The sequence below is a fragment of the Heptranchias perlo genome, chromosome 25, assembly GCF_035084215.1.
Source record: "Heptranchias perlo isolate sHepPer1 chromosome 25, sHepPer1.hap1, whole genome shotgun sequence".
NCBI lineage: Eukaryota > Metazoa > Chordata > Chondrichthyes > Hexanchiformes > Hexanchidae > Heptranchias > Heptranchias perlo.
This window is the reverse complement of record NC_090349.1, coordinates 30688692-30760780: the sequence shown is the minus strand read 5'-3', so window position 1 is coordinate 30760780 and position 72089 is coordinate 30688692. Positions and strand designations below refer to the sequence as shown.

General features: G+C 45.1%; 1 protein-coding gene across 2 annotated transcripts; it reads left to right on the top strand.

Annotated features, from left to right (window-relative positions):
- The first annotated feature begins 20162 nt into the window (after positions 1–20162).
- On the top strand, positions 20163–61812 carry LOC137342175 (proline dehydrogenase 1, mitochondrial-like). 2 transcript variants are annotated; one of them, XM_068005917.1, is made up of 14 exons: positions 20163–20585; positions 22323–22531; positions 40454–40488; positions 41986–42135; positions 43374–43438; positions 44032–44148; positions 44941–45020; positions 48557–48638; positions 52668–52760; positions 53140–53286; positions 54229–54404; positions 57099–57197; positions 58179–58267; positions 58841–61812. In XM_068005917.1, the coding sequence occupies exons 1-14, from the start codon at positions 20265–20267 to the stop codon at positions 59029–59031; spliced, it is 1854 nt and encodes a 617-aa protein (XP_067862018.1). In that variant the 5' UTR covers positions 20163–20264; the 3' UTR covers positions 59032–61812. The 2 variants fall into 2 exon arrangements, with proteins under 2 accessions (XP_067862018.1, XP_067862019.1); XM_068005918.1 differs by lacking the exon at positions 20163–20585 and adding an exon at positions 21029–21237.
- Positions 61813–72089: the final 10277 nt, after the last annotated feature.

Sequence of the window (72089 nt, the reverse complement as noted above, 5' to 3'; positions counted from 1 at the left end):
GTTAGGAAACACTTCTACACACAAAGGTTGGTAGAAGTTTGGAACTCTCTTCCACAAACGGCAGTTGATGCTAGCTCAATTGTTAATTTTAAGTCTCAGATTGATAGATTTTTGTTAACCAAAGTTATTAAGGGATATGGGGCTAAGGCGGGTATATGGAGTTAGGTCACAGATCAACCATGATCTCATTGAATGACGGAACAGGCTCAAGGGGCTAAATGACCTACTCCTGTTCTTATGTTCCTATGTTCCTAAAATGTATATTTCACTGTGTTAAACTGTGTAATTTTCATTATCTACCTTATGTAAATAAAACTACTTATTGATTCAAAGCCTCTGTCTAGATTTAGTAAGAGCCTTTATCCAGTCTGCCATTTACAACAGGGGAAACACGTGCTTAGGTGTGATACATTCCAGTATCTGGTGTACAGAGTAAGGCTTCTCTGTTCTTATCCCTTGGCCCTACTATCATTTATCTAGGTATTGGGCAGGAAAAAGTTCTCTGCAAGTTATAGGGGACGCAAGGTCTGTTTAGGGGTGCGACCAGTGATGCTGAACTCGAGACTGATCTAGTGTAATAACCCAAAAACGTGGCAAACATAGTTCTGCCAGCTGCTGGACAGCTGTGAGCACAGGTCACAAACTCACTAAGATCCGAGCCCACTGCCAATGGACTCCTGCTATTACGGTCTCCTGGGCAACAAACTCAACTCATTCGCTTGCTGAGATGTAGCTCTCCACCCCAACTACCATGGCTCCCATTTGGAAATAATTCTGCTACTCATTTGCATAAGCATTTTTCCACCTTGGCCCAAATCATTCTGCATATATCCTGTCAGTGAGAAAAGCATTTCACTGAAAGCAAATCTGGCAATCTTCTTGCTATTTGTGACCACCATGCCTCCCCTTGGTGTCTACTCTTGTGTGCCCTTTCAGCCCTGGCCATCTATTTCTCCTACAGTGGCAGGAGGTCTGAGGTAGCTAGCTGATAATTTGCACTAGGTGCTTTGAGGGATTGAGGTGGCATTTCCTTGTCTTTGGTTGTGGGCTGTTTTACCTTTAAAAGGAAAATAGAGTGTGTGAAGGCACTCTGCATGCCATCATAAGCAATGTAACTCTGGTTTTAGAAGGCATTCTTTATCAGGTGCAGAACGAGATATATATCATGTAAGTCTTCCACTTCTCCCTATATATTGGCTGTGAGTAAAGGGAAACTTGCAGGAGAAGGAAGAGAGCGTATAAGGTATTAAGGTACTTCCGGCACATTGCTAGTAAGTTGTAGACAGTTAGATGGCTGCAAGGGACAGATTTTACAAATTAGCACTCCTGGCACAGAGCTTCACATGAGAGCAATGCATATATATCCTTCTTGTGATCAAATGACCGGTACTGATGGTGTCAGTCAACACTCTATATAGAAACAATACAACTTCTTTTGATTTTGATTTCAAGCCCATCCTTTCCACACACCATGCTCAAACTGCTTTAATAGATTTTATCCCACCCATTTAATCCCCTGAGGAAAAATTCTGCAAAGTTTTTTCCTGAACCCCCACCCCCCCACTTCAAAAGAATGAAAGACTTGCATTTACATACCGCCTTTCATGACGTCAGGGCGTCCCAAAGCTCTTTACAGCCAATGAAGTACTTTTGAAGTGGTTACTGTTGTAATGAAGGAAACACAGCAGCCAATTTGCGCACAGCAAGGTCGATATGATTAATCAAATAAATACCCTTGCAACCTAGACCATGCTTTCTATGGTTCCAGCAGCTCAGGAACCATCACATTCTACTTAAAAATCCATCATTTCTGAGTGTACTTATTCTTATAAGTCACAATTTGGTTCTGTAGTCATCCAGCATTTTTTAAAGATGTGAATCACCCACATTCTCTGGCCTGAGACCTGAACCATGGGTGTCATGAGTGGCACAAGAAGGCAAGTGAAAGCTAGGACTTAACCTGTCACTAATGTCAGTGAAAGACAGCACAAAAACATAGAGCAATTTTTTTCTGTTCCAAAAGACTTTGCAAGATGACATTCCATCCCTTTAGGTCTGCCAGATATGATTGCCAGAAAAGCAATTTTCAAGTGTTTGACAGCCATGGATAGCATTGTGGTGGGAGCCATTTTCTGACACAGTTCAACGCCTGCAGCCATCTAAGGTTCCATGACTTCTCCATTGTTGGCTAGGAAACGCCCTTCTTTTTGTCTTAGATTACTTGCATTCATTACTTGTACACAATAGCAGTTGTGTATAAAAACAACCATTAGCCATAGATTACAAATAATGTAATTCTGCTGCAGACATAACAGTTACCTTAATTTTAATATGGCGCAGCAATAGGAGTGCTAAAATTGGCGTCAGATTTCTGACTCCTGATCACTATCCATTAAGCCCAGCTGGAAATGAAGCATGTGTGAATATTGAATGAGGATTGTACTTGGCTATGATGCCTTACTTGATTGAATATCATGCCGGCAGTCAGTGTTTAGCCTCAAACATGAAGAATTGTTGATTGGGCGAGGTAATGGAGGGCTGCTGGTGCTTGTGCAATTGAACCAAAGCAAGAGTCAGGTACTTCAGGGGAGAACCTTGGTGCGAAAAAATAGTCCTTGTATGCCTGTCAGACAGTAACTAAAGATGGGAGAATTGGGCTATACTAGAGGGCACAACTATTAGTTACTGAGTTATATAACTCACAGTTTGAGATAGAATTTCTCATTAATTTTAATCATCTGGCTCCTCAAATAAGGACTGGATGACCTTCAAATGAAGTTGTTACCTGGCAACAGAGGCCTTGAGGGGATCGTGTGCTATTTATTCAGTTTCAGTCTTTGAGAGAGCTCAGTGTTTTCAAAAAGAACTGGCACAGCCTGAGCCTGCTAGAAAAATTACAGGAATGGTATCAAACCTTCAAACGGGCTTTGTAAATGTTACTGCACTTCTAAATGCACAGCAGGCAGCCACTTTAAAACCATTTAATCCTCAGTAGTTCAAAACCATTACGTAAGTGCACATGGTGTCCACATGTCCAAGTATTTGCAAAATTCATTTTCTCAACATTTTCCAGTCTCTACTTACTATAAAGTAGATTAGTAAAAGCAGATAGAACAATCCAGAATAATGACCATGTACGAGATCTGCTATTTATTCTCTGATACTTTGGATTGCAGGGTTGCTATGCTCTTCCATAGCATATTGTGGACCTGCCAGCAAGCTTATGCAATACAAAAGGGGAATTCATTCCTTCCTTTCATGGCTGTGCTAATCTGTCCAATTTTACATTTCTTAGTCTGTAAGCTGTGCGTCTTTCTTCATGCCATTCCTTGACCAAGGAGGTAAGAAAGTAACCCTTCTTATCCCTTTTCCATCAGCTGTTAAAGAAGAAGCACACGAAGCATTGGACAATACCACTTGCATTTCTATAGGATTTTTCACATATAAAAAGATAACTCAAAGTGCTTCACAGTGAGCAGGAAAAACTGTGGCTGCAAAACTTGAGGGAAAAAGAGAAAGCAGGAGAGTGATAGAGGATAGATGAAAGAGAATATTTTGAGGTTTTTGAAAGCAGAGAGAAGTGGCAAGGAACAGTAATGAAGGGAAGAAGTTTCAGAGGCGTGCAGTAGCTGAAAGAATAGCCATTAATGGTGGAGGGCAATGGGTGGGAAGCAAGGAGTGGTCCAGTGCCGGAGGAGTATAAGGGGTCCCCTGTGATGTATGGTTAAAGAAATCACTAAAGTGACAACCATGAAGGGATTAGAAAATGAGGTTAATAATCTTGAAGTCAATTTACTGGGGCATAGGAAGCCACGCAGTTGAGCAGAGATTTGGAACTTGCGTTGTGGAGAATCAAAGAAAACCATATTCAGGCATTCCATAATCCATTCACCACCATGTACCCTCTGGAACTCACCTTTCTCCAATAAATTGAGAACCAGTGAGCTCACGGATTTGATTATTGATGCTATTACCCCGCGCCCTGCGCAGGCAGGACGAGACTTCCATGAGGCCTGAGGACTTACCTTCAAGCAGCGTTCCGAATCAGTGTTGACACGAGGATTCAATGCAATTTGCACTTTCCACCAGCAGGGGGAGCCTCAATCTCTTAAAAATCTCTTAAAGGTAGCTGCTACCTGATATTTGCTGAAAATAATAGTCTGCTATCTGCACGGAGTCTGAATGAAGATCAGACATTGTACATGCAAAAGACAGTCGCAGCTCCCGTCCCTATGTTTACATAGAAACATAGAAAATAGGAGCAAGAGTAGGCCATTCGGCCCTTCGGGCCTGCTCCGCCATTCAAAATGATCATGGCTGATCGTCTAACTCAGTACTCTGTTCCCGCTTTTTCCCCATATCCCTTGATCCCTTTAGCATTAAGAAATATATCTATCTCCTTCTTGAATACATCTAATGACTTGGCCTCCACTGCCTTCTGTGGTAGAGAATTCCACAGGTTCACCACTCTCTGGGTGAAGAAATTTCTCCTCATCTCGGTTCTAAATGGCATACCCTGTATCCTGAGACTGTGACCCCTGGTTCTGGACTCCCCAGCCATCGGGAACATCCTCCCTGCATCTAGTCTGTCTAGTCCTGTTAGAATTTTATATGTTTCGATGAGATCACCTTTCATTCTTCTAAACTCTCGTGAATATAGGCCTAGTCGACCCAATCTCTCCTCATACATCAGTCCTGCCATCCCAGGAATCAGTCTGGTAAACCTTCGTTGCACTCCCTCCATGGCAAGGACATCCTTCCTCAGATAAGGAGACCAAAACTGCACACAATACTCCAGATGTGGTCTCACCAAGGCCCTGTATAACTGCAGTAAGACATCCCTGTTCCTGTACTCAAATCCTCTTGCAATGAATGCCAACATACAATTCGCCTTCCTAACTGCTTGCTACACCTGAATGCTCGCTTTCAGCGACTGGTGTACAAGGACACCCAGGTCTCGTTGCACCTCCCCTTTTCCCAATCTATCACCATTCAGATAATAATCTATCTTTCTGTTTTTACAACCTAAGTGGATAACCTCACATTTACCCACGTTATACTGCATCTGCCATGTTCTTGCCCACTCACCCAACTTGTCTAAATCACATTGGAGCCTCTTTGCCTCCTCCTCACAACTCACATTCCACCCCAGCTTGGTGTCGTCTGCAGACTTGGAAATGTTACATTCAGTTCCCTCATCCAAATCATTGATATATTGTGAATATCTGGGGCCCAAGCACTGATCCCTGCGGTACCCCATTAGTCACTGCCTGCCACCCAGAACAAGACCCATTTATTCCTACTCTCTGTTTCCTGTCTGTCAACCAATTCTCAATCCATGCCAGTATATTCCCCCCAATCCCATGTGCTTTAATTTTGCACACTAACCTCTTGTGTGGGACCTTATCAAAGCCTTCTGAAAATCCAAATACACCACATCCACTAGGTCTCCCTTATCCATTCTACTGGTTACATCCTCAAAAAACTCCAGTAGATTTGTTAAGCATGATTTCCCTTTCATAAACCCATGCTGACTTTGTCCAATCCCTTTAAGGCCTTCCAAGTGTTCTGTTATCACATCCTTTTTAATAGACTCTAGCATTTTCCCCACTACTGATGTTAGGCTAACTGGTCTGTAATTCCCTGTTTTTTCTCTCCCTCTTTTTTTAAATAGTGGGGTTACATTTGCCACCCTCCAATCTGTAGGAACTGTTCCAGAATCGATAGAATTTTGGAAGATGACCACCAATGCATCGATTATTTCCAGGGCCACTTCCTTTAGTACTCTGGGATATAGATTATCAGGCCCTGGGGATTTGTCAGTCTTTAGCCCCATTAATTTCCCTAGCACTATTTTTTTTACTAATACTGGTTTCCTTCAGTTCCTCCCTCTCACTAGACCCTTGGTTCCCTAACATTTTCGGGAAGTTATTTGTGTCCTCCTTTGTGAAGACAGAACAAAAGTATGTGTTTAATTGTTCTGCCATTTCTTTGTTCCCCATTATAATTTCCCCCATTTCTGACTGTAAGGGACCTACATTTGTCTTCATTAATCTTTTTCTCTTGACATATTTATAGAAGCTTTTACAGTCAGTTTTTATGTTCCCTGCTAGTTTACTCTCATACTCTATTTTCCCCTCTTAATCAATCTCTTTGTTCTCCTTTGCTGAATTCTAAACTGCTCCCAATCCTCAGGCTTGCTGCTTTTTCTGGCAATTTTATATGTCTCCTCTTTGGATCTAATACTATCCCTAATTTCTTTTGTAAGCCACGGTTGAGCCACCTTTCCTGTTTTATTTTTGCGCCAGACAGGAATGAATAATTGTTGTAATTCCTGCACACGTTTTTTAAATATTGGCTATTGCCTATCCACCGTCATCCCTTTTAGTAAAGTTTCCCAATCTATCCTAGCCAACTCACATCTCATACTTTCATAACTTCCTTTATTTAGATTCAGGACCTTAGTTTCGGATTCGACGACTTCACTCTCCATCTTAATGAGGAATTCTATCATGTTATGGTCGCTCTTCCCGAAGGGACCCCGCACAACAAGATTGTTAATTAATCCTTTCTCATTGCACAATACCCAGTCTAGGTTCGCCTGTTCTCTAGTTGGTTTCTCAACATATTGGTCTAGAAATCCATCACGTACACACTCCAGGAATTCTTCCCCCACTGTATTATTGCTAATTTGGTCTGACCAATCTATGTGTAAATTAAAGTCACCCATGGTTATAGTTGTACCCTTCTTGCATGCGTCTCTAATTTCCTGTTTAATGCCCACCCCGAAATCTCCACTACTGTTTGGGGGCCTATAGACAACTCCCACCAATGTTTTCTGCCCCTTGGTGTTTCTTAGCTCCACCCATACAGATTCCACATCATGATTTTCCGAGCCAATATCCTTCCTCACTATTGCATTGATTTCCTCCTTTACTAACAACGCTACCCCACCTCCTTTCCCTTTTTGCCTGTCCTTCCTAAATATTGAATACCCCTGGATGTTCAGTTCCCATCCTTGGTCACCCTGCAGTCATGTCTCCGTAATCGCAACTATATCATACCCGTTAATATCTATCTGTGCTGTCAATTCATCTACCTTGTTGAAAATGCTCCGCTCATTAAGACACAATGCCTTTAGACTTGTCTTTTTAAGATTGCTAGTTATCTTCGTATTATTTTGCACTATGGCCCTATTTGTTTCTCGCCCTTGTTTTCTCTGCCTTCCACTATTGCTTCTTCCCTTTCTGTCTTTTGTTTCTATCCTTGTTTCCCCCTCCTCTGTCTCCTTGCTCAGGTTCCCATCCCCCTGCCATTCTAGTTTAAACCTTCCCCAACAGCACTAGCAAACACCCCCGTGAGGACATTGGTCCCGGTCCTGCTCGGGTGTAACCCGTCCCCCTTGTACAGGTCCCACCTTCCCCAGAACCAGTCCCAATGTCCCAGGATCTAAATCCCTCCCTCCTACACCATCCCTGCAGCCACGCATTCATCTGGTCTATTCTCCTGTTCCTATACTCACTAGCATGTGGCACTGGTAGTAATCCTGAGATCACTACCTTTGAGGTCCTGCTTTTTAATTTATCTCCTAACTCCTTAAATTCACCTTGCAGGACCCCATCCCTTTTTTTACCTATGTCGTTGGTACCAATATGGACCACGACTACTGGCTGTTCACCCTCCCCCTCCAGAATGCCCTGCAGCCGCTCCGTGACATCCTTGACCCTAGCACCAGGGAGGCAACATTGCATCCTGGAGTCACGTTTGTGGCTGCAGAAACGCCTATCTGTTCCCCTTACAATTGAATCCCCTATCAATATAACCCTGCCACTCTTATTCCTCCCCTCCTGTGCAACAGAGCCACCCATGGTGCCCCGAACTTGGCTCTTGCTGCTTTCCCCGATAAGCCATCTCCCCCAACAGTATCCAAAGCAGAATATCTGTTTGAGAGGGAGATGGCCCCAGGGGACTCCTGCTCTACCTGCCTAGTCCTTTTACTCTGCCTGGCGGTCACCCATTTTCTTTCTGCCTGCGTAATCTTTACCTGCGGTGTGACCACCTCACTGAACGTGCTATCCATGATGGTCTCAGAATCGCGGATGCTCCACAGTGAATCCACCCGCAGCTCCAGCTCCGAAATACGGTTAGCCAGTAGCTGCAGCTGGACACACTTCCTGCACACATGATCGCCAGGGACACTGGTAGTGTCCATGACTTCCCACATAGTGCAGGAGGAGCATATCACGGGTGCGAGCTGTGCTGCCATGACTTGCCTTAGATTCACACTGCGTTCACCTCTCAGACTCTCCTCCCGCTCTCGGTCTCTCCTTTCATACTGTGCTCACCTCTCGGACTCTCCTGCCTCACCTGTGACGTTGCACAGTAGTTTTCTCTTGTTGCAGGTCTGATGCTGCTTTTATCCCCGCTCTCAGTCTTCTGCTGCTCAGGTCCGCGCCGCTCTGCAGAAAAAGTTAGGAAAAGCAAGGCAAAGCAGCACCTCCTTCCCCCACTTCACCGAACTCCCACACTCACCAAACTCTCAGCCAGCCACTCGGTGCTCCATTGCACTCAGTGCTGTTTGCACTACAGGCCCCTATATTTCTACTGTTTGTGAGTCAGATGAGTCAGGCCTGCTCCTATTTCAGGAACCAGTTTAATCCAGCTAACCAATTAACTAACTACAGCAGCTCGCTCTGCTGAAGCCTGACAGTGGGAGGCAGCAGGGGACGAAGTCAATGCCAGGCACACAGCATGATGAACATGGATGCAGTGCAGGAAGAAGTTCAATGCTTTGACACGAGTGGTCAAGGTGAGTGAGGTCAACTGTCAAGTGGCATCTCCTACCAATTACACCACTAGCTGCATCCACTGCTCCACGCACTACACCCTCCATCACCCACTTACCAACAAACTCTTTCCATCAGTACTCAACTCTTCCAATTAGATGCTTCCTCTCAACCTTACACATTACCACTGTTGCAAGTCGCCCACCCACAACTCACAGGCCACACACACTGGCAGCTATTCAACCATAACAGGCACATCACCCAGACACACATCCCGCTTTCTTGCAGGAGAAGGTGGCGCATATCAGGAGGCAGCAAGTGGCAGTGGCGTTTAGCCCCTCGAGCCTGTTCCGCCATTCAATGAGGTCATGGTGGACCTGTGACCTAACTCCACATACCCGTCTTAACCCCATATCCTAGTATTCAAGTATAGGAGACGTCCAAAAACAGTTACAAATGCCTCGGCAGCCAGAAGCAAGCCTTAGCCCCATATCCCTTAATACCCTTGGTTCACAGAAATCTATCAATCTCAGATTTAGAATTCACAATTGAGTTCTCATCAACTGCTGTTTGCAGAAGAGCGTTCCAAACTTCTCTCACCCTTTGCGTGTAGAAGCGTTTCCTAACTTCACTCCTGCATATCCCGGCTCTAAATATTAGGCTTTGACCCCTAGTCCTAGTATTCAAGTATAGGAGACGTCCAAAAACAGTTGCAAATGCCTCGGCAGCCAGAAGCAATAATCCAGCAACTAACCTGTAAATCCTGCATGGTCCCTTTAAATAGACCTGGTGGGGGTCCTCCAGGCACTCTAATTCATATTCAGGTGGTCGGGGTTAAGACTGTGCATTGAGTTGAGCTTTAGGTCCCAAAATGGTGTCCATCACTTTAAATCAGCGTTGCACATTGATTGCATCCATTTTCTCCTTACTTTACATGCTCCAGCATTCGGTATGTGTGCATGCGCTAACTCCTATACCAAGATGGCGCCCGGCACATGTCATGCTGGAAACATGCATGTGCAGCCAAGACGCCATCTTGGATGTTGGAGAGTCTGTATTGTGCCGAAATAACGGGCGCTACATGGCCCAATTTAGAGCCCATGATGTCCAGCATTAACTGTCACCTTGTTTTTGGTTTGTCTCATAAATTCATGAGACTGGGCAGGTGATTAATGCATGTTTTATTTGATTGTATTCAACTCATTGGTGAAAACAGACCATTTTATAATACCACCCAACATGCAACAAGTTACTGAAGGAGACAATGGTAACAAGGACCGTGGATGGAGATATGGCACCAGGGTATAAGTGGGCAAGTCATAAATTTCCATAGTCCGCTTCAGAAGCCCTGATGCAGGAAGTAAATGGGGAGTAACTCTGCATTAGAACTTCTGCATTCGAGGAACAGAACTGGCAACAGCATCTGAAAGGTATCTTTGCTATTAATGCAGATCTTTAGGATCAATGCTGATTAATGAGGTGTAACTAAAGCAGTTTTTGGTTTCATGGCATTTATACGGAAGCCCCAATTTTAGGCTGCATTATTGTTACACAGAGGTTATGTTAACATATAATTAAATATTGGCTCACCACCACCTTCTCAAGGGCAATTAGGGATGGGCAATAAATGCTGGCCTCGCCAGCGACGCCCATATTCCATGAACGAATAAGAAAAAAGTACGGGCACACTCCTGAATGTAAGAAAGGTGGTGGTGATGTAAAGCTGGGAGTCATTGACATACAGGTGGAAACTGACTCCATGCGTGTGGATGGTTTGCTAAAGGACAACATGTAGGTCAAGAAGAGGAGGATCCTAAGGATGGATTCTTGGGGGAAGCCAGAGGTGAAGAGAAATGACTTCAAAAGATATGCTTGGGAGCTGAGATGGAGATTGAAATCATCGAAGATGAGAAGTCGCTCAGTGCAGAGGTTGAGGGAAGAATGAAGGGAGGATATGTCAGGGACAAAATCAAGGTGGAGTACCGTGGACAACAAGGATTTTAAAGGATATGTAAGAGGAGTGGAACAGATTGAGGTGCTCAAAGGAGGAGAAGATGTTAGTGAAGAGACTTAACTGTGACTTGGTGATAAGGGCCATGCCGCCACTGCAACAGTTTGAGCTAGACTGGTGGTAGAAGGTATAGCTAGGTGGGAAGGTTTTGGTAAGAGGAAGGATGTTGCCACCATGAGCCATGTTTCAGTCAAAGTCAGAATGTCGATATGATCACCCACAGTAAAGTTGTGGATGGCAAGGGCCTTGATTGCGAGTGAGTGAACATTCTGAAGGAAAATACCGAGAGGGACTTTAACTGTTGATCCACCTGTCACCACAGCACCCCCCTTCTATTCCCACCTCTGGTTATTGCTCACATCGGGGCTCCAGGCTCTTTCGCCGCTACCCTCAGCCACAACTTGCACTACTTTTGTCAATTTCTACAGATTATACACGGTGTGGGGTGGGGAGTGTATATATTGTGATACACAAGGTATCACAATTTTGCAGGACAGGCTGGATGGACCAGAGGGTCTTTCCCTATCAGTCATTGCTCGTATGTTCCTATATTAATTTTGCCTCATTTTTTCTTGCCCTCTTTAAATTAACTCAAATAGCAAAAATTATTTAATATAATATAAAATAAAAACAGAAAATGCTGGAAACAGTTAGCAGGTCAGGCAGCATCTGTGAAGAGAGAGACAGAGTTAACGTTCCAGGTCGGTGACCCTTCATTTTGTTTTGTTTTGTTATTATTTTAATATTGAGTTTGATTCATTAAATCAAGATTTAAAGAGGGCAAGGAAATCCGAAGCAAAATTAATATAGGAACATACAAACATACGAACAATGACAGATAGGAAAAGACCCTTTGGTCCATCCAGCCTGTCCCACACAATTGTGATACCTTGTGTATCACATACATACATTCCCCACTCCACAACATGTGTATAATCCGTAGAGGTCAGGCCTCCAGGCTGTTCCTGGCAGCCCTCAGTTCCCTAGGGAATTCCAAATGGAGCCTCCAGGGCCTTTCCTTCCATCCATTTGGCCTTTCCCCATTCTTTTTCAACTCAGAAATATTCATTCATTTAATCATTTTTAAGGTTTATATCTAATTTTAACATTTTCAGTTAATCAAGTTAATCAACAGTTAGTCATTTATAAACAATTTTTAAATTTGCAATTCATAAAAATATATTATTTTAATTTATATACATATTGAACTTTACTCAAATACAATTAATTTTAAAAATGGTAAATTTCAACATTTTGCTTAGTTCCGTTAGATGACTGGTCATATCTATATTTTGATGTGTAAAATTTAGTTAGTTACCATTTCCATTTTTTACTCAAATAGCAAAAATGTTTTTAATATAATATAAAATAAAAACAGAAAATGCTGGAAACACTCAGCGGGTCAGGCAGCATCTGTGGAGACAGAAACTGCAGCTGCAATCGGGAGTCCCGAAGGCTGTGTTGCCTGCCTGGTGCCAGGGTTAAGGACATCACCTCGTGGCTGGAAAAGAACTTGGAGCATGAGGTGGGGGATCCAGTTGTCGTAGACCATGTAGGAACCAACCACATAGATAGAACTAGGAATGAGTTTCTGCGAAGGGAGTTTGAAGAGCTAGGGTCCAAATTAAAAAGCAGAACCTCAAAGGTAATAATCTTTGGATTACTAACTGACCCACGCATAAATTGGCATAGGGAAAAACAGATTAGATGGTTAAACGTGTGGCTGAAAGAGTGGTGTGGGATTTAGAGGTTTCAATTCATGGGGCACTGGCACCAGTATTGGGGAAAGAGGGAGCTGTTCCGTTGGGATGGGCTCCACTTAAACCAGGCTGGGACCAGTGTCTTGGTGAATTGAATAACCAGAGCGGTAAATAGGGCTTTAAACTAATAAAAAGTTGGGGTGGGGGGGAGGGTTCAAGTAAGGCTAAATTTGTCAGTCAAAATAGAAATGTCAAGGCTGTAGAGCAGAGTAGCGATTTGGGTAAATACATGCAAAGTGTGTCAGGGAGGGACAGAGAGTTTAACAAAGATAATAGGGCATTAGTGACTAAGGTCACATCAGGGAAAAAAAGTAAAAAGTTAAAATTAAAAGTGCTGTAACTGAATGCATGAAGCATTCGTAACAAGATAGATGAATTAATAGCACAAATAGAGATCAATGGGTTTGATCTAATAGCCATAACTAGAATGAAGCGGATGAGTTGTAGGATGGCTTCCGGAGATTGGCTGTTGTTGGTGTTGAGTATTGATGCTGTCGCAGCGATGCCGTCATCGTGGGGGATACTGGTGTATAGTGCCGAGACGTCCATCGTGGTGTATGGGGATCGGTCTGTCATCATTCTCTCATGATGGTACCTTTTTGGATCTTCTGAGGCAATAACTTTCAATGAAATTGGACCAAATTTTGTCGCGACACTACAGACACTACAGACTTCCTACAAAAACTCAGTACCCACGGACCAGTTGAACCAGGAACACTTCTCACCACGATGGACGTCTCGGCACTATACACCAGTATCCCCCACGATGACGGCATCGCTGCGACAGCATCAATACTCAACACCAACAACAGCCAATCTCCGGAAGCCATCCTACAACTCATCCGCTTCATCCTGGATCACAATGTCTTCACCTTCGATAACCAGTTCTTTACCCAAACACACGGAACAGCCATGGGGACCAAATTCGCACCCCAATACGCCAACATTTTCATGCACAAGTTCGAGCAGGACTTCTTCACTGCACAAGACCTCCAACCAACACTATACACCAGATACATCGACGACATTTTCTTTCTATGGACCCACGGCAAGGAATCACTAAAGAGACTACACGATAACATCAACAAGTTCCATCCCACCATCAAGCTCACCATGGACTACTCCTCAGAATCAGTTTCTTTCTTGGACACACGAATCTCCATCAAAGACGGGCACCTCAGCACCTCACTCTACTGCAAGCCCACGGACAACCTCACGATGCTCCACTTTTCCAGCTTCCACCCTAACCACGTCAAAGAGGCCATCCCCTATGGACAGGCCCTGCGAATACACAGGGTCTGCTCAGACGAGGAGGAACGCGATGGACACCTACAGACGCTGAAAGACGCCCTAGTAAGAACGGGATATGACGCTCGACTCATCGATCGACAGTTCCGACGGGCCACAGCAAAAAATCGCATAGACCTCCTCAGGAGACTAACACGGGACGCAACCAACAGAGTACCCTTTGTCGTCCAGTACTTCCCCGGAGCGGAGAAACTACGCCATGTTCTCCGCAGCCTTCAACATGTCATCAATGAGGACAAACACCTCGCTATGGCCATCCCCACACCTCCACTACTCGCCTTTAAACAGCCACCCAACCTCAAACAGACCATCGTTCGCAGCAAATTACCTAGCTTTCAAGAGAACAGCGTCCACGACGCCACACAACCCTGCCACGGTAACCTCTGCAAGACATGCCAGATCATCGACACAGATACCACCATCACACGAGAGGACACCACCCACCAGGTGCATGGTTCATACTCCTGTGACTCGGCCAACGTTGTCTACCTCATACGTTGCAGGAAAGGATGCCCCAGAGCATGGTACATTGGCGAGACCATGCAGACGCTGCGACAACGGATGAACGGACACCGCGCAACAATCGCCAAACAGGAGGGTTCCCTCCCAGTCGGGGAACACTTCAGCAGTCATGGACATTCATCCACCGACCTTCGGGTAAGCGTACTCCAAGGCGGCCTTCGAGACACACGACAACGCAAAATCGTCGAGCAGAAATTGATAGCCAAGTTCCGCACCCATGAGGACGGCCTCAACCGGGATCTTGGGTACATGTCACGCTACACGTTACCCCACCAGCGAACAAATGTTATCTGTTTTTAATATAATGGGTCATTTGCTGGCTCTCTCTGCCTTCCGGATGTTTCTGCCTCTCTCTGTTTTTCTTCTCTGTTTTTTTTCCCTGTTTGTTTTTTTGTTGAATGTGTATTCGGGGGTTCTGCAGGTGACACCTCTCTGTCTGAACACGGTGATTGCCTTGGCAACGGGCAGTTGCAGGGGCAGTCTGTAAACACCATGTATTGTTCTATATGTATAAATGCGTAGGCTTCAAGGAGATCCTGAACATTTACCTGAGGAAGGAGGAAGTCTCCGAAAGCTTGTGAATTTAAAATAAAATTGCTGGACTATAACTTGGTGTTGTAAAATTGTTTACAATAGCCATAACTAAGACATGGTTGCAGGGTGACCAAGATTGGGAACTAAATATTCCAGGGTACTTGACTTTTAGAAAAGATAGGCAAAAAGGAAAAGGAGGAGGGGGAGGGGGGAGTGGCCCTAATAATAAAGGATGCCATAAAGTCAGTATTGAGAAGGGATCTTAGCTCAGAAAATCAGGATGTAGAATCAGTATGGGTGGAGCTAAGAAATAACAAGCGGTAGTAGAGAACACTGGTGGGTCTAGTTTACAGGCCCTCTAACAGTAGTTATAGTGTTGGACAGAGTATTAATCAGGAAATTAGAGGAGCATGTAACAAGGGTAATGCAATAATCATGGGGGACTTTAATCTTCATATAGACTAGGCAAACCAAATTGGCAAAAGTAGTTTGGAGGACGAGTTCATGGAATGCATCCGAGACAGTTTTCCAGAACAATATGTTGAGGAGCCAACAGGGAACAGGCTATTTTAGATCTAGTATTGTGTAATGAGACAGAATTAATTAGTAATCTTATAATAAAGAATCCTCTGGGGAAGAGTGATCATAATATGATAGAATTTCATAATGAGTTTGAGAGTGATGTAGTTAAATCCGAAACTAGGGTCTTAAATTTAAACAAGGCTAATTAGGTGTGAGGGGCGAGTTGGCTAAGGTAGATGGGGAAATTAGATTAAAAGATATGATGGTAGATAAGCAATGGTGAACATTTAAAGAAATAATTCATAATTCTCAACAAATATACATACCCTTGAGGAATAAAAACTTCACGGGAAAAGTGATCCAACCGTGGCTAACTAGAGAAGTTAATGGTAGTATTACATTAAAAGAAGAGGCTTACAATGTTGCCAAAAAGAGTAGTAAGCCTGAGGATTGGGAGGGTTTTAGAAATCAGCAAAGGATGACCAAGAAATTAATAAAGAGGGAGAAAATTGAACATGATAGTAAACTAGCAAGAAATATAAAAACAGATTGTAAGAGCTTCTACAAGTATGCAAAAAGGAAGAGATTAGCAAAAGTAAATATGAGTTCCTTACAGGCAGAGACAGGAGAAATTATAATGGGGAATAAGGAAATGGCAGAGATGCTAAAGAAATATTTTGTATCTGTCTTCACAGTAGAAGGCACAAAAAACATACCGGAAATAGTGGGGAACCTAGGGTTTAATGAGAGGAAGGAACTTTAAGTAATTAAGATTAGTAAAGAAAAAGGACTGGAAAAATTAATGGGACTAAAAGCCAACAAATCCCCAAGACCTGATGGCCTACATCCTAGAGTTTTAAAAGAGGTGGCTGCAGAGATAGTGGATGCATTGGTTTTGATTTTCCAGAATTCCCTAGATTCTAGAACAGTCCCCATGGATTGGAAGGTAGTAAATGTAACCCTGCTATTCAAGAAAGGAAGGAGTGAGAAAACAGGGAACTATAGGCCAGTTAGCCTGACGTCAGTAGTAGGGAAAATGCTGGAATCTATTATTAGAGATGTAGTAACAGGGCACTTAGAAAATCATAATATGATTAAACAGAGTCAACATGGTTTTATGAAAGCAAAATCGTGTTTGGCAAATCTACTAGAGTTTTTTGAGGGTGTAACTAGCAGGGTAGGTAAGGGGGAACCAGTGGATGTAGCATATTTGTATTTTCAAAGGGCATTTAATAAGGTGCCACACAAGAGGTTGTTACACAAGATAAGGGCTCGTGGGATTGAGGGTACTATATTAGCATGGATAGAGGATTGGTGAACGGACAGAAAACAGAGAGTAGGAATAGTAGGGTCATTTTCAGGTTGGCAGATTGAAATTAGTGGGGTGCCGCAAGGATCGGTGCTTGGGCCTCAGCTATTTACAATCTATATTAATGACTTAGATGAAGGGACCGATTGTAATGTATCCAAGTTTGCTGACGATACAAAGCTAGATGGGAAAGTAAGCTGTGAGGAAGACACAGAGACTCTGCAAAGGGATATGGACAGGTTAAATGATTGGTCAAGAAGGTGGCTGATGGAGTATAATGTGGGGAAATGTGAGGTTATTCATTTTGATAGGAAGAATAGAAAAACAGAATATTTTTTAAATGGTGAGAAACTATTAAATGTTGGTACTCTAGGGGATTTGGGTGTTAACATGCAGGTACAGCAAACAATTAGGAATGCAAATGGTATGTTAGCCTTTATTGCAAGGGGGTTCGAGTACAAGAGTGAGGAAGTCTTGCTGCAATTGTACAGGGCTTTGGTGAGACCACACCTGAAGTACTGTACAGTTTTGGTCTCTGTATCTAAGGAAGGATATATTTGCCTTCGAGGCAGTGCACCAAAGGTTCACTAGATTGATTCCTGGGATGAGAGGATTGTCCTATAAGGAAAGATTGAGTAGAATGGGCCTATACTCTCTAGAGTTTAGAAAAATGAGAGGTGATCTCATTGAAACATATGCATCCCCTGGCTGGAGAGTCTAGAACTAGGGGTCATAGTCTCAGGATAAGGGGTCAGACATTTAGGTCTGAGATGAGGAGGAATTTCTTCACTCAGAAGGTTGTGAATCTTTGGCATTCTCTACCTCAGAGGGTTGTGGATGCTCAGTCATTGAGTATATTCAAGACTGAGACTGATAGATTTTTAGACTGTAAGGGAATCAAAGGATATGGAGATCGGGCAGGAAAGTGGAGTTGAGATAGATCAGCCATGATCTTATTGAATGTCAGAGCAGGCTAGAGGGGCCGTATGGCCTACTCCTGCTCCTATTTCTTACGTTCTTAAACAGAGTTAATGTTTCAGGTCGATGACCCTTCATTTTTTTGTTTTTCTATTATTTTAATATTGAGTTTGATTCAGTAAATCAAGATTTCATTTACTGGTTACCCTAGATGGCATCTTTCATTATTGCTATCATTTTAGAATATTACTGATTGGGGTAGGTTTGATGTTTTTCATAGTGTAAGCCACCAGGGTCAATTTTCTTCTTGCTACCGATTTCAGGTGGTAATGAGACAGAAAAGGAGTGGAAATCTGACAGAAACCAGTTCTGCCAGATTCCTGCTCAGTTTGTTAGTCGAGTTGGTCAGGCATCTGAAGCTCATGCCAAGAGTGGGCGGGAGCTTCATTACACTATGGGAATGGCTGCAGTTGGCTGCCTTCTCACGGTCTGTATCAGCAGAGGAAAAGATGCCAAACTCTGCCTTCTGCTGCAAGGACACCAACAACTACCAGCAGCATAGATCGTGCAAGGACAGTAACAGTTAGCTGTGGCCTGAAACTTGGCGATATTTCTTGCAAGCATGCTGCTGTGCTAACCTATGTGGTGGTGCTGTAGAGTGGCAGAGAGGAAAACCCTTCTCCTAAGCAGCTGTTTAGGCACCACTTCAACTTCAGTGGCCATTTGAGAGGAGCTCAAGTGATGGGCTGCACCGTCACTTGTCTGCAGACTCATGCTTGCACCTAACAACCTTACCCTAACAACCATGGCCTGCCGCTTCTTGATCCCATGCCCTTTCAGCCTTGACAAATGTTGCTGAAGGATTAAGATGCCTTTTAATGCTTTACAGAAGCTTTTAAAATTTGTATCCCCACTTTGTGAAACTCCCCTTTAATGATCCTCATTCTTTTCAATTTGATTTATAAGCAATTTTCGTCTCCTACCAGTGATGTCATCCTAGGACCAGTAACCTGCACTTGGAATTGAGAATCAACATGCAAATTAATTAACTGGATAGCTCTTTCAAAGAGTCGACACATGCACGATGGGCCAAATGGCCTCCTTCTGTGCTGTAAGATTCTATGATTCTACGATAAAGTTAGACATGAAAATTGTGTGTTATTAGCATTTGGGATTCTCGCAATTCAACTGTGTAACAGGCTTCTTAGGGAGACTGTGGAAGCAGTTAGTATTGATTCATTCAAATGCAAATTTGATAAGATTTCTTTCAGAAAATAACATTTTGGGATACAGTATATGAGTAATTTGAGACATGACATGTGGTAAGTGTAGCATGCTTAGGAGGAAAAGGTGACTTTGGACCTATGGTTCCCATAGCTTTCCACCACTGGGGTTTTCCCGGTGTCATTTCTGGGTCTGTTGTAGACTAATTGATAGAGATTGATTGCCATTCCTACAATACAACAGTGACCACACTTCAAAAGTACTTCATTGGCTGTAAAGCGCTTTGGGACATCCTGAGATCATGAAAGGCCTGATATAAATACAAGTTCTTTCTTTATGATTTGACACATTATCATTGTATCATGGGACTGCCAGGATGGTAGAAAGTGAACTAGCAATTCATATAATAAAAAACAGAAAACTCTGGAAATACTCAGCAGGTCAGGCAGCATCTTTTTTTTTAATATTCGTTCATGGGATGTGGGCGTCGCTGGCAAGGCCAACATTTATTGCCCATCCCAAATTGCCCTTGAGAAGGTGGTGGTGAGCCGCCCTCTTGAACCACTGCAGTCCGTGTGGTAAGTCTGTGGAGAGAGCATGCTGCCTGACCTGCTGATTATTTCCCAGCACTTCTTGTTTTTATTTCAGATTTCCAGCATCCAGCAGTATTTTACTTTTATTCTAGCCATTCACGTGAGTGACAGGCGGCACCCCCCGACTCACCCATGGGCAACGCACGGGAAATCGACCGGAACAGTAATACAAAAACCAACAAGCAACCCAAACATGTGAAACGCGATGTTTCACTTGTCACATCTCTGCCCCAGCGCCCTGACCCCTTCCTATTTTAATCCCAACAACAGGTGGATTGGGGACGGGTGGGAGTTGAAAATAGTTGTTCCTTGGATCACAATCGCAACCCAGCTTTATTTCCGGGTTTAACTTGGGCGGGTAAAAGTACAGGCTTCCCACTGGGAATGCAAAGTCTGAAAATTTTGCAGTCGCGACCCAAAAAAAAAACTATTTTTCAACTCCCACCTGATTTTGGGGGTTAAAATCCCTATCTATTTGCTGTCTAGCTGGCTGCAGTGACAATAACGGGCGGGGCGGGATTTTAGCGCCTGTTATGGAATAATCGCGGCAGCGCGGGGGCGGGGCTCGGCCGCTTTTATGAATGGAGCAGGACGCGCCCTTGCACCCGATTGGTCAGCAGCTGCAGAAAACAGATACATTGTACACTATAGACTCGCCACCCCCCGCCCCCGGACTGAGACCCGGAACTAGGCGGATCGGGCGGGTTAGAGATTGTGATCCAACACAGCAGAACATCGGACAGAGACATTACACCCCCCCACCCACCCACTAACCCGATGGCGAACCATGTCCTCCGCCCGCTGCTCTTTCCGCGCCGCGCCTTCGCTGCCGGCAGACTCCGCTCCACAGCTGCTGCCCCCAAGCAGAAGGAGCCGGCCCGCGAAGAGCCGAGTTCGGGCCACGATCACCAGTTCCTGGCACCCTTGGAGAGCGTCCCACACCCGGCCACTGCCGCCCCCGGCTCCACGGCGCCCGTCATCCCAGATTTCAGTAACCACTGTGAAGCTTATCGCAGCAAGAGCAGCGCTGAGCTGGTGCGGAGTCTGCTGGTGTTCCGGCTTTGCTCGTACGGCGTGCTGGTGGACCGGCACAAGGAGGTGAGCGGCCGGGAGGCGAGTAAATGTGTATGAGCTTCAACATTTAAATGTAAAATTCAGCAAGTGTAGTAGCGAATACTTAACATGCAAACGTCAAAAAAGTGTAATGTTTAAAATCTAGAATGTAAATAAAAAATCTACTCCCAGTGCCCGGTAGTTTGATATTCGGTGTCTTTGTTAGTAAGGTTTTTATTTGCATGTTTGGCTCTTTAAGGAAACGATGTCTGTTTCCTGGAAGCAGCTCCAGTTTTGTCTTCGCCTTGTGACTGCTGCAAACTGATACGTTCCCATCCCAGAGCGATGAGACATCCTGAGAAATGCAGTTCCAGTAGCTCGAGAATTTGCAGCGCTATGGGGTCAAGAGCAGGGGAATAAGACTAATTGGATGGCTCTTTCAAAGAGCCGGCACAGGCAAGATGGGCCGAACGGCCTCCTTCTGTGCCGTATCATTCTATGTTTCAAATTGAGTTTCCTTCCTTCCTAACATGTGCCGCTGCATGGCCGGGTTTTCCTCGGTGATTTCCAGGTGTCAGGAGTTTATGTTATAAGGACAGTTGGAGGAAGTTGAGCTTGTTTTCTTTGGGAAAGAAACGTTGAGGTGACCTAATTGAAGCTTTCAAGATTATTAAGGAATTTGACAAAATTGATCCAGGTAATTTGATCTCTCTGGTGCAAGGTTTAAACATTAGGGAATACGTTTGAAATTAGTAAGTTAGGAATAAGAATTGCAGGCAGTGTCTCCTAGAATGGTACTGTACAGATTCCAGTAGAGGAACCCTAAAAGATTTTCCTCACTGAATCACACGTTGATTTGTCAGTACCAGGAAATCAGTCTCCGTGTTACTTATTCTCTGGTGCTTTCAAAGTCATTTAAATATTTTATGCTGTTTACCTAAAACCAGCGACCCCCGCAGGGGTACACTTCCGCAGGCAGCGACCCCTGCAGGGGTACAGTTCCGCAGGCAACGACCCCCGCAGGGGTACAGTTCCATAGGAATACAGTTCCACAGGCCTTGATAGTTATGGCAGTACAGTTCCATAGGCAGTGACTAAGGTTGGGTACAGTTCCACAATCCTTGATAGTTACGGGGTTACAGTTCCATAGGCAGTGACTAAGGTTGGGTACAGTTCCACAATCCTTGATAGTTACGGGGTTACAGTTCCACAGGCAGTGACTAAGGTTGGGTACAGTTCCACAATCCTTGATAGTTACAGGGTTACAGTTCCATAGGTAGTGACTGATATTGGGATTACAGTTCCACTGGCGGTAATTGATGTTGGGGTACGGTTCTACTGGCAGTGACTGGTGTTGGGGTACAGTATTATGCACACAAGTGGGATTAAAGCAGAAACAAAAATATTTGATTGTTTCAATTCATTGATTTAGTCACATTGGAGCATATACAGAAAAACACTCCAAAATAGAACAGAAAAATGTCAAGCGCAGTGAGATCTGGCAATGATTTTCAGGAGCAGCAAGGCCTGTTTGATAGAATTATACCCTTCCATTAAAATCATATTTAGAATGATTTTCCTGGGATCTGGCGGAGGTTTAAGTTCTGAGGTGCAAATTTGATAGACTTAAACCCCTCCATTAAAAGCATACGTAGCTTGATTATGCTGGGGCTTGAGGTGCACGTCCAATGGGGTGGGAGTGCGGGTTGTATTGGAGAATGTTTGAAATGTATGGTGTTCAGGCACTTACGGTTCAGTGACCCTATTGGGTTATTTTTGCAGCTCATCAATCTGAGTAGGGTCTTGCTGGGGAAATGGCTCTTCAAGAGGCTGATGAGGATGACCTTCTATGGACAGTTTGTGGCAGGAGAGGACCAAGAAGACATCAAGCCCTTGATTCGTCGCAATCGGGCATTTGGAGTGGGCTCTATCCTTGACTACAGTGTCGAGGAAGATCTGACCCAGGAGGAAGCGGAGAAAAAGGAAATGGAGTAAGTCAGTTTCAAATTAAATTTGACCAGGTGAGGGCAAGAAAGACACTGGTGGGACACAACATGGCTGTGCATTGGGGGAATAGTTTAACTTGTTTCTCTAACTCCTGATGATAGCCTCTCAACAGATTGTTCTCTTCAGACCAATTGAACTTGTACAGTGCAGCGCCATAAATAGAATTCTTTGAATTTCTGAAATGGAGCAGCGTCACTCCAAGACGTAACTCCTGCTTTCGCTTCAAAGATGAGATATGCAATTTGCCCTGTCTTGGAATTTGATCCACCCACTCAATCTTCCTGATGGCGACACAAGCCATATTGAAACCCCAGGCAGAGAAAGCTCTGAAATGTGTTCCTGAAAGTCATTGAGTGAAGCTCCTGGATATTAATTTCACCTCACAACAACACTTGTTCAACTCCAATTCATTGCATTCCATGCACCGCCCATTCACAGTCCCAGCAGCAAGTTTCTCAGAGAATTTAATCATCCATGTCTGTCCTTATAATCTTCGATCCTGTGTGAAAGGATGGCTGGAATTTTACATAATGTTTTGTGTGTTCGCTCAGCAACATATAGTACGTAGTAAATGTGACCTTTCAAACTAGTGCCCTTGTGCTGTGTTCCAGTACTTGATCAGTCTTGTTGATAACCAGCATTGAATGGAAAGTTACAGTGAGCTGCTGATAGTCACAGCTGTATCCTCTTACACCGTTGTTTGTGAAGTTTCCAAATAGGACCTAAAGATTGTGTACAAGCCTCGTTATCCAGTGTGCATTACATTAGGCAACGTTAAATTTCATTTACTGTTCCTTAGCCGTCTGTTTGATTAGTAATTAAGCTGATTGGTCAGATAAAAGGCAAAGTTGGGACATGTTCTGTGGTAAGTACTTGCCATTCGGTGTGCTGCCTCCGTGGTAACTAGTCCCAAGTAGTCTTTGTCTCAACTTGTTCATTGAAACCAAGGATATAGTAAATTATGACCACGTGATGCATACCAGTAAGCCTCAGAGGCCCATATATAGGCCCCGATATTTACAGGGAGGCTGAAAACAGCCGAACAACCCAGCAAGGTTCTGTATCCCGCCCAGCAGTCGCCAAATTGACGGCTTTGCCAGTGGTCGGGAGGAAAAACCAGTGGCAGGAGGCCACAGCCGGGGACCAGTGTCCCTGCTGACCATGTGTGCGGGAAGTGTGTCCACCTGCAGCTACTGACCGATCGTATCTCGGAGCTGGAGCTGCGGGTGGACTCACTGTGGAGCATCCGCGATGCAGAGAAACTCGTGGATAGCACGTTTAGCGAGTTGGTCACACCGCAGGTAAAGGGTATACAGGCAGGAAGTGAATGGGTGACCACCAGGAAGAGTAAGAGATGCAGGCAGGTAGTGCAGGGGTCCCCTGTGTCCATCCCCCTCTCAAACAGATATGCCACTTTGGATGCTGTTGGGGGGGATGACTTATCAGGGGAAGGCAGCAGCAGCCAACTTCCTGGCACCACGGGTAGCTCTGCTGCACAGGCTGGGAGGAAAAAGAGTGGCAGAGCTATAGTGATAGGGGACTCAATTGTAAGGGGAATAGACAGGCGTTTCTGCGGCCGCAACCGAGACTCCAGGATGGTGTGTTGCCTCCCTGGTGCAAGGATCAAGGATGTCTCGGAGCGGCTACAGAACATTTTGGAGGGGGAGGGCGAACAGCCAGCTGTCGTGGTGCACATAGGCACCAACGATATAGGTAAAAAAGGGGATGAGGTCCTAAAAGCAGAATATAGGGAGTTAGGAGGTAAATTAAAAAATAGGACCTCAAAGGTAGTAATCTCAGGATTGCTGCCAGTGCCACGTGCTAGTCAGAGTAGAAATAGGAGGATATTTCAAATGAATACGTGGCTAGAGGAATGGTGCAAGGGGGAGGGATTCAAATTCCTGGGACACTGGAAACGGTTCTGGGGGAGGTGGGACCAGTACAAACCGGACGGTCTGCACCTGGGCAGGGCCGGGACCGCTGTCCTAGGAGGAGTGTTTGCTAGTGCTGTTGGGGAGGGTTTAAACTAAAGTGGCAGGGGGTTGGGAACCTGAGCAGGGAGAGAGAGGAAAGCGTAACAGGAAGGGACAGAAGGTATGGAGTAATAGGTAAAGTGTTAAAAAAGGAAAAAGCAGGAACTAAGCGTCACAAAACAGATTTGAAAGTTCTTTATCTGAATGCACGTAGCATTCGTAATAAAATGGACGAGTTAACGGCACAAATAACTACGTATGGGTATGATCTTGTGGCCATTACAGAAACATGGCTGCAGGGTGACAACGACTGGGAATTAAATATGCCAGGGTATTTAACAATCAGGAAGGACAGGCAGGAAGGAAGGGGAGGTGGGGTGGCTATGTTAATAAAGGAAGGAATCACTGTAATACAGAGAAATGATATTGGGACAAAGCATCAAGATAATGAAACAGTTTGGGTGGAGATAAGGAATAATAAGGGAAAAAAAACATTAGTGGGCGTAGTATATAGGCCTCCTAATAGTTGCAACTCTGCTGGAAGAAGTATTAATCAGGAGATAGTCGGGGCATGTAATAAGGGAACAGCCATAATTATGGGGGATTTTAATTATCATATTAACTGGACAAATCAAATTGGGCAGAGCAGCCTTGAGGACGAGTTCATTGAGTGCATCAGGGATGGATTTCTTGAGCAGTATGTAACTGATCCTACAAGGGGGCAGGCAACCTTGGACCTGGTCCTGTGTAATGAGTCAGGATTAATTAATAATGTCCTAGTTAAGGATCCCCTTGGAACGAGCGACCACAACATGGTTGAATTCCATATCCAATTAGAGGGTGAGAAGGTTGATTCTCAAACAAGCGTACTGAGCTTGAATAAAGGAGACTATGATGGTATGAGAGCGGAATTGATTAAAGTGGACTGGGAAAATAGATTAAAGGGTAAGACGGTACATGAGCAGTGGTGTTCATTTAGGGAGTTATTTTACAACTTTCAAAATAAATATATTCCACTGAGGAAAAAAGGGTGTAAAAGAAATGACAGCCACCCGTGGCTAAGTAAAGAAATCAAGGATAGTATCCGACTAAAAACAAGGACATATAAGGTAGCCAAACTTAGTGGGAGGATAGAAGATTGGGAATTCTTCAAAAGACAGCAAAAAGTAACTAAAGGATTGATTAAGAAAGGGAAGTTAGATTATGAAAAGAAATTAGCAAAAAATGTAAAAACAGATAGCAAGAGTTTCTATAGTTATATAAAAAGAAAAAGGGTGGCTAAGGCAAACATAGGTCCCTTAGAGGATGAGACCGGGAAATTAATGGTGGGAAACATGGAGATGGCAAAAATGCTGAACAAATATTTTGTTTCAGTCTTTACAGTAGAGGACACTAAGAATATCCCAACACTGGACAAACAGGGGACTCTCGGGGGGGAGGAGCTAAATACGATTAAAATCACTCAAGAGATGGTACTCAGTAAAATAATGGGACTCAAGGCGGATAAATCCCCTGGACCTGATGGCTTCCATCCTAGGGTCTTGAGGGAAGTGGCAGTGGGGATTGTGGATGCTTTGGTGATAGTTTTCCAAAATTCCCTGGACTCAGGAGAGGTCCCGGCAGATTGGAAAACTGCTAATGTAACACCGTTATTTAAAAAGGGTAGTAGGCAGAAGGCTGGAAATTATAGGCCAGTTAGCTTAACATCTGTGGTGGGTAAAATTTTGGAGTCTATTATTAAGGAGACAGTAACGGAACATTTAGATAAGCATAATTTAATAGGACAAAGTCAGCATGGCTTTATGAAGGGGAAGTCATGTCTGACAAATTTGCTTGAGTTCTTCGAGGATATAACGTATAGGGTGGATAAAGGGGAACCAGTGGACGTAGTGTATTTAGACTTCCAGAAGGCATTCGACAAGGTGCCACATAAAAGATTATTACTTAAGATAAAAAAATCACGGGATTGGGGGTAATATTCTGGCATGGGTGGAGGATTGGTTATCAAACAGGAAGCAGAGAGTTGGGATAAATGGTTCATTTTCGGACTGGCAACCAGTAACCAGTGGTGTTCCACAGGGGTCGGTGCTGGGTCCCCAACTCTTTACAATCTATATTAACGATTTGGAGGAGGGGACCGAGTGCAACATATCAAAATTTGCAGATGATACAAAGATGGGAGGGAAAGTAGAGAGTGAGGAGGACATAAAAAACCTGCAAGGGGATATAGACAGGCTGGGTGAGTGGGCGGAGATTTGGCAGATGCAATATAATATTGGAAAATGTGAGGTTATGCACTTTGGCAGGAAAAATCAGAGAGCAAGTTATTTTCTTAATGGCGAGAGACTGGAAAGTACTGCAGTACAAAGGGATCTGGGGGTCCTAGTGCAAGAAAATCAAAAAGTTGGTATGCAGGTGCAGCAGGTGATCAAGAAAGCCAACGGAATGTTGGCTTTTATTGCTAGGGGGATAGAATATAAAAACAAGGAGGTATTGCTGCAGTTATATAAGGTATTGGTGAGACCGCACCTGGAATACTGCATACAGTTTTGGTCTCCATACTTAAGAAAAGACATACTTGCTCTCGAGGCAGTACAAAGAAGGTTCACTCGGTTAATCCCGGGGATGAGGGGGCGGACATATGAGGAGAGGTTGAGTAGATTGGGACTCTACTCATTGGAGTTCAGAAGAATGAGAGGCGATCTTATTGAAACATATAAGATTGTGAAGGGTCTTGATCGGGTGGATGCAGTAAGGATGTTCCCAAAGATGGGTGAAACTAGAACTAGGGGGCATAATCTTAGAATAAGGGGCTGCTCTTTCAAAACTGAGATGAGGAGAAACTTCTTCACTCAGAGGGTGGTCGGCCTGTGGAATTTGCTGCCCCAGGAAGCTGTGGAAGCTACATCATTAGATAAATTTAAAACAGAAATAGACAGTTTCCTAGAAGTAAAGGGAATTAGGGGTTATGGGGAGCGGGCAGGAAATTGGACATGAAGCTGAGTTCGGATCGGTCAATGCCCTGTGGGTGGCGGAGAGGGCCCAGGGGCTATGTGGCCGGGTCCTGCTCCGACTTCTTGTGTTCTTTAGATTTGTGGTTGGGATCAGATCAGCCATGATCTTATTGAATGGCGGAGCAGGCTCGAGGGGCCGATTGGCCTACTCCTGCTCCAATTTCTTATGTTTCTTATGTTCTTATGACCCACAGGGACAGTCCCCAGCAATCGGGTGGGAGGGATGGTCACCAATCACGGCAGGGTTGAGAGCGAGGCTATCGGGGTTGGAGGCAGAGAGAGGCCACCATGGCAAGAGGAGAGCAAGAGAGGCCGCGATCAGCAGACAGAGGCTGAAGGCTTCCTCGAGGGGCCGGGAGGGTGGGGCGGGGGGCGCTCCTGCTCCTGCTCCTGCTCCTGCTCCTCAAGGAAAGCTGAAAGAGGCACTTACCTTGTGGAGCCGGCAGTTCCCGCCTCCCTTTCACTGCCGGCTTTCCTGACCCCTGGAATACCCACGCAGCAGCAATGAATTTTAAATCGGGCTCCCAATTGCACTGCAAGAAAGCCAATGGGCACGTGCACAGGTTTGGGATGCTTTCCCCACATTTAACTCTTTAACCACCCCCCGACCCTCTCCTGCCCATCGTCGGTGGGGGGGGGGGGGGGTTAATGTCAAGGCCATTATGTTTAAATCCACATATTCCCATTAATCTGCATATATCTCAAATTGCTGATACAATGCATTCTGATGTTCTAATTTGGGATTTATCCACCAATGAGGCAACAGTTCTAAAATTAGCCTTTTCCAAACCTCCCTGTCTGCAAATTTCAAACAGGACAAATTAGTAAATAGGAAAAAGACAGAGTTCCCTAGGCTTGAAGGCTATAGATTGCCAGGGCTTGAAGACCATGGTTTGGATAGCCCCAAGCTTGGACAACATTACAGAGGTGGTTGGATGTAAATAGAAACAGCTTAAGATACAGGAAAAGCAGGTTATTTCATACTTTCCAGTTCAACCATGCACAACATGGTAATTAGAGTTGCGCGAGCAGATTCCACCCTTGGTGTAGTTGATAGCTTAAACTGGGTAAATGTTTGAATTTCATACTGAGCGCAGCATGAGTTGCGGCTAGGTATGCTGCGGGTATTGGCATGGGGGTGGGGGGTGGTGGGTGGTGGTCGACAGGCCTGCGTCTGGAGATCCAAAAAGTCAAAATCTAACCACATCATGACATCCTGGATCATTTCTCAAAAGGCTTTGCTAGGAAACGGAAGACTTCACTTCCTCGATCAACCCTTGCCAGAGTAAAATGATGCCCTTCCTCTACAGCTAACTTTCCGTAGTCAATCATCATAGCAACAGGGGAGGGCGGGCGCAAGGGGAGGAAATGTTTTGAGGTGGCACTAAGACACAGCTGTGCCTAGAAAAGTAGAAGCCATTTCATTTTCTAACTCCATGTTTTAGCTTTACTGCAACTTCCAATGTTCCCAGTGCACACTCAGCAGCCAATATAGAAATTATACACCGTGTCCTCCACAATACCTCTTTACGGAACCTCAACCTTTATCTGTGATATTGTATAATATTGCTTTCTTTTTTACATTCTTAACAGTTACAGTCTGTCAGGATACTACGCTCAAGGGTGAGTTCCAATCCAGTCCCATCTTGATTGCCATTGTAAGTCAACCAGCTGGGTTGGTCTTATGGGAATTCTTTGCTCATTTTCCCTTGATTCAACTGCGTTCGGTGTGCCAGTGGAGTAATTCTTGATGTTCTGGTTAGCATGAAAGGTGTCATATCTCATTCCTCTTCTTGGGCCAGATCTGATGATCTTCTACATCTTGGTTTAGTCGTGCCTGTTCTTTGCTGCCTCATAAAAATTCTGCCTATAGTATCTGGTGTCTTGAGCAGTCTGAAGCATCTTGAAGCAATTTTATTCCTGCTTGTAACTTCTGTAAATTCACTATTGGAACTGCTAAGCACAGCTTTATTGAAATGGAGCATTTTGAAAAGATGCTTTATAGAAAAGCAGCAGCTCCCTTTGGTCCATTATCATAACTGTCTCTTGCTTCATTACCCCTGCTTCTATTGGTTTTAACTATTGCTGGAAGGATAAAGTTGGAGGAAAATAGTGAGTCGAGAAACTGACCTTTTGACACATCTTTCTCTTCTAACTCTGATTTTACTGGTCTAGGTAAAGAGTTTTGCTCCGTTATCATTGATGTCAAGTTTTATCCTCTCTTGGCCTGTCAGCTCCTTTGCTGTCTGAACTCCAAGAATACCAATAACAATTTGTGTTCACGTAGTGCCTTTAATGTAATAAAGTGTTTCAAGGTGCTTTGCAGAATAAAAAGGAACAGATGCTGATGGAAGAGTTAGAAGAGGTGGTCAAAAGCTTGGATGGAAAGGTGGGTTTTAAGGAGTTTTTCAAAGCTAGCGAAGCAGAGGAGTTCCAGAGGGTGGGGCTGAGGTGGCTGAATGCTCTACACCAGTGGTGAAGGAGATGCACAGAAGGCCATGCTCTGAGGTCTGGTGGGTGCTGGAAGGGTCAAAATGCTGGAGGAGGTTGCAGAGATAGGTGGAGGATTTGAATATGAAGCTGATTATTTTAAATTCAGTTTGTTGGGGGACAGGCAGCCAGTGTAGATCAGTGAGCATGGGAGGTGGGGTGGGGGTGATGGGCGAGCAGGACTTAGTACAGGACAGGGTCGAGTCTGTTGCAGCAGCAACAACTCGCAATTATTCAACACCTTTAATGTAGAAAAGTGGCGCTTCATAGAGATGTAATCGAAAAAAAAGGAAGTAGAGCCAAAGAAGGACATATTAAGAGGAGTGAAAACAAGCTTGATCAAAAGATGGCCTTAAAGCAGGAGAGGGAGGTGGAAAGGCATATAGGGGTTCAGGGGATAATTCCAGAGCATGTGGCTGAAGGCACAGCCGCCAATGGTGGGGCAAAGGGAGGAGGAAATGCACATGAAGCAAGAATCAAAGGACTGAAGAGTTTGGGCGGAGAGTTGTAGGGTTGGAAGAGGTTACAGAGATAGGAAGGGGCGATGCTGTGAAAGGGTTTAAACACAAGGATGAAAATTTTAAAGTGGGCATGTTGGGGGGCTGGGAGCTAATAAAGGTCAGTGAGGAAAGGGATAATGGGTGAGAGGGGCTTGGTGCAGGCATCAGAGTTTTGGATAAGCTGCAGTTTATAGAGGATGGGAAACAGCCAGGAGAGCATTGGAATAGTCAGGTCTGGAGGTGTCAAAGGCACGGATAAGGATTTCAGCAGCAGGTGGGCTGAGGTAGGAGTGGAGGAGGGTGGTGTTACAGGAGGTGGAAATAATGTTGGAGAGAATATGGGGTCGGAAGCTGACCTCTGGGTTGAATAGGGCACCAATGTTGCAAGCAGTCTGGTTCAGCCTGAGACAGTGGCTGGGGAGGCAGATGGAATTGATGACGAGAGCAGAGTTTGTCAAAAGGTTATGGCTTCAATCTTCTCAGTGTTTCCCCAAGACTGGATGTCGGACAAACAGTCTGACAGTACGGAGCCAGTGGAGGAGTAAAGAGAGGTTGAACTAGATGTCGTCAGTGTACATGTAGAAGCTGACCCCATGTCTGTGGATGATGTCGCTAAGGAGCAATAGGTAGAGGAGAGGGCTAAGGATAGATCCTTGGGTGGGGGGGGTCTGGAGGTAACAACATGGAGGCGGGAAGAGACTCTATTGCTGGAGATGTTCTGGCTATGATTGGATTGGTAAGAGTGGAACCAAGTGAGGGCAATATCACTGAACTGGATAAAGGACGAGAGGTGTTGGAGGAGGACATTGGAGAAATAATGGCGTAGGAATTGGGGCGCGAACCCGGTGCAGCAAATGCCTTATGAGGCCAGCGGCAGGACCACGGCAAATTGGTCCACTGGCTTCATTTACTTATTACCGGTGAGCTACGGGCCCGAGAGGCAGTTCGCCGGTCCTGGGGGGCAACAAGCTCGGACACCGGCCAAGGTTCCTAGTTGAGTCTGAGTGTGGGAGGAGACAATCGGTAGGGAAGGCGAGTGGTGGCTGACAGCAGCCCGCGGATTTAATGTGGAGCCAGGAGGAGTACTCCAAGCTCCGCAATAAGGTAAGTTTTAAGCAGTGGCTGCGATCGTGCGCAATCGAATTTTGCAAAGGAGCCTCAAACAGGTGTTGCATCCCTGATTTGCTTATGCAAAGGGCCGATTCAGGTGCGCACCCTGAAAGCTTATGGAGGAGCTCTAACCGATATGGCGGGTGGCACACTTCCAGTGAGGAACGGTAGGCAGTTAAAATGGAGCTAGGAATTTACCCACTGTTTTCTCGCCCCGATCTGACCGACTGCAATTTTAAATTCAGCCCAAGACCTGAATATCGATTCCACAGGGAGATTGTTGTGACATCTCTTTTGTGCTCTGTAAAAGTTATAAGAAAGCTTTGTTTGGTAGGTGATCCCTCACACATCTCTAGCCTTCTATCTATCCATTGGTCTTACAAAGAGCTGGCATAGGCTCGATGGGCCAAATGGCCTCCTTCTGTGCTGTAACCATTCTATTCATTATCTCTCTCCTCTCCCTCGCGCGCTCTCTCTCTCTCTCTCTCTCTCTCTCACATTTTCATTTTATCACTGCTTCTTTGAACTTTCCTCTTTTGGTTCTCCTGAGTCGCATCCTATTATGTTTTTACTCCTCCATGCCATCCTTGAAAATGACTCTCCCTCTTGCAATCATCAGACTTTTAAAATACAGGCTTGGTGTTTTTCTTCCTGATTTACCTCCTTTTTTACTGTTCAGCCTGGATGGTATTTTGCTCTATGGGTCTTGACCCCTTAAACTTGATTTTTCAATTTAAAAAAACACATTATCACGTTAGTTTCAGGTTCCTCTGTATCTTTGCCTCATTCGTTCAGTGCCTGATAACCGTCTGCAAATGGAGCTTGCTGTCAAAGATTAACATTTATCCCAATTGCAACACTGCATCCTGATTAAATGTAGCCTCTATTTCACTTGCGCACTCATTTTGAGCAGATGACAAATACTGGATGGAGGCCAGAGATTTGACAGGCTGAAGCAATTCATTTATTTACAAAATCCGATTAAGTATAAAACACCATTGAGAATAGACTATAAGACAACTGGGATTACTAATGTACAATTGAAATGCAGTCGAGATGTCTCATACCCCTTGATAACAGAATATTGTCTTGAGTTGTATCCCTCTAGGTGAGAGTTTCACACTGAGTACATAATCTGAACGCCCACAAAATTATCTGGTCTGAACGTCCTTCAGCATTCAGCAAGAGCTACAGACTCTTATTTTATACATTTAATTTACTTTAAGAAGGAAAGCAGCTGAATTTTAAAGATATTACCAAATAAAAATACAATAGAATAAGACTCTCTCTAGCTTTAGGACATTTCACAACCACTTCTCTACAAAGCAGTCAGCCAGTTTCAACACAACCTTGTCGACCAAACCACATTTCAGTCTGTTTCACTATAATGAAATTCATGTAATAATGAGAAATATAAACAATTCCCAATTCTGATGGGATCAATTTACAGCGTCCTTTACAACATTGGCCGTGAAGCACTTTGGGACAGCCTAAGGTCGTGAAAGGCGCTATATAAAATGCAAGTCTTTTCTTTTAATCGTTTAGAAATGGACCTTGCATCTGGACATAGCGGGGAATAGGAACTCCAGGGCGGAAAGCCAGCGGGATGAGTGGGCCGCCTGCCTGGCAGGTGCAGCGGGAGGACTGTTCCATTTTAACCGCCAGGCCTCATTTGAATTTTGCCGGCCAGCTGCCCAACGAAACGTCCAAGTCGGAACCTGCCCTCTCCTGATATATATATATATTTATTTATATATTTATATATTTATTTATTTATATATATATATATATATATATATATATACATACACACACATACACTCTTTCCAGCAGGAAGTCACTGACTTTGTTATCCTATCCCCTAGCCGAGGGGCAGTGACAACAATTGGGTCAATTCAATTACTGCCTCAGTTGAAATCAGCTGATTCAGCACAATCCAGGGACTGAAGATGGGACCTCCTAGTCTGTGCGACTCAGTAATAATGTGATTTATAATTTTAGGCTGGCACCCTGGGGTCTCCATTACTGTAAAAGTTTTCACTTATTGCAAGTTTTCCTCGTTTTATTTTTAATTTTAAGTAAATTGAGAAGAGTTTGCAACAGTAAAGATAAGAACATAAGAACATAAGAAATAGGAGCAGGAGTAGGCCAATCGGCCCCTCGAGCCTGCTCCGCCATTCAATAAGATCATGGCTGATCTGATCCTAACCTCAAATCTAAATTCATGTCCAATTTCCTGCCTGCTCCCCGTAACCCCTAATTCCCTTTACTTCTAGGAAACTGTCTATTTCTGTTTTAAATTTATTTAATGATGTAGCTTCCACAGCTTCCTGGGGCAGCAAATTCCACAGACCTATTACCCTCATCTCAGTTTTGAAAGAGCAGCCCCTTATTCTAAGAATATGCCCCCTAGTTCTAGTTTCACCCATCCTTGGGAACATCCTTACCGCATCCACCCGATCAAGCCCCTTCACAATCTTTTATGTTTCAATAAGATCGCCTCTCATTCTTCTGAAGTCCAATGAGTAGAGTCCCAATCTACTCAACCTCTCCTCATATGTCCACCCCCTCATCCCCAGGATTAACCGAGTGAACCTTCTTTGTACTGCCTCAAGAGCAAGTATGTCTTTTCTTAAGTATGGAGACCAAAACTGTATGCAGTATTCCAGGTGCGGTCTCACCAATACCTTATATAACTGCAGCAATACCTCCCTGTTTTTATATTCTATCCCCCTAGCAATAAAAGCCAACATTCCGTTGGCCTTCTTGATCACCTGCTGCACCTGCAAACTAACTTTTTGATTTTCTTGCACTAGGACCCCCAGATCCCTTTGTACTGCAGTATTTTCCAGTTGCTCGCCATTGTGCATGGGCTGTTGTGCATACAATTATGAGCTGTGTGTGAGGATGATTTTATTAAAATTATTCTTAATTTGGATATGCAAATCTGCTAACTCCGTTCTCCAACCTTAAGAAACAAAATTGCAAGTGTGCTGGGAGTGGCCAGTTTCCATTGGTTAGCTGGTCAGAGGTGAGTGGGGACAAGGGGGAGGTGGGGCTGGTGATGTGAAGAGAGAGTATTCCAGTAATGACAGATATCTGAATGTTGTATAATCCTTGGCTCGGCTCCAACTGGGAATTTTCCTTTTCTTTTTTAAGCTGTTCTATATAGAAGCACATGTGTGACGTACAACACTTGTGGTCATCAATAAATTAGTTTTGGAAAATGGTCTCTTGCTTTCTCTTTCTGCAAGAAAACTAAAACAAATCTGTGAGTTCAATTTTCCTTAGAGTTAGCTGCAGATGGAGAATTTTTAAAAAAATGATATATTATTAAAAATGTAAGAACATAAGAAATAGAAGCAGGAGTAGGCCATAAGGCCCCTCGAGCCTGCTCCATCATTCCACAGGATCATGGCTGATCTTCTATCTCAATTCCCGATCCCCATATCCCTTGATTCCTTTGATTCCCTTAGAGTCCAAAAATCTATCGATCTCAGTCTTGAATATACTTAATGACTAAGCATCCACAGCCCTCTGGGGTAAAGAATTCCAAATATTCACAACCCTCTGAGTGAAGAAATTCTTTCTCATCTCGTTCCTAAATGGCTGACCCCTTATCCTGAGACTATAACCCCTAGTTCTAGACTCTCCAGCCAGGGGAAACAGCCTCTCAGCATCTACCCTGTCAAGCCCTCTTAGAATCTTGCATGTTTCGATGAGATCACCTCACATTCCTCTAAACTCGAGAGAATAGGCCCATTCTACTCAATCTTTCCTCAAAGGACAACCCTCTCATCCCAGGAATCAATCTAGTGAACCTTCGTTGCACCGCCTCCAAGGCAAGTATATCCTTCCTTAGGCGAGGAGACCAAAACTGCACACAGTACTCCAGGTGTGATTTCACCAAAGCCCTGTACAGTTGCAGCAAGACTTCCTTACTCTTGTACTCCAACCCCCTTGCAATAAAGGCCAACATACCATTTGCCTTCCTAATTGTTTGCTGTACCTGCATGTTAACTTTCTGTGTTTCATGTACAAGGACACCCAAATCCCTCTGAACACCAACATTTAATAGTTTCTCAACATTTGAAAAATATTCTGTTTTTCTATTCTTCCTACCAAAGTGAATAACCTCACATTTCCCCACATTATACTCCATCCACCACCTTCTTGTCCACTCGCTTAACCTGTCTATATCCTTTTGCAGAATCTTTGCGTCCTCCTCACAGCTCACTTTCCCACCTAGCTTTGTATCGTCAGCAAACTTGGATACATTACACTCGGTCCCTTCATCTAAGTCATTAATATAGATTGTAAATAGCTGAGGCCCAAGCACTGATCCCTGCGGCACCCCACTAGTTACAGCCTGCCAACCTGAAAATGACCCATTTATTCCTACTCTCTGTTTTCTGTCCATTAACCAATCCTCAATCTATGCTAATATATTACCCCCAATCCCATGAGCCCTAATCTTGTGTAACAACCTTTTATGTGGCACCTTATCGAATGCCTTTTGAAAATACAAATGTACCACATCCACTGGTTCCCCCTTATCTACCCTGCTATTTACACCCTCAAAATACTCTAATTAATAGATTTGTTAAACACAATTTCCCTTTCATAAAAGCATGTTGACTCAAAGTGCCCTGTTACTACGTCCCTAATAATAGATTCTAGCATTTTCCCTACTACTGATGTCAAGCTAACTGGCCTATCGTTCCCTGATACCTCTCTCCCTCCTTTCTTGAATAGTGGGGTTACATTTGCTACCTTCCAACCCATGGGGACTGTTCTAGAATCCATGGAATTCTGGAAGATCAAAACTAATGTATCTACTATCTCTCCAGACACCTTTTTTATAACCCAAGGATGTAGGCCATCAGGTCCAGGGGATTTGTCAGCTTTTAGTCCAATTAATTTTTCTAAAACTTTTTCTTTACTAATCTTAATTATTTTAAGTTCCTCTGTCTCATTAGACCCTTGGTTCCTCATTATTTCCAGTATAGTTTTTGTGTCTTCTACTGTGAATACAGATATGAAATATGTTGAATCTGATCTTGTAGGCCACAGCGCTTGGAGTCTGACACTCCTATTTTTATATGGTCTCTGATTTCTCCCACCTTCCCTGAAGGGAGTGTCTAGTCTCAGCTCAGTGCTCCCCTGCACCTCACACTCTTACACACACACACGCCCATGCACATATACACATCCCTGCGTGTGCACACACTCAGCAGTGTAAGGGATCACCTGTGTGAACCGGCCATGCAGCATTTCTATGGGGATTGCCTCTATATACTCCAACACTCTTATGTCCTGGTTGCAGTAGGAGGTAGACTTCCTAAGCAGACCAGGAGCAGCTGCTTGTTTTGCACTCAAGCTCCCTCTGATTTTGAGCTCTTGATTGACTGCTTATAACATCCCATTTCAGTCCAAGCAACCTCCTTCCAGCATAGGCTTAACACCAAGGGCCTGATGGTGACTGTGTAATGGGCCTAATGCATATTGTGACACATCGCACAGATTGGGAACTGCTGCTCCAGTTAATTGACCAGTTTAGATGCTGAGTATAATGAGCTATGTTCCAGATAACTGGCTGTGTAAGAGTTTTTATTCTTAGATCCTTGAGTGCTTGCAGTCTGGTGCACGCGGAGGCCTTTTTAACTTCAGGCTGCTGATGATTGGAGGATTTAGGGGCGGATTGGCTGCCCAGAGTGTTTGTGCAGCTGGTGGTTGTTGGGAGACTTGGTTGGCAAAGTTTCAGGTGAGGTAATGGGGCTGAGAGATAATGTGATGGCTCTATTAAAGCTTCTGATCTTTATTGTAGCTTGTTAATGGGTGAGTAAACACACTTAGCTGTCACTTGCTTCACAGGTTTCAATATTTACCTTTCATCCACCATAGATTTTGTTTTCAAGTGTTTGCTGTGGTGTTTGCACGGTCATGCTGATTCCAGGAAATATGAATCCATACTTTGAATTAAACACATTGAAACCCCTGTTTCAGTGTGTTTAATGGAAAATCTTGAGTGCCTTCCCCCCTGCCCCTCTCCTGCCTTTGTCAGCACTTTGTGACAAATACCATCTATCCCTGGGGATTTGTTTGTCTTTGAGCCCTTTAAGCATATCTAAGGCATCCGTCTTATTTCTATTGAAGTCATTCATTCTGCCTTGGTTAACTCTGTTTGGGAAGGGCATGTTGCTCAGGTTTTCCCTGGTAAATATTTGGAGGAAGTAATCATCCAGAATATTAACTATTCGATACTTAAGTTGTCCTTAAGTTTTGAGCCTGTTTGCACCTCTTCTCTGATAACCTGCTTACTATTGCAGTACATTTTTCTAGGTCTCTCCGATCATTTTTTAATGCGTTTCTGCGTATTCCTATATTCACCCGAGTGAACCTCCACCCTTTCTGCAGGATTTGTAGAGGTTGACTTTTTTTCTCTTTATGTCACTCCTAATTTGTTTGTTAATCCATTTAGGGCCAAATATGTTTGGCCTGAGCGTGACTATTTTAGGTATACATTTATCCTGCATTCTCAGGATTATTCTTTTGAAGGTGTTCCAGTTACCTTCTACTGACGTGCTAGTGAACGTCCTTGTCCAATCCATTTGCTTTAATTATACTCCTTATTTCTTTGAAATTAGCCCCTTTTAAAGTTCGATACCTGGCTTACCATGTTAAACTTGATCATTCCATGGTCCGTGTACCCCAGAGGTGCGACAACTTTAATTTCCTGGGGTCATTTACTAATACCAGGTCAAGATGAGTACTGCCTCTTGTGGCTTCCTTGATGCACTGGGTCGTGAAGCAGTCATTTACCTACTCTGGTGCTAAACCATTTGGGATTTCTTAATTTATATTTGGCTAATTAAAGACTCTCGTTAAAATAGCTTTCCTGTTCTCAGGAACCCTTTTAATGTAATCGACACCCATGTGCAGAGATTGTTGCGTGAATCAGTGCAGAAACTCAGTGGGATTTGTCCTATGCAGTTGTCCACGAAGCAAGCAACTAGGTTTTTATAGAGAAGCCTGGGTGAAGGGCAAAGCCCTTAGTGCAGGGCATCATTGTGAGGAAAATTTTTGTCCATAATTTGTCATGGAACTGGTTTCTTTCTGTCACAATACATATGAGGTTCAAAAACCAGATTCATTCACATCAAATAACCCAGCTTGTTTTGATACAGCAGCTCAGACGCTGTGTTTGGACATGTATCTGAGGGAGGGACCAAACCATTCAATTCAAGCATCTTGTGAATTTTATTTGTGTGTGTATATATATATATATTGAATTGGCAAGTCTTTTTGAGTTTCAAGGATACATTATTAACTTTTCTTTGTCCGGGTCTAATTTTGAAAAATATTTCTTGGCACGGATTGTTCAAGTCGAGGACGTTCACGTGATGTAACCAGCGGCTGAAATATAGTAACAAGGGCTTTCTGTTTGATCCCTGGGCTTGCTACATTCACCCAGATATTCAGAGGTAACGACATACCCGGGTCATAGGGAGTTAGTGATTGCCTATGGGAGTGGTCTGGGACACTGAACCAGAGGAAAAATCTCTGCCGTTTAAAAACCCAACAAACGTAACACCAGTGAGATTAAAAAGAATAAGAAAAAAGATCATATAAATTAGGAAGTATTAATTGGGTAACTTGGATTTTAAAAGTCTGTCGGTTGTAGGAGGAAGTATGTGGTCGTACTCTTCCAGTTAATGATAAGCACAGTGGTTTATGTGTGAGCTGCTTGGAGTCAGTACACTTACTGGAAGCCAGTTAACCGAAACAGCCACGTTTCAGTTCCACATCCTCGGTCATGCTCTTCCTGCCTTTTCCTTTCTCTTTTTCTTGCTGCATGTGTCTATTGGGCAGTTCCACCCATGCTGTGATTGGTTTCTTTGTCTTTGCGCCTGCCTGTATCAGTAGCCAGATCCTCGTGCTGTCTTGTGACTTGAGGAGATGTGAGTTATGTGAGAAGGTCATGGATAATTGGAATACTGGGAATTCAGACCCAGCATTCCAGCTTTGACAGAGGCTTGTTTGAATACAGCAGGCAGCTGATTGTGATGTTGTCACTTCTCTGATCTCGTCTTTTGTTGCAGAAAATTGAAACAATTAAAAAAAGAAAAAACATAATGGCATTGTGGCAATTAATACAGTGCTAGGTGCCAGCTCGAAGGAATGAGTCTAAGAACCAAGCCAGGCTTGATTGACAGTGGCCCATTCATTTCCACTCTGTACAAGTAGTTTCTGTGATTGGTTTTACTTTTTATACTGAGTGCTGTGCTCCCCTGCCTCCACTGAGCCCTCTTCTTCCCTTCTCCATTCTACTGTGACTGTGTGCAGCATTCCAATATCTTGGTGAAAGTCCCTTCATTGTCGCTGGATCAAAATCCTGGAACTCCCCTACCTTACAGCATTGTGGGATTATCTTCACAGAATGGACTTCAGCAGTTCAAGCAGACAGCCCACCACCACCTTCTCGAGAGCAACTAGGAATGGGCAATAAATGCCGGCCTTGTTAGTGACGTCCATATCCCAAGAAAGAATGAAAATAAACAGCTTTGAATAGTTTAATGTAGCACGATTGCAGTTGCTGGTTTGACCGCACTCTCCCGCCCCTGGCAGCTCTGCGATGTCCATCCTTTCCCATGAGGCTGTGAAATGTTCACCTTTCCCTCCTCACCCCCACCCCCTCCAAGTGACCGTATTACCTACTTTCTTCTCCTCACCTTCTAGGAGCGGTGTTCCCTGTTCAATTTTGTCCTTATTTTAAAGTATCATTCTCAATTTCCGATTTTTTTTTTCTTCTTCTTTAGGTCATGCGAGTCTCTGGCAGAGAAAGAGGTTAAAGGTAAGCCTGACCCTTGCTCGTGCTTTACGATGGCGATGGATTTGATAAGTTTGGGCCTGGGGACTCGCGGAGAAAACTTACGATAAAGTCCCGAGTCCGAGTCATGTTTTCCAAGCCAATGGCTTATTATCTGCCCCTCACCGACATCTACAGCTTCCAGTCGCTGTTTCCCCAGATCATTTGGCAGTCATCATTGTTTAATGGCAGCTATTTAAGGGAATTAGGGGTTACGGGGAGCGGGCAGGAAATTGGACATGAATTTAGATTTGAGGTTAGGATCAGATCAGCCATGATCTTATTAAATGGCGGAGCAGGCTCGAAGGGCCGATTGGCCTACTCCTGCTCCTATTTCTTATGTTCTTATGTTTATAACTGCAGGAGTATTTGACGGATAATCTGATTCCTCAGAAGCCCTGATACCTGCTGATCCTGAAAGCTTGCGTGCTCTTTCTTCCCCCGACCCCCACTGTGACACCAACCAATGCGGAGTGCTTTCCCCTGACCCCTCAGCTGCTTTAGATAGTGTGTTGCTGAGCATTACACACAAAGAGGGCCACAAATCGGCACTGGTGGCCTGAATTTAGGGAGGGGGAACAAATCAGCTTTCAACCTACATCCGGTGACTCTTGCTGGAAAGTGTGCGTGTTTGAGAGTTGAGTGAGTACAGAATCGGGCACCGTTGAAGTTGCCAGTGGTCGAATTATCTGCCGACGCTCACTACTCAGGCTCACACACAAAGATCGGCTGCTTGGGGTGAGCCACTGGTAAATGGCTGGCGATGTGAATCTGTAACCCCAGTCAGCACCTCGGGACAGTGGGAGAACTTGTAGACACCTGAGTGCTGCCATGAGTGTGGCCGATGCCTGTTCAGAGAAACAAACGTGTTCTTTCAAAAGAGAAAAAACCTCTGACTCACTTAACACTGCCCCACCTAGTCTAAACATTGGTGCCTGTATGAAAAGAAGTTGAAGGTTAGTTTAACTGTGCAGCGCGGGGAGGTCCCTGAATTCCATTCTGTGCTGATTAGCTGGTCTCAGCCCAGTGTCCGTGCCCCTGGGATAGTGAGGAGAGAAAAAGAAATCAGTGCATGGATAAGAAGGGAAAATAATCAGTGGGTTCCAGCCCCTGATCACTCCAAAGTGACTCCAGCTGGAAAGTGGGTGAGTAGCAACACTGACTGAAGGCGGTGTTGGGCCTGGCCGTGATGCCCATACTTTCGAATAGTCTGCCAGCAGTCACCATTGAGGCTCATACATGAGTGAAGTATGGTCGATGCCTATGGAACCTGCAACCCCAGCAGGAGTCGGCATCTCTAGGGGAGGAGAGGAGGAAGGGAAAGAAGAAATGAGGAAAACAAGAAAACATTTTATATAAAATTAATTGCTGGCTCGTTGTGGTGGCGTATGATTGTCATTTGCCAGTCACTTCCTGTGTTGCTTGCACTGTGTCAGGTGTTATTTCCAGTGTCTTCCATTGATCTGTTTCTCATCTCTGCAGGAGACAGTCATAGAGAGAAGAAATTTCGGCCCCATCGGCAATTTGGGGATCGCAGAGAAAATGTCATTAGTGCTCGGACATACTTCTACGCAGATGAGTCCAAGTGTGACCAATACATGGAGACCTTCTTGAAATGTATCGCAGCATCTGGTATGAAACCATTTGTTAGGTTCTGTGGGCACACTTGCAGAATGAACGGTGAGGGGCTCCGCATGGGTATATTTTGTGGTGGTTTTATATCTACATATCTTTCCACAGAACTGCATGAACTGGCACTTGATTCAATCCGTTACACCAGCCCCTGGTTGCTGGCAGTGAATGTACTGCACCTCACTGAATTTTTCTCACTGTTCAGTGGTGGCATCAACTTTGCTGTTCATTGGGTGGGTTACTCCTGCCCCTGATACTATACACTGTTCATTGGGTGGGTTACTCCTGCCCCTGATACTATACACACCACTGTTCATTGGGTGGGTTACTCCTCGCCCTGGCACTATACACACTGCTGTTCATTGGGTGGGTTACTCCTCGCACTGACACTATACACACCGCTGTTCATTGGGTGGGTTACTCCTCGCCCTGACACTATACACACTGCTGTTCATTGGGTGGGTTACTCCTGCCCCTGATACTATACACACTGCTGTTCATTGGGTGGGTTACTCCTGCCCCTGATACTATACACACCGCTGTTCATTGGGTGGGTTACTCCTGCCCCTGATACTATACACACCGCTGTTCATTGGGTGGGTTACTCCTGCCCCTGATACTATACACACCACTGTTCATTGGGTGGGTTACTCCTCGCCCTGACACTGTACACACTGCTGTTCATTGGGTGGGTTACTCCTGCCCCTGACACTATACACACCGCTATTCATTGGGTGGGTTACTCCTGCCCCTGACACTATACACACCGCTATTCATTAGGTGGGTTACTCCTCGCCCTGACACTATACACACTGCTATTCATTAGGTGGGTTACTCCTGCCCCTGACACTATACACACCGCTATTCATTGGGTGGGTTACTCCTGCCCCTGATACTATACACACCACTGTTCATTGGGTGGGTTACTCCTGCCCCTGACACTATACACACTGCTGTTCATTGTGTGGGTTACTCCTGACCCTGACACTATACACACTGCTGTTCATTGGGTGGGTTACTCCTGACCCTGGCACTATACACACCGCTGTTCATTGGGTGGGTTACTCCTCGCCCTGACACTGTACACACTGCTGTTCATTGGGTGGGTTACTCCTGACCCTGGCACTATACGCAATGCAGTTTGGGTTTTCAGTCTGGAGTTTGATGACCCATATGTGGCTGCAGGAGTGTCTGGTTCAGTTCTCTGATGATTCTTAACCTCTTACGGTCTCTTGCAGGTGGCAGCTCCGAGGACGGATTTTCTGCCATCAAGATGACGGCACTGGGGAGACCACAGTTCCTGGTAGGATTCCTGTTTTATTTCGAACAATTGGAGGCTGGGACACAAGAGGGGTCTGATGCCTAATAATTGTGGGGGTGGTTTGGGGAATGGGGGGTGGAAGAGTGATCAAACTGGAAGAACATTCCTCTGAATTGTAACAGAGTAACCCACAATAATGGCGGTGAAATGTATCTTAGTGCGGGTTTGTGCTCTTTGTAGGCGAGAGGGTATTTGTGTATCTCCTTGTGATAGCGACAGGTATTGTCTACATTTCATTTTCAAGCCTGACTTTTTTTCTGTGATTGTAAGGGAAACCCATTCCAAAGACTAGGTGGACAGAGTCCCACCCACCTCGGGATAATGTGCCTGAATTGACATTGAACTGTTTTCATGTTAACGCCATGTTTTTCTGAATCCTCTTTCATCTGATGCGTTAGCGAGTGGTTATTTGTTCTCGGACATGTCCTGCTTTGTGGGGTCACACGTCGGGGAAGGTGGGGAGCTGCTTTGACTGTGGAGTTAGTTGCAGAGTGATCACGGGAGGTAATTGGTGATTGAGCTTTGTGTTCTGTCAGTCCTCTGCAATCCTTGTGCTTTTTCTCTAATCTTTCTAGCTCCAGTTCTCAGAGGTGCTGGTTAAATGGCGTGGTTTTTTTGGCCAGCTCGCGGCTGAGCAGGGAAAGGCTGGACAGGCTGCAGTGGAAACGAAGCTGGATTTGGAGCGGCTGCAGGTGAGTGAGAGACTGGCAGAGGTGCGGGTGGGATGGAGAAAGAGGCAGACCAGTTACCATCAGCTGCAATGTACAGCAGTGACAACTTGCTTGGATCATGACGAGTATTATCAATCATACTGCCAGCAGGGTACAATTACAACCCTGTGTTTGTCTTCGTTATGCATTGTGGGCCCAAAATTCTGGGGCCTGGGAGGGAGCTAGAGGGGTGTACACGGTGGGGACTGGAGTTTGAGGTTGTACCCAGTTCTGCTGGGTCTCTGCCCCTTTCTCCACTCTACCCACCCCCTTCCGTTGTGACATCATTCAGACACAGGACATCCATTGTCAAAAATCCCGTCAGTCTCTTGCAGCCAACTGCAACCAGGCCGCATGATGCAGGCGTGCTTAATGGGCACATGTTGAATTCGGGACCCAATGCCAGTTTCTGAATGGTGATAAAGAAGTTGCTTAAATTTTTAAGGGTATAAATAAATCAACTCTCCTGCCAGAACTGTCACCCCCTCCCTCACAGGGTGGACACCCAAGAAGAGACATAAATGGCGAGATACCAGCCCTCTTTATGCAAATAACCCTGTCACCAGGATTTGGGACAAGGTCAATGCCAAGGGCCGACTAGCGGCTATAAATCCCATACCTGCCGCAGTTCCGGCAGCGGAGCGGGGATTCAAGGAATTTCGGGGTGTTTGTCTTTTGTCAAGGAGAGGAAAGCCTTGGACTGGTGCAGGGAGTGTCTCCGTCCTCTACACTGCATTACATTCGAAACCGTTTTCTCGTTGCTCCTTAACACAGGAGAGCTTGGCTAAGCTCGGCATAGCCACCATGGAAGAGATCACACACTGGTTCACCGGAGAGAAAATTGGACTGTCTGGGTAAGCACCTGGTTCGGGCAAATTTCTGTGCGTCTCGCTCCGTGGCCGTGTGTGGGTGCTGTTTACTGAGAGCCTCTGCTTTTCTAGAACATTCTGTGCAAGTTTCATGGGCTGTGTCCCAGCAGTGCTGACGTCAACGTTAATTACACAGAGACATGAGGGCGATTCCTTGCATTCACACAAAGACCGGTTGGGGATGTGTGAGTTTCCAAATGCTGGAGGAGGTGGAGTGCGTGAGCGAGTTTTATCAATCAGTCACGTGAGGGAATCCTCTGATGTAAAGAGGCATGCTCAGCCAATCAGAATCCAGGTGTTCTGACAGGTATGGTTGAACTCTTGTTCTGTGATTGGTTAACGAGGTGGTCAGTTGCACTGCTCCTGCACGTGCTCCCTCCCTCCCTCCCCTACTTCGACCAGCTTCCCCGTTGTCTAGGGTTACTAGCCTGACGTGTAATTGGTTGATCATTGCTGAATCCCTTTCCCATTGCTCTTTGCTTGGAGGACACCGTGTGTTCCAGAAGACCGTGCGTTTGAGTCGCATCAGCTGTGCTGCTTGTACCTCTGAGATCACCACCGGTTACGTGACCCTTGCATTACTAAAAGAATCTAAATTTGTTTAAAAAGTTTATTGATCAGCCACTTAATACACAGAGGAAAGGCGAGGCTGTTATGAGCAATGTTACAATGGCCCAGATTTTGCTGCCAAAGTAACGTCGCGTTTAATGGTGCTCGCCATTATTAAGGTGCAAATCGGCCAGCAACTTGTGGCGAGGAAGAGATACCCCGTGAATTGCGAATCACCACAAGTTGCTGGATGATTTGCGCCACTCTGCCGTTAGCCTCGTGAAAATGGCAGCGCACCCTCAACCTCCCCGTGAGTTTCATGAAAGTGCGACATTTGCACATTAATTGGCAATTAAACTCGCTGCAGAAAGTAAGGGCTGGCACTTAACAACTTAAGTACCTTTTGAATTACGAGATTTATGTTCCTGCAATGTCACTCGACCTCTCCAGACCAGAAAGAGAAGTTAGCCTAACATCTGTTGTTGGGACATTACTAGAGTCTATAATTAAGGATAGAGTGACTGAACACCTTGAAAATTTTCAGCTGATCCGAGAGAGCCTGCATGGAATTATGAAGGGTAGGTCATGCCTGACAAACCTGTTTGTATTTTTTTTGACGAGGTGACTGAAGTAGCGGACAGGGGAATGTCTATGGATGTTGTTTATATGGACTCCCAGAAGGCATTTGATAAAGTCCCTCGTAAGAGACTGATATCTAAAGTTGAAGCACATGGAATTGAGGGCAAATTATTGACCTGGTTAGGAAATTGGCTGAGCGGCATGAGACAGCGAGTAGGGATAATGGGCAGGTACTCCAAACTGGCAGGATCTGACTAGTGGTGTCCCACAGGGATCTGTGCTGGGGCCTCAACTATTCGCTGCACTTATTAACGACTTAGATGATGGGATAGAGAGCCACATATCCAAGTTTGCCAATGATACAAAGATAGGCAGCATTGTAAACAGTGTAGATGGAAGCATAAAATTACAGAAAGATATTAATAGACTAAGTGAATGGGCAAAACTGTGGCAAATGGATTTCAGTGTAGCCAAGTGTGAGGTCATCCACTTTGGACCTAAAAAGGATAGATCAGAGTTCCTTCTAAATAGTGAAAAACTGGAAACATTGGAGGTCCAAAGAGACTTAGGGGTCCATGTACATAGATCATTAAAGTTTCAAGGACAGGTACAGAAAATAATCAAAAAGGCTGATGGAACGCTGGTCTTTATATCTAGAGGTCTAGAAGTTATGCTACAGCTATACAAAGCCCTGGTTAGATCACACCTGGAGTAATGTGTTCAGTTCTGGGTACCACACCTTAAGAAGGATGTATTGGCTTAGGAGGGAGTGTGGTGTAGATTTACTAGAGTGATACCTGGACTCCAAGGGTTAAATTACGAGGCGAGATTACACATACTAAGGTTGCATTCCCTGGAATTTAGTTGATTAAGGGGTGATTTGATCAAAGTTTTCCAGATATTAAGGGGAACTAGGGTAGATAAAGAGAAACTATTTCCACTGGTTAGGGAATCTAGGACTAGGGGACATAACCTAAAAATTAGAGCAAGGACTTTCAGGAGTGAAGTTAGGAAACACTTCTACATGCAAAGGGTAGTAGAAGTTTGGACTTCTCTTCTGCAAATGGCAGTTGATGCTAGCTCAATTGTTAATTTTAAATCTGAGATTGATAGATTTTTGTTAACCAATGGTATTAAGGGATATGGGGCTAAGGCGGGTATATGGAGTTAGGTCACAGATCAACCATGATCTCATCTGTTGTTGGGACATTACTAGAGTCTATAATTAAGGATAGAGTTGGGACATTACTAGAGTCTATAATTAAGGATAGAGTGACTGAACACCTTGAAAATTTTCAGCGGAACAGGCTCGAGGGGCTAAATGATCTACTCCTGTTCCTATGTTCCTAATTTAGACTGTGGAATCTCATTCCTACAGGTAGCAAATTGTTGTTGGAGATTTTTGATATTTAAAATGTACAATTTTTTTCTTACTTTTCCTTTCTGTCTCTTTTTTTCTCTCTGTCTTAATCCAATCCTTCTTTCCCTCTCTTGATTTCTCGTTCTGACCCTGATTTGACTCTAATTCACCCGATTTCCTTCTCTGCCTGTTTCTTTCTCAATCCTTAAGTCTCTTTGGTTAAGGATATCTACTGTTGGTCCCGTCGTTCACCAAGGTCCCACATGCCCCATTTGCCCTCGTTGCACCGTTATCAGCTCTCACTTCCAGCAACTTACAGGGCAAAAATTTTTCAAGCTGATGGGTGAGGGGAAAAGTCTAACTAATGGGGCACACCACGAGATGCCTCGCCCCAGCAAATTCTGGGGCATAGTGCCCAAAAAAAAGCTCCTTGATGGCTCACTGAATGTATCCAATGAGTAGTTGCTCCATACAAACCAGGAAGGTCCCAGGTTCTGTCCCAAGTCTGTGCTGAATTAGCTGTTCTCAGCCAGGGCGGTCCTAGGATTACAATTAGCCCGAGTGTCCCTTGGCCAGGGAATGGTAAAATCATCCAGGCTTCCTACTCCTGAACGTTATTCGGTGACCCCTGCTGTAAAGTAAGTCTTGTGCAACTTGAGAGTGGGGACAGGATCTGTTGCGAATTTGATTTCCTGTGTAGCTGAACAGTCTGAAGACACTCGCTGTCCAGACTCGCACATGAAGAATGGCCACTTGGGTGAAGTACTGAGGGCTGCTGGTGTCCAAGGAACTGTATCCTAGCAACAGTAAGTACCTGCAGGATTGGCCGAGGAGAACAAAGAAAGTTGACAAATTGAGGAGGTAGAAAATAAAGAAATGCTGAGAATGGTAAAATGGCATCTGGTTCTGATTACCGAATGCACATGTCCTGTGTTGAATTACTGACACGCGTGTGCTCTCTGTGGGATTGCGTGTCAGATTACCGACACGGGCATATTATTGACCCATGTGTGCCCTTTCTCCTTGTTTTCAGCACTGTAGACCTGCTGGACTGGAACAATCTGATCGACAACAGAACGAAAATTGCCAAGCTCTTTGTAGTTCCAAACCTTCAGGTATGGAACCTTGAATATCACTGTGAGCAATGTGCAGGCTCGTCTGTAGGGGTATGGGATACCTGCATATAAATGATGTGGGTGTGGGATACCTGTGTATAAATGTGAGGGTGTGGGATACCTGTGTATAAATGATGTGGGTGTGGGATACCTTTGTATAAATGATGTGGGTGTGGGATACCTTTGTATAAATGATGTGGGTGTGGGATACCTGTGTATAAATGTGAGGGTGTGGGATACCTGTGTATAAATGATATGGGGTGTGGGATACCTGTGTATTTTTTTTTTGTTTGTTCATGGGATGTGGGCGTCGCTGGCAAGGCCAGCAGTTATTGCCCATCCCTAATTGCCCTTGAGAAGGTGGTGGTGAGCTGGCTTCTTGAACCGCTGCAGTTCGTGTGGTGAAGGTTCTCCCACAGTGCTGATAGGAAGGGAGTTCCAGGATTTTGACCCAGCAACGATGAAGGAACGGCAATATATTTCCAAGTCGGGATGGTGTGTGACTTGGAGGGGAACGTGCAGGTGGTGTTGTTCCCATGTGCCAGCTGCCCTTGTCCTTCTAGGTGGTAGCGGTCGCGGGTTTGGGAGGTGTTGTTGAAGAAGCCTTGGCGAGTTGCTGCAGTGCATCCTGTGGATGGTACACACTGCAGCCACGGTGCACCGATGTTGAAGGGAGTGAATGTTTAGGGTGGTGGATGGGGTGCCAATCAAGCAGGCTGCATTGTCCTGGATGGTGTCGAGCTTCTTGAGTGTTGTTGGAGCTGCACTCATCCAGGCAAGTGGAGAGTATTCCATCACACTCCTGACTTGTGCCTTGTAGATGGTGGAAAGGCTTTGGGGAGTCAGGAGGTGAGTCACTCGCCGCAGAATACCCAGCCTCTGACCTGCTCTTGTAGCCACAGTATTTATGTGGCTGGTCCAGTTAAGTTTCTGGTCAATGGTGACCCCCAGGATGTTTGATGGTGGGGGATTCGGCGATGGTAATGCCGTTGAATGTCAAAGGGAGGTGGTTAGACTCTCTTGTTGGAGATAGTCATTGCCTGGCACTTGTCTGGCGCAAATGTTACTTGCCACTTATTAGCCCAAACCTGGATGTTGTCCAGGTCTTGCTGCATGTGGGCACGGACTGCTTTATTATCTGAGGGGTTGCGAATAGAACTGAACACTGTGCAATCATCAGTAAACATCCTCATTTCTGACCTTATGATGGAGGGAAGTTCATTGATGAAGCAGCTGAAGATGGTTGGGCCCAGGACACTGCCCTGAGGAACTCCTGCAGCAATGTCCTGGGGCTGAGATGATTGGCCTCCAACAACCACTACCATCTTCCTTTGTGCTAGGTATGACTCCAGCCACTGGAGAGTTTTCCCCTGATTCCCATTGACTTCAATTTTACTAGGGCTCCTTGGTGCCACACTCGGTCAAATGCTGCCTTGATGTCAAAGGCAGTCACTCTCACCTCACCTCTGGAATTCAGCTCTTTTGTCCATGTTTGGGCCAAGGCTGTAATGAGGTCTGGAGCCGAGTGGTCCTAGCGGAACCCAAACCGAGCATCGGTGAGCAGGTTATTGGTGAGTAAGTGCCGCTTGATAGCACTGTCGATGACACCTTCCATCACTTTGCTGATGATTGAGAGTAGGCTAATGGGGCGGTAATTGGCCGGATTGGATTTGTCCTGCTTTTTGTGGACAGGACATACCTGGGCAATTTTCCACATTGTCGGGTAGATGCCAGTGTTGTAGCTGTACTGGAACAGCTTGGCTAGAGGCGCGGCTAGTTCTGGAGCACAAGTCTTCAGCACTACAGCCGGGATGCTGTCGGGGCCCATAGCATTTGCTGTATCTGGTGCACTCAGCCGTTTCTTGATATCACGTGGAGTGAATCGAATTGGCTGAAGACTGGCTTCTGTGACGGTGGGGATATCGGGAGGAGGCCAAGAAAGATCATCCACTTGGCACTTCTGGCTGAAGATGGTTGCAAACACTTCAGCCTTGTCTTTTGCACTCACGTGCTGGTCTCTGCCATCATTGAGGAGCTATAAATGTGAGGGTGTGGGATACCTGTGTATAAATGATGTGAGGGTGTGGGATACCTGTGTATAAATGATGTGGGGTGTGGGATACCTGTGTATAAATGATGTGGGGTGCGGGATACCTGTGTATAAATGATGTGGGGTGTGGGATACCTGTGTATAAATGATGTGGGGTGTGGGATACCTGTGTATAAATGATGTGGGGTGTAGGATACCTGTGTATAAATGATGTTGGGTGTGGGATACCTGTGTGTAAATGATGTGAGGGTGTGGGATACCTGTGTATAAATGATGTGGGGTGCGGGATACCTGTGTATAAATGATGTGGGGTGTGGGATACCTGTGTCTAAATGATGTGGGGTATGGGATACCTGTACAGAAATGATGTCTGTGTAAGTCAAGGTATTAAACATATCTATAGGCTGGAACTTTGTAAGGTGTATTGCCCTGAAATTCTCTGGGGGCCTGCTCCACGAGTGCAATTTCCTCTCGTCAAAGACCCGATCCCAAATCCCAGAGATGGGATCATTTGCATAACTGAGGCGGCACGTCACACTTGCAAGGCGCGTCTGCCAGAAGTCTGAACGATCCACAGCCAATCCGCCTGAGGTGCCTCCGGGCCCTGTTGGGCTGAAGAAAAGAAATTTGGAAAATGCCTTCGCTCCCAGCTGACCCTTTGACCCTTCAGGATAAATTAATCGATCCCCTTCAGGATTGGTTACCATACTCTAGTAAAGGTTTGGGGCCTCTAGTAAGCCGATAATGGAACCTATGCTCACTGAGAGCAGGTGTAGGTTCCATCGAGCGTATCACGCAGAATTCCCTGGAGAAGCCCAAGAGCTCGCCCAGACGCACCCTCTTGAAGTGGGGGATGGGCACCCATGGGCCTCCCCCCACCTCGGAATTTAAAGGACCACAATAAAATATGGCAAAGTCCCAGCAGAACTAGGTACTGTTCCAAATTTCTAGTCCCCTGGGGTGTCATTAAGACTATTTGCCCCCTCCAGCCCCAGGAATTTTGGGGCCTATGTATCTTGATGAGGTTTGACCTTTACCCCAACAGCTTTCTCCAGTTGTGTTTTTAAGAAGCTGTATTGCATGTTTCTGTGTTGAAGTTCTTTATTTTTGTCCCCTTGTCGCCCACTGGAGGTTTTTGCCATAAGGGACAGCAATAATGTCTCTATGCTTTACATGCAAAGTAAAGCCCCACCCCCCGCCTCACAATGTTTGATCAAGCACTCCAGAGTTTGGTTAGATATGAAGTAAAGCTCCCCTAATGTACCATTTTGACATTTTCTAATTTCTCTTACTCATCATCCTGTAGCTCAAGTGAGGTTGCCAACCAGGCTAAATTAGGGGTAGTTTTGTGTTATAGGCCCATTCTCAGTCGGAACTGGACTGAGGCTACCCAAACTGATTTTACATAGGAAACAATTACATTTCATCAGTTTGGGCAGGATTCAGAACCAAGTTCCAGAGGTGAAAGGCAAGTATTTGTCAAAGGGTTTTCATCTTTGTGTTCAAATCCCTCCATTGCCTCGCCTCTTCCTATCTCTGCAACCTCCTCCAGCCCTACAGCCCTCTGCAAACTCTGGGTTCCTCCAACTCATGCCTCTTGTGCATCCCCACTTCCTTTGCCCCATTATTGGCAGCAGTGCCTTCAGTTGTCTAGGCCATAAGCTCTGGAATTCCCTCCCTAAACCTTTCCATCTCTCTCTCCTCCTTTAAGATGCTCCTAAAAACCTACCTCTTTGACCAAGCATTTGGTCACCTGTCCTAAAGTCTCCTTCTTTGGCTCGGTGTCAGTTTTTTTTTGATTACATTCCTGTGAAGCGCCTTAGGACATTTTGCCACGTTAAAGGTGCTATATAAATGCAAGTTGTTATTGTTTTTAATGTACAATCGCTGTAGGTACCTTGGATTGTACAAGCCTGCGCGTCCGAGTCAAGTAAAGATTGGGACGGGCTGGAATAACGGATGTTTGTGGTTTGTTGCAGACGGGTGAGATTGAGCCACTTCTCCTACAGTTCACAGAGGAGGAGGAGCTACAGATGAAAAGGATGCTGCAGAGAATGGATGTCCTGGCAAAGGTAGGAGAGGTCAAAAGGCATTGGGAGCTCCACTGGAAACTTAGTATCTTGTAGGTGTGATTGGAAGTGTTTTACTGTGGGGCAGGGGCACTCTCAACTCATCTGAATCACAATAGTCTTGATTCCCAGACACGGCTGTATTTCTCCCACACAGAAATGCTCTTTCCTACCTGGGTTGGATCCTTTCATAGGCGTAAGTCAGCAAACCAGTTGCCACTATTGGTATGAATTTAGTTGCCAGTTTCAAAATGAAGCAGCCAAACCAGTGTGAGAACAGTAAAGTTTGTGCCTTATTTATGCAGAGGGAAGCATGGAGGTGACGCAGCCCTGTTGGTCTGGGACTAAATGAGTAACTTGTTAACTTTCCTACTGTCCACAGAAAGCCTTGGAGTCGAGGGTCCGCCTTATGGTCGACGCTGAGCAGACCTATTTCCAACCGGCTATCAGCCGACTGACCCTGGAGATGCAGCGAAAATTCAACACCGAGAAGCCTGTCATCTTCAATACCTACCAGTGCTACTTGAAGGTAAGGTTAAAGGCTGCATTCCCTGGGGAACCGGCACCTTTCTCAGTTGTTCCTCACTGTGGAGAGCTTTGTACTGTGCCCGGGCTGAAATTGAGGGTTATCGAGAAAAGGCCCGAGTTCTGTGATGGCTGCCTCTGAGCAGATCCCTCAAAGTCCGACCTGAGGGAACTGCGCTTTCTTTGTGCAAGGAGGATCACACTGAATATAATACAATGCTGATAGCACCTGTGGAACTGCTCAGCATGAGGCAGCATCATTAGGAGAGGAGAAAGAAAAATAAAGAACTTGCATTTATATAACGCCTTTTATGACGTCTGGACATCCCAAAGCACTTTCCAGCCAATGAAGTACTTTTGAAGTGTAGTCACTGTTGTAATGTAGGAAACATGGCAGCCAATTTGCACACAGTAAGGTCCCACATACAGCAATAAAAATTGGCCAGGACACTGGGAAAAACTCCCCTGCTCTTCTTCAAATAGTGCTGTGGGATCTTTTACGTTCACCTGAGAGAACAGATGGGGGCCTCGGTTTAGCATCTCAGTCGAAAGATGGCACCTTTGACAGTCCAGCACTCCCTCAGTACAGCGCTGGAGTGTCAGCCTACGTTTTGTGCTCAAGTCCTTGAGCGGAACTTGAACCCACAAACTCTGAGACGACTGACACCTGACCTAGGAGAGGAAATATATGGCACTATCTAGGAGGGCTGAACAGGTGGGGGTGAATGCATTCCAGAGGAGAGTGTTGGACAGAGTAACTGATGGTCAGCGTGAGCTTTACATGTGTAATCAAGCCCTGAACCAACAACTGTCTCTGTAGACAGCTGACACTGGCTGATTCTGTCACTGAACTGCTGTCCAGTACCTCATCAAAGCTGCACTGATTATGAGTGAAGAGGCTGCTTGTGATGCCTTTTCTCCTTTCTTCCCCTCACCCTCCCCCTAGGATGCTTATGATAACGTGTCTGTAGATGTGGAGTTGGCCCGCCGGGAAAACTGGTACTTTGGGGCAAAGCTGGTGAGAGGTGCATACATGGCCCAGGAGCGAAAACGTGCCAAGGAGATTGGATACGAGGATCCCATCAACAAAACCTATGAAGCTACGAATGTCATGTATCACAGGTAGGGATCCTTTCTACAACTGTGGGGTAGTGAAGGGAGCTGGCTTATATCTGTGTAGGGAGGGGAGTCTATCTCTGTAAATTGAGGGGAGTTGGACTCCCTTGCAGTTGCACAGGGTGGGGGATGGGGGGGTGGTTTGTTTCATAGAAAATTTAAGGCACAGAAGAAAGCCATTCAGCCCATCATGTCTGCACCAGCCAAAAATGAGCCACCCAGCCTAATCCCACTTTCCAGCACTTGGTCCGTAGCCCTGTAGGTTATGGCACTTCAAGTGCATATCCAAGTACTTTTTAAATGTGATGAGGGTTTTTGCCTCTACCACCCTTTCAGGCAGTGAGTTCCAGACCCCTACCACCCTCTGGGTGAAACAAATTTCTCTTCAGCTCCCCTCTAATCATTCTACCAATTACTTTAAATCTATGCCCCCTGGTTATTGACCTCTCTGCTGAGGGAAATAGGTCCTTCCTATCTACTTTATCTAGGCCCTTCATAATTTTGTACACCTCAATTAAACCACCCCTCAGCTTCTTCTGTTCCAAAGAAAACAACCCCAGCCTATCCAATCTTTCCTCATAGCTAAAATTCTCCAGTCCTGGCAACATCCTCATAAATCTCCTCTGTACCCTCTCTAGTTCAATCACATCCTTCTTGTAATGTGGTGACCAGAACTGTATGCAGTTCTTAAGCTGTGGCCTAACTGTTTTATACAGTTCTAGCATAACCTCCCTGCTCTTATATTCTACGCCTTGGCTAATAACGGAAAGTATTCTGTATGCCTTCTTAACTGCCTTAACTACATGTCCTGCTACCTTCAGGGATCTGTGGATATGCACTCCATGGTCGCTCACTTCCTCTACACCTCTCAGTATCCTCCCATTTATTGTGTACTCCCTTGCCTTGTTTGACCTCCCCAAATGCATTACCTCACATTTCTCCGGATTGAATTCCATTTGCCACTTTTCTGCCCACCTGACCAGTCCATTGATATCTTCCTACAGTTTATAAGCTTTCCTCCTCACTATCAACTACACGGCCAATTTTTGTATCCTCTGCAAACATTTTAATCATGCCCTCTACATTTAAGTCCAAATCATTAATATATACCACAAAAAGCAAGAGACCTAGTGCTGAGCCCTGTGGAACCCCACTGGAAACAGCCTTCCAGTCACAAAAACACCCGTCGACCATTACCCTTTGCTTCCTGCCACTGAGCCAATTTTGGACCCAACTTGCCACTTTCTCTAGGATCACATGGGCTTGTACTTTTTTGAATAGTCTGCCATGTGGGGCCTTGTCAAAAGCCTTGCTAAAATCCATGTACACTACATCAAATGCACTCCTGTCATCGACCCTCCTTGTTACCTTCTCAAAAAATTCAATTTAGTTAGTCAGACTTGACCTTCCCTTAACAAATCCATGCTGACTGTCCTTGATTAATCCGTGTCTTTCTAAGTGACGATTTATGCTGTCCCTCAGAATTGATTCCAATAATTTGCCCACCACCAAGGTTAGACTGACTGGCCTGTAATTACTCGGTCTATCCTTCTCTCCCTTCTTAAACAACGATACAACGTTAGCAATCCTCCGGCACCACGCCTATATCCAGTGAGGATTGGAAAATGATGGTCAGAGCCTCCGCTATTTCCTCCCTTGCCTCTTTTAACAGCCTGGGATACATTTCATCCGGGCCTGGTGATTTATCTACTTTCAAAGATGCTAATCCTCTTAATACTTTCTGTTTCACTATATTTATCCCATCCAATATTTCACACTCCTCCTTCTTAACTACAATGTCTGCATCGTCTATCTCTTTTGTGAAGACAGATGCAAAGTATTCATTAAGAACTATACCAACATCTTCCGCCTCCATACATAGGTTACCTTTTTGGTCTCTAATAGGCCCTACTCTTTCCTTAGTTATCCTCTTGGTCTTAATGTATTAATAAAACATCTTTGAGTTTTCCTTGATTTTACTTGCCAATATTTTTTCATATCCTCTTTGCTTTCCTAATTTCCTTTTTAATTTCACCCCTGCACTTTATAATTGCGATTTTGTCTGTGGCCAAATGTTGTATTTCGTGCTTGGCTCGGGTGCTCCTTGCGAAACCTCTTTGACTATCACGTGAAGGAGCTGTGACCTTTTATGGCAGAGAGTTCGATGGAGAGTTCACAACTCTGGTCAGTCTGCACTGCTAAATGTTTCGGGTTGGCTGTGAATTGGTGAACTAGCCACATCATTTAAAAAAAACACACACACAAGCCAGTTCCTGACACGGCAGTGCCAGGGTGATACAGTGGCACAACAATGCACACAGAGGGGGCACAACATGGATTCATGCCCACCTCCTATTCTCCGTCCCCTTCCCTCACACTTTATCAGCGTGGGGAAGCGAATGCAGAGACCTAATGTTTCTTCTGGAGGATGTTGGAGGAAGATTCCCTCCCCCAGACCGCTGTTGCCTCCAAGTGGGATTGGCCAAGGCCTCAGCACTGCTTGATGGCCACCTGGAGTTATTGTGTGAACAGAGTTGGACCTTAAGCCAAATGAACAACGATAAGTGCTTTACGTCTGTCCTGTAAGTTGTCGTTGGAGGTGGGTGTTTATTTCTCTGTTGTTTTGTGTATGATGGGCGAGTGCTGCTGTGGACCCTCCGGCTTTCTGGAGTTCCTGATCTTCTGCCGTCGTCATTTCAGGTGCTTAGATTACATCCTGGAAGAAATCAAAGTGAACAGGAAGGCCAACGTGATGGTGGCCTCACACAATGAGCAAACAGTCGGATATGCACTGCAGAGGTAATGAGGAAACGCATGGCCGTGCATCTTTTTGGGTGGTGTACTTCTAATGTGATTCTAGGATAAGGGAGATTATTGCATTGCCATCCCTTTTACACCCCATCTCAGGTAGGGGTTATGACATAGATGGACCATTGTTTGGGTAGGAGTGGTATTGCTATGTCTCTCACCGCCCCCCCCCCCCACCCAGGAATTCCATCTTCCACCGCCAGTGTGTTACTGGGGAAGGACTAGTGGATTGAAAATTAGTGGTGTGAGGGGCTAAATAAAAAAAAAAGCTGCTCTTATTTGTTTTAAAATCCTCCCGCTCTTTCACTGCCCCGAGATGTGTCCTTAGCATGGCCCGTCACATCGATTAATGACAATCCCATACTGTTTGAATATTTTATTTGTACCTGACATGAATTTAGTCTCCATCCATCAGAGATCAACGTACTTGGGCAAGTGCTGGGCATGTCCGATCAGACTGGCTTTGGCTTCCCTCTGGGTACATGAGCTGAATGCTTCCTGGTCCCCTGTCACTACTTCTCATTCCAGGTATAAAAGCTTCTGAATACCACTAGTAAAAAAAATCTAGTCAGTTCTTTGTTGCCACTGGGGGGATGATAGTGCCAGAGACGGTATCTGCTATTGCTGAGCCCCAGTGCACCCCTTGGCCAAATGTAAAAGGAGTGTCTTTCTGTGTTTCAGCTGTAGACTTTCTCCTGTTTTCTTGCCAAGTCTAATATTCATGTTGCACCATAGGGCACTCGATGCCTTAGACTGTGTAAGATCATAATTTGTACCTTGACCCTGATTGTTGAATCCATAACCGAGGCTTTAATGAGTAGAGGAGATCTGTTCTGACTGTAACTTGACTGCTCACACCCACCACTATCTCTGCTCTATCTGCCCAACGCCTGCCAAAAATAAATCTAATCTCGACGTGCTGGTATGAATTTCTGTTCATTAGTTGCTAACTCCCTGTTCTTTTTCTCACAGAATGCACGATCTTGGCCTCCATCCATTAGCAAAGAAAATCTACTTTGGCCAATTACTGGGCATGTCTGATCAGATCAGCTTCCCTCTGGGTACGTGAGCTAGAAACAAATGATCCTTCACTAACTGCTGGGTAATGTAACCTCAGTGAATCCAATGTCCAGGTAATATCCTCCTGCCAGGATCCTGATTCTCTTCAGTGTCACTCAAGGCAGTGCGGGGACTTCCTCAGTGTTTAACGAGACTCCATGTTGGATCCTAACTTTGAGAGAATCTCTATAGTGTTCCCCATTTCCTGGGATATATTCCAGAAATGTTAAATCCACTGGGATTATAGATAATATTTTATGGAGATTTGTGTCACAAGATAAAGTTTCTAAAAGAAAAATCTGGGGAATTTATATCTTTAAGGATCCTGGAAGATATGAGGTGGGTTTAAGTGTCTGGCAAGGTCCAGTTAACAGGATGCAATGGAGCTAACTGGTAATGACCCCTCACTCCCACATTACGTGCTGGAGGATTTGTGAGAGTAGACTTGGTCAGAACTCTTTATTCCAAATTGTAGGTCTTAAGAATTAGATGACACTGAAATAATGCGGCCTGGACTTGGCCGGGGCTTCGGGAGTGTTTTTGTAAACTAACCCTCTTTATTCTGTCTCTCGCAGGCCAGGCTGGATACCCAGTGTACAAATATGTCCCCTACGGTCCGGTGGAGGAGGTTTTGCCCTACCTGTCCAGGCGCGCACAGGAAAACAGGGGCATGGTGGCAGGAACCCAGCGGGAACGTCGGCTCCTGTGGAACGAGCTAAAACGCAGAATCTTGAAGGGGGAGCTATTCTACAAGCCTGCGTATTAGAGGGGTCTGTGCAGGGGAGGGCCTGGCAGTCGGGTTTCAGGAGTGAGCATTGGGGAGGAGGGGGTCGCTGTATGTCGATGCACGAAGCACTTTAATAGTGCGGGGGAGGGGGTGCTCTCCTGTGACTCGATTAGTGGTATTCAAAGCTTTGGGGACAAGCGTTGATCCTCAAGCAAGGTTTTAAGTAAAATAATTCTGCCCCGGTGCTTAGTGGGCCTTCAGTATATATGAGCCACCGTTGGGCCTTGCTCTTCCTCCTGTGATTGTCGAGCACTTTCCTTCTACTGACTGTCAACGGCATCCAGAGCCTATCGGATAGGTTGACGTTTTGAAAATACAGCTATTTAATAAATATATGTTGTGGAATTTTTACAAAAAATTCTGACCGGTATTATGGGAGGGGGCGAGATGTTCCGCGGGCGTTCTCCTGCTCGTCTTACGTAACTTTGGCGGAAGAGCCACGGGGATATGGCGTACACACCGTGTACACCATATTTCTAGGGTTTCCGCTGCTGTACCGCTGAAGTTGCGTCAGACGAACAGGAAAACTCCCAGGGAAATTCTCCCCTTTCCCCCTTGCTCTGTCTCCCTGCGTAGGTTTGATCCTCACCAACTGCATTCAGTAATGCAAAATCGTTTCACCCTTTCTTCAATTTTTTTTTTAAAATGGCAGTGGCGGGACTAAGAGTTTATTGCCTCTAACTCATGCAGGCTCTTCCGCTGATGTACTTCGCCCTAAACTTTCCTTCAGACGGTTAGGAAGAGCGAGGGGAGACTCTGCTCAGCGGCTTTGTAGAAGGATTTCCACACCCTTATTGCTGTTTAGGAGCGAGCATCAGTCGCCGTACAGGATGAGACCTGCATTACGGATTGAGCACTATTTACATCTCACAAGCTGTCTGGCCTGTGCCACGTGCAAAGCCATGTGTGCTGAATACTACATTGGAGCGTGCTTGCTTGATTTAGACAGTATGTTTTCATGTGTCGGTATTAAGCTGCTACTGCAGTTCCAGAGCACTGATAAGTGTGACCTCAAACTGTCAGCACTGGAAGTGAACTAAATAATCTTCAATTGTAACTTTGCCTCATTTATAATATGCAAATTAGCCCTATTCTGTATGTGATTTATCAAGAGTTTTGGGTAAATACATTGTTACAGATCTAACACATTAATCTGCCATCGGCTTGTTATAACCTAACCTCAGATGTTAAGACCACGACATAGTGTGCAGTACAAATGGTTGTCTCGCGGGTGATATTCTGGTCTCTATACAACTGGTGGGCTGACCCAATTAATATAAAAGCACTTCTCACCATTTTAATCACAAATATGTGAACCATTCTAGTCAATCTGCAGCACCCTACTTTAAAGGGAAATGTTAGACTTTACCACCTTACTGTGTAATGGGCACAGAACTAACCCACAGAGGAGCATTAGGTCATCAATTAGAGACCAGACTGACCAGCTTTCAGTGAACAGGTCACAAGGTGCTTTGGTTACTATGACTGGATAATGGAAAAAGGTGGGCTCTATTGGTTAAACTGTTCCCATTTTGGGCAGCTACTATCCCATCAGACGCTTCCAAATGTAGAATAAAGCTCTCTCTATGCTATCCCATCATGTATTTCAAGGTCAAATATATCAAAAGTCAGTCAAACTTTCCTCAAACACTGTGCCTGACTTGGGAATGCGTGGTGCGATAGCAGGGCTTGGATGGTCCATCTCGCTCTGCTCCAACAATGTGCCTCATCCTTTATCTGAGAAGAGTGTCTTTGCTGCAGCATTTGTCCATTCCCCATCCTGTGGCCTTGTACGAATGATACTGACAATTTAGTGCCATATCAAGGGAGGACCTCATTGTAGACAGCAGAGAGAAGAGGGATTCTTCTCAAGTGGTGAGGGGGCAGAGGTAGGCCTGATCACAACACAATGACTATTGTGCTGCTGTTGACTTGGATGTTGAAATGTTACTGTTGTTTTCTCTTTTGCGCCCTAGGAAGGCGAGATGATATTTTTTCCCTTTTTTGGGGGTATTGTGTTTGCTGCAGGCGTTCATGAATTGGATTGTGCCCATTTTGCTAGGAATTGAGAGATTTGATGCGTCCGTCCTACGAGTGCGAGTGAAGGGACAGATCAACCAATGGACACACACGATCAGTGCTGAAACGCCTGGCGACACGTGATTTTATTGTGTTGATGTGAAAGTGAGATCTACGTTTCAGTGGCTTTTTAATGTTCATTTAAAGGTTTGAGAAATGTGCAGTGAGATGGGAGGAAAAGGGGCGCGTAGCTCAGCAAGCCTGAAATAAGGGGAGAAGCAAAATGAGCTTCAGAAATGTAGGACTCTATGCCACTCATTTAGAAAAACCTGTGTTTTTGCCAACCCACTGCTGTTTTTTACCCTTGAAGGGCTTGACCAGGTCAGAATGCCTGTGGAGCTGTTGTGAAGTCACCCTTTTTTATCTTGGGAGTTCCTGAGACATAGTGCCGTTAGGAGTGAGGTCTTGACTACATGTCAAAGCTGCTAATGTAGTGTGAGACCCACCCCACCCATCTCACAGCACAAGTAACTGGAGAGATCACTGGCCCGACTGAAGTTTCAGATTATTTAAACTGGTCTGATGGGTCATCAGGGTGGGGGGGAGGATCTGAGTCGGCGGGGACCGTGGTGCCAAGGGGTTTGTTTTAATTTGTTTGGACGGTTTTACTGTGTTCTTTACTGATTTATCTTGTGTGTGTTCCATCTTGTCTCAGGTTTTCAATAAATCTATTTGTGTATATATTGTTTAATATATGTGTCATTTTTTAATGTTTAAGTCAGCCGAGTGTTTGATAGACCATAAGAGATAGGAGCAGGAGTAGGCCATTTGGCCCCTCGAGCCTGCTCCGCCATTCAATGAGATCATGGCTGATCTGATTTTTATCTCAACTCCACTTTCCTGCCTTTTCCCCATATCCTTTGACTCCCTTGCTAATCAAAAATTTGTCTAACTCAGCCTTGAATCTATTCAATGACTCGGCCTCCACAGCTTTTTGGGGTAAAGATTTCCAAACATTCACGACCCTCTGGGAGAAGAAATTCTTCCTAATTTCTGTCTTAAACGGGCGACCCCTTATTCTGAGACTATGCTCCCTAGTTTTAGATTCCCCCATGAGGGGTAACATCCTCTCAGCATCTACCCTATCGAGTCCCCTCAGAATCTTGTATGTTTCAATAAGATCTCCTCTCATTCTTCTAAAATCCAATGAGTATAGACCCAACCTGTTCAATCTTTCCTCATAAGACAACCCTTCCATTCTCAGAATCAACCTAATGAACCTTCTCTGAACTGCCTCCAATGCAAGTATGTCCTTCCTTAAATAAGGGCACCAGAACTGTATGCAGTACTCCAGGTGTGGTCTCACCAGCACCCTGTACAGTTGTAGCATAACTTCCTTGCTTTTATACTCCATCCCCCTAGAAATAAAGGCCAATATTCCATTTGCCTTCCGGATTACCTGCTGCACCTGTGTGTTGACCTTTTGTGTTTCATGTACGAGGACACCCAGATCCCTCTGTACCGCAGCATTTTGTAGTATTTCTCCATTCAAATAGTATTTTGCTTTTTTATTTTTCCTCCCAAAGTGGGTGACTTCACATTTTCCCACATTATATTCCATCAGCCAAATTTTTGCCCATTTGCTTAACCTGTCAATATCCCTTTGCAGACACTTTGTGTCCTCATCGCAACTTGCTTTTCCACCTATCTTTGTATCATCAGCAAATTTGGCCACAAGACACTCTCTTCCTTCATCCAAGTCATTGATATATATTGTAAATAGTTGAGGCCCCAGCACTGAGCCCTGTGGCACCCCACTAGTTACAGATTGCCATTTTGAAAATGACAGTGTTATCCCGACTCTTTGTTTTCTGTTAGTTAGCCAATCCTCTATCCAGGCCAGTATATTACCCCCAACACCATGAGCTCTTATCTTGTGCAGTAATCTTTTATGTGGCACCTTATCGAATGCCTTTTGGAAATCCAAATATACTGCATCCATTGGTTCCCCTTTATCCACCCTGCCCGTTACTTCCTCAAAGAACTCTAATAAATTTGTCAGACTTGATTTCCCCTTCATAAAACCATGTTGACTCTCCTTGATTGTATTATGAGTCTCCAAATGTCCTGCTATTACTTCCTTAATAATGGATTCCAGCATTTTCCCAATGACAGATGTTAGGCTAACTGGTCTATAGTTACCTGCTTTCTGTCTCACTCCCTTCTTGAATAGGGGTGTTATGTTTGCGGTTTTCCAATCCACTGGGACCTTTCCAGAATCTAGTGAATTCTGGATGATTACAACCAATGCATCCACTATCTCTGTAGCCATTTCCTTTAAGACCCTCGGATGCAAGCCATCAGGTCCAGGGGACTTGTCAGCCTTTAGGACCCATTAGTTTACCTAGTACTTTTTCTCTAGTGATAGTGATTGTTTTTAGTTCCTCTCTCCCCTTTGCCCCTTGATTTTCTACTATTATTGGTATATTATTAGTGTCTTCTACTGTGCCGACAGATACAAAATATCTGTTCAATTCCTCAGCAATTTCCTTGTTTTCCATTATTATTTCCCCAGTCTCATCCTCGAAGGGACCAATGTTTACTTTAGCTACCCTCTTCCTTTTTATATACTTGTAGAAGCTTTTACTGTCAGTTGTTATATTTTTTGCTAGTTTACTCTCATAATTTATTTTCTCCCTCTTTATTATTCTTTTAGTCATCCTTTGCTGGTTTTTAAAGTTTTCCCAATCTTCGGGCTTACCAGTAATCTTGGCATGTTGTATGCTTTTTCTTTTAACCTGATACCATCCTTGACTTCCTTAGTTAGCCATGGTTGGTTCACCCTTTTTGTGGAGTCTTTCCTCCTCACAGGGATATATTTTTGTTGCGAGTCATAAAATATCTTTTTAAATGTTTGCCACTGCTTATCCACCATCATACCATCTAATCTGTTTACCCAGTCCACTTTAGCCAATTCCACCCTCATTCCTTTATAATTGCCCTTATTTAAGTTTAATACAGTAGTTTCAGACCCATGATCCTCGGTCTCAAACTGGATGTGAAATTCTATCATGTTATGATCCCTGCTTCCCAAGGGATCCTTCACTTTGAGATCATTAATTAATCCTGTTTCGTTACCCACTACCAGATCCAAAATGGCCTGTTCCCTGGTTGGTTCCCTGACCTATTGGTCTAAGAAACAGTCCCTAATACACTCTATGAACTCCTCCTCAGGGCTATTTTTGCTAATTTGATTTGTCCAATCTATGTGAAAGTTAAAATCGCCCATGATTATTGCATTACCTTTTTTACAAGCCCCCCTTATTTCCTGATTAATATTTTGCCCTACAGTGTAGCTACTGTTAGGGGGCCTTTATACTCCACCAGTGATTTCTTTCCCTTGCTATTTCTTACCTCCACCCAAATTGATTCGACATCTTGATCTTCTGAGCCAAGATCATTTCTCACTATTATACCAGTTTCATCCTTTATTAACAGAGCTACCCCACCACCTTTACCTTTTTTCCTATTCCTTCCGAAATGTTAAATAACCCTGAATATTTAGCTCCCAACCTTTGTCACCTTGCAACTACGTCTCTGTAATGGCCACGAGATCGTTCCCATTTGTTTCTATTTATGCCGTCAATACATCTAATTACGAATGCTGCGCGCATCCAGATAAAGAACCTTTAATTTTGTCTTTTTACCATTCTTTCCTACCCCGGCCCCATTTGCTAGTGCACTCATGTTTGTACACTCTGTCCCTTCTTGACACACTCTGCTTATCGTTACCCCCGTCACTTTCCTGTACTACTTCCTTGTCTTTTCTCTTTATCAATCTAAACTTTGCCCCACCTGAGCCCTCCCCCACCTTGATTTAGTTTAACGCCTTCTCTACCACCCAAGTTATTCAGTTTTCCAGAACACTGGTCCCACCATGGTTCAGGTGAAGCCTGTCCCAATGGAACAGCTCCCTCTTTCCCCAGTACTGGTGCCAGTGCCCCATGAATCAAAACCTACTTCTCCCACACCAATCTTTGAGCCAGGTATTCATCTCTCTGTTCTGATTTACCCTGTGCCAATCTGCTCGTGGTTCAGGTAATAATCCGGAGATTATCACCTTTGTGGTTCTGCTTTTTAATTTAGTCCCCAGCTGCTCAAACTCCCTCAGCAGAACTCTTTCTTAGTCCTCCCTTAGCGGAACCTTTTCCTTGATGAATCCCGGCACTGTGCTTAAGTCTCCAAACCAAGCTACTGAGCAATCCAAAATAAATGCTGCAAATACACAGCAGGTCCCTCAGCATCTGAAATGGGAAAAGGACAAGTTCTGACCAAAGATATACAGCACAAATATTAATGCATCATTACCCTTCCATTTTAATTGCGGGCTGGAGAGCACAGAAGTGGGGGAAAAAAACTCAGCTTGAGGAACTCCCTTGAGCAACATGTGAATAGCACAACTTGCCATAAAGTGTGAGTGCATTGGCAGCACCTCCTAACCATAGCATGGACATAAACCCCACCCCACTGCATGGTGATTCCACCAGTTGGAGGACCATGACTCTTGGTTTTAACATACGTCTACATTCAGGTTAGTACCTTATGGACAGCCTGGATTTTGCACCCACCATTTCTCACAGTAAATTACTGATTTTGCCTCTGCCGTGGGGAGATGTTGAGTGAAGGCCTGTTGTTTCCTCATAGAGAGGTAGAGAATGAACACCTCTTGTACAACGACTGGCGCCCAATTGAACTCGCAACGATGTGAAAATGTGACATTGGAAGGAATAAAATCACTTTTTACAATGTTGGCTGCTTCTTCCTGTACTCTGTTGATGCTCCACACACATCCCCTCCCTACCCCACAATCCCATCTATGCAGTGCTGTGCTCTGCTGGACGGGATATCATATGATCATAACCAGAGCGCTCATCATTCCAAACTTATTGTGGCTACACCAGGGTGCAAGAGTGCCTCAGTGATGCTAATCTATTCTTGGGGCAATACTATGCTCCCTGGACAGTATGCTGGAATTTAGCTTGTACAGAGACATAACAGATGAATAGATATGTACATAGGTACACAATGGGATCTGCAGTCATTAATCAGCACACTGGAAGCTCTTGTTTCATAGGGAGTATTGCAGAAAGCAGTAGTTTTTCATGTGTATCTAATACTACAAGTGAAGTTCATATTTGTATCATTAGGCCCTCAACTTAGTCTCACATCATTATCAAGTAAACTTTGGATGTCAGAGCAGAGAAGGTGTGAGGAATAGGGTGAGGTTCTGTTTGAATCCTGTTGGTTGACAATCCGGTAATATAAACCACACAAATTTAGCATCTTCCAGGTTTTGACCTTCCAGGATATGCTTTATGGAATCCTGATTGTGAGAAATACTTGTGAATCCATAAAGGCTTTGTGGCCAATTAAAACTAATAGCACAAACACATCATGCTTGCAGGATAAAAGAGCTACTTCAGCTCAGCAGAATATGGAATACTCTCCTCACCAATTCTGTTGGTGAAATGAGACACTTTATACTTCTGATATAGAAGCCTCATACCTTGGTGTCTCCACTGTTGGTAGGTTCCGATAACACTCAAACACAATTTCCTCTTCACTCGTGTCATGGAAATAAAATACCTCGAGCCCAACAATCCACAGTGCTGTTTACACTGCATTTTCAGGGGGAGGGGAAACACATCGGCCCACTGAGGACATGCACTGCTGACCCTGCTGGAACTCGTGGAGTTAGCTCATTTACAAATTGAGTGTTAGGATAGGAGTACGAATCCCGTGTCAAACAGGAATAAAGCAATGGGGGGGAATTAAAAACCTGCAGCAACTTAATATGGAGGGACAGCAAGTAAGTGGCGGTTTCTCCTCCAGCTTTTGTCAGAATATAGAACATGCAATGATGTCTTACCAGGCAATTCCTGTACCTTTTTCAAGACTGGAAGATTGGCTTCAATGTCCAGTGGTGGTAGAGAAACCAAGGATGGTCTCAGGCAACTGGAGTCGAACCAAACGAGCGAACCCAGAATTGAGTGATGTTGACCTACAGGTCCTCATTGATGAAAGAGATCGCCTGCTGAGCTCGCTGGGAAGGAAGCCCATGAAGGATTTGGCCTGAACTATGTGGAGGGAGAGGGCAGTGACACTGAGCATCACCTCTCTGACCCCCAGGAGTAGACCAGTGCCAGAAGTTCAATAACCTGATGAGGACAGGGATGTAAGAGAATTCCCACTTTCCCCTTTTCACTTGGGCACTATGGGATCCCTGCCCACCCCATTGAATACCCTCCCTTAAATGGAATGGCAAGTCATCATACACAGCACACTGTGGTTCAATGGCTTTCTACCTCTTCCACCTACAACCTGTGCTTGGAACTGCCATCTGAAACCTGATTACCATGCAGCCCTTACAGCTCCATCCTCTGCTGTGCTGAGATGAAATAGCTCTTTTTTTTCCTGAAAGTGCAGTGTGTTCCAGCACTTCTACTCACTATTACATCGGCTGCTAGCTGGGAGAAATCCTGCAGATGCTTGCCATCACCTAATGCTGTCAATCTTGTTAGAATCATAGAAGCATACAGCACAGAAGGAGGCCATTCAGCCCATCATGCCTGTGCCGGCTCATTGAAAGAGCCATCTAATTAGACCCACTCCCCTGTTCTTTCCTCATAGCCCTGCAAATTTTTCCTTTTCAAGTATATATCCAATTCCCTTTTGAAAATTACTTTTGAATCTGCTTCCATCACTTGTGTAAAAGAAATTCTCCTCATCTCCCCTCTGATTCTTTTGCCGATTACCTTAAATCTGTGTCTGGTTACCAACCCTCCTGCCAGTGGAAACAGTTACTTCTTATTTACTCTATCAAAATCCTTCATAATTAAGAACACCTCTATTAAATCTCCCCTTAACCTTCTCTACTCTAAGGAGAACAATCCCAGCTTCTCTAGTCTCTCCACATAACTAAAATCCATCATCCCTGGTATCATTCCAGTTTTAGAAGTAATATGGCTGCAAATTTCCCTTGTAGCCATCACGGAAGATTCCTCCTTCTTCCACGGAAGAAGTCCTGATCCTCATCAACCTGAGTTCTATGTTCTTCATCCTCCACGGCAGCTGAGCCCACCTTCTCCTGGGAATCCACTTCCTTTCCTTCATGAATTGTGAAGTTACAAAGCACACAGGAAGCAATAATTATGCAAGAGACCCATTCAGCAGCATACAGCAGTGCCTCTACAGAACTTTCCCTCAAACCCCTATAGGCCTCTCAATTACTACTCTAGTTGATGAATGAGCCTCATTGTAACTATATTCAGCTGGTGAGCTAGCACTGAAAGTGGGGTCATAAGGCATGGAAGCAGGCAGTACACTTTGTCACCCAGACGCGATCCCAAGACTTCAATGTCTTTGTTGAATAGAGCAGGAGGCGGGAGTTCCTCAGGACAAAAGCATTATGACAACATCCTGCAAATTTTAACATTGACAATTTGTTGTTCCTGGTCATAAACAATGTGAATATTGAGAGAGTGGAATCCCTTTTTGTTCAGGAAATTTGTATGTATTCATATTAGGAGTCTGCATTTTCCCCATTTTCTCTTATTTTTTTCAAACTCTTTCTTGGGATGTGGCTGTTGCCCATCCCTAGTTACCCTGAGAAGGTGGCGATACAAGTGACGGCAGTTAAGAGTCAACCAGTGTGGGACTGGTGTCACATATAGGCCAGACTTTTTTTTTATTCGTTCACGGGATGTGGGCGTCGCTGGTGAGGCCAGCATTTATTGCCCATCCCTAATTGCCCTCGAGAAGGTGGTGGTGAGCCGCCTTCTTGAACCGCTGCAGTCCGTGTGGTGACGGTTCTCCCACAGTGCTGTTAGGAAGGGAGTTCCAGGATTTTGACCCAGCGACAATGAAGGAACGGCGATATATTTCCAAGTCGGGATGGTGTGTGACTTGGAGGGGAACGTGCAGGTGGTGTTGTTCCCATGCGCCTGCTGCCCTTGTCCTTCTAGGTGGTAGAGGTCGCGGGTTTGGGAGGTGCTGTCGAAGAAGCCTTGGCGAGTTGCTGCAGTGCATCCTGTGGATGGTGCACACTGCAGCCACAGTGCGCCGGTGGTGAAGGGAGTGAATGTTTAGGGTGGTGGATGAGGTGCCAATCAAGCGGGCTGCTTTATCTTGGATGGTGTTGAGCTTCTTGAGTGTTGTTGGAGCTGCACTCATCCAGGCAAGTGGAGAGTATTCCATCACACTCCTGACTTGTGCCTTGTAGATGGTGGAAAGGCTTTGGGGAGTCAGGAGGTGAGTCACTCGCCGCAGAATATCCAGCCTCTGACCTGCTCTCGTAGCCACAGTATTTATATGGCTGGTCCAGTTAAGTTTCTGGTCAATGGTGACCCCCAGGATGTTGATGGTGGGGGATTCGGCGATGGTAATGCCGTTGAATGTCAAGGGGAGGTGGTTAGACACTCTCTTGTTGGAGATGGTCATTGCCTGGCACTTAACTGGCGCGAATGTTACTTGCCACTTATGAGCCCAAGCCTGGATGTTGTCCAGGTCTTGCTGCATGCGGGCTCGGACTGCTTCATTATCTGAGGGGTTGCGAATGGAACTGAACACTGTGCAGTCATCAGCGAACATCCCCATTTCTGACCTTATGATGGAGGGAAGGTCATTGATGAAGCAGCTGAACATGGTTGGGCCCAGGACACTGCCCTGAGGAACTCCTGCAGCAATGCCCTGGGGCTGAGATGATTGGCCTCCAACAACCACTACCATCTTCCTTTGTGCCAGGTATGACTCCAGCCACTGGAGAGTTTTCCCCCTGATTCCCATTGACTTCAATTTTACTAGGGCTCCTTGATGCCACACTCGGTCAAATGCTGCCTTGATGTGAAGGGCAGTCACTCTCACCTCACCTCTGGAATTCAGCTCTTTTGTCCATGTTTGGACCAACGCTGTAATGAGGTCTGGAGCCGAGTGGTCCTGGCGGAACCCAAACTGAGCATCGGTGAGCAGGTTATTGGTGAGTAAGTGCCGCTTGATAGCACTGTCGACGACACCTTCCATCACTTTGCTGATGATTGAGAGTAGACTGATGGGGCGGTAATTGGCCGGATTGGATTTGTCCTGCTTTTTGTGGACAGGACATACCTGGGCAATTTTCCACATTGTCGGGTAGATGCCAGTGTTGTAGCTGTACTGGAACAGCTTGGCTAGAGGCGCAGCTAGTTCTGGAGCACAAGTCTTCAGCACTACAGCTGGGATGTTGTCGGGGCCCATAGCCTTTGCCGTATCCAGTGCACTCAGCCGTTTCTTGATATCACGTGGAGTGAATCGAATTGGCCGAAGACTGGCTTCCGCGATGGTGGGGATATAGGGAGGAGGCTGAGATGGATCATCCACTCGGCACTTCTGGCTGAAGATGGTTGCAAACGCTTCAGCCTTGTCTTTTGCACTCACGTGCTGGACTCTGCCATCATTGAGAATGGGAATGTTTGCAGAGCCTCCTCCTCCCGTTAGTTGTTTAATTGTCCACCACCATTCACGACTGGATGTGGCAGGACTGCAGAGCTTTGATCTGATCCGTTGGTTGTGGAATCGCTTAGCTCTGTCTATAGCATGTTGCTTCCGCTGTTTAGCATGCATGTAGTCCTGTGTTGTAGCTTCACCAGGTTGGCACCTCATTTTTAGGTACGCCTGGTGCTGCTCCTGGCATGCTCTTCTACACTCCTCATTGAACCAGGGTTGATCCCCTGGCTTGTTGGTAATGGTAGAGTGAGGAATATGCCGGGCCATGAGGTTACAGATTGTGCTGGAATACAATTCTGCTGCTGCTGATGGCCCACAGCGCCTCATGGATGCCCAGTTTTGAGCTGCTAGATCTGTTCTGAATCTATCCCATTTAGCACGGTGGTAGTGCCACACAACAAGATGGATGGTGTCCTCAGTGCGAAGACGGGACTTCATCTCCACGAGGACTGTGCGGTGGTCACTCCTACCAATACTGTCATGGACAGATGCATTTGCTACACGTAGATTGGTGAGGACGAGGTCAAGTAAGTTTTTCCCTCGTGTTGGTTCGCTCACCACCTGCCGCAGGCCCAGTCTAGCAGCTATGTCCTTCAGGACTTGGCCAGCTCGGTCAGTAGTGGTGCTACCGAGCCACTCTTGTTGATGGACATTGAAGTCCCCCACCCAGAGTACATTCTGTGCCCTTGCTACCCTCAGTGCTTCCTCCAAGTGGTGCTCAACATGGAGGACTGATTCATCAGCTGAGGGAGGACAGTAGGTGGTAATCAGCAGGAGGTTTCCTTGCCCATGTTTGACCTGATGCCATGAGATTTCATGGGGTCCAGAGTCAATGTTGAGGACTCCCAGCGCCACTCCCTCCTGACTGTATATCACTGTACCGCCACCTCTGGTGGGTCTGTCCTGCCGGTGGGACAGGACATACCCAGGGATGGTGATGGAAGAGTCTGGGACGTTGGCTGAAAGATATGATTCTGTCAGTATGGCTATGTCAGGCTGTTGCTTGACTCGTCTGTGGGACAGCTCTCCCAATTTTGGCACAAGTCCCCAGATGTTAGTAAGGAGGACCTTGCAGGGTCGACTGGGCTTGGTGTTTTGCCGTTGTCGTGTCTGGTGCCTAGTGGTCTGATGCCGGGTGGTCCGTCCGGTTTTATTCTTATTATGACTTTTCGTAGCGAGATTTTACAACTTAGTGGCTTGCTAGGCCATTTCAGAGGGCAATTAAGAATCAACCACATTGCTGTGGGTCTGGAGTCACATATAGACTGAGTAAAGTTATCAGATTTCCTTCCCTAAAGGACATTAATGAACCAGTTTACCCCCTTTACAACAATCCAAAAGCTTCATGGTCACTTTTACCTACAGATTTTTTTTAACTGAATTCAGATTCTCAAACTGCTACAGTGAGATTGGAACATGTATTCTCTAGATTATTATTACGATGTGGAGATGCCGGTGATGGACTGGGGTTAACAATT

Bases quoted from the DNA above. Each gene is read 5' to 3' on its own strand.
- LOC137342175 (XM_068005917.1), top strand. From the start codon at position 20,265: ATGGCGAACCATGTCCTCCGCCCGCTGCTCTTTCCGCGCCGCGCCTTC. The intron at 40,489-41,985 runs GTAAGCCTGACC...TCATCTCTGCAG, and splicing joins GGCAGAGAAAGAGGTTAAAG to GAGACAGTCATAGAGAGAAG. The intron at 53,287-54,228 runs GTAAGGTTAAAG...CCCTCCCCCTAG, and splicing joins CCTACCAGTGCTACTTGAAG to GATGCTTATGATAACGTGTC.